Below are 69790 nucleotides of genomic sequence, written 5' to 3' on the forward strand. Positions count from 1 at the left end.
AAGAATGTATAACATCAGTGATATTTTCAATATACTCAAAATTAAATTATTGATTTTTTTTATTTAATTGTTAGTAGATCCCTCTTTGGGAAAGGCGTTCTCATTACAAGTTGCTTCTCTTTCAACATGTGGCTTCACAACTCAGTCGGTGTTGACGCCCAACCATTGGAGGACGAAAGATTACGGCGATTCCATAGTTTCATAACAAGGGAGATAAAAAAAAATTGAACACAATTCTGCTTGTAGCGGCCGACAAAAGCGAAGCAAATTTTGGACGACAACTATGAGTTTCACCAATAAAGACACACTGAAGCGAAGATATATTTTGCGCACAAGCCTTGAATCGTTTTATTTAACGTAGTCGAGGTGACCAAGTACTTATCGTAAACTGAAATATGAAAATTATAAGGAAGAAGGTGAGCTAAATTCCAAAAAGGATAAAAGAGAACCGCTTGAAAACGAACTCTAACAAAAACTAATAGCCAGGTGGGAAAAACGTGGGGGATTTTTGGTAAATTGGCAATTTCGCTTCTGAAATATTTTTCATTGCCGCGCAATAACTCGAGAGAGTTGCTTACCCTAATTTTACGGTTGATTATTGCATACGGCGAAAAAAAAAGTTAACGGATCACCCGCACTGGTGGATAAACCGCACGTTATGTTCTTCAACTTTTTGGTGGCGAAAACGTGACATTAAGGTGATACATTTCGGTCTTTTAAAAGTTGTCTGGTTTCACTTTCGAAAACTTGAAAGCGTCTATGTCAAAGGTCAAAGAAATTCAGACGCGTGCACAACTCTGTGTCAATATTAGAATGTACTTTATTGATAAAATTATACAGCAAAAACACTAGTCGCCCATGCCCAAATCTCAACGTTTCATACTTGACAGAATGCGAATTTGTGGCCACATTCTGTGCGAGCGATCGTTCAACGCCCTGTTGATTTGTTGAAAGAGAGCTGGGTGAGTGTTAAAACTTGAATTATAAAGTATTGTCGGCGATTTTTAAAAAAAATCGATATCTCCGGTTCTACTGGGCCTAACAAGTCCCTTAAAACGGGAAAATTCTCTTAAGCTCAAGCTAGTGTTAATGGAAATTTGTTACTGATGTGCCGGATATCTTTGGATTATTTTTGTCACCATCAAGGTTTTGTTTTTGCGCGTGCCGATAGCAATTTGTTCGTCACGTAACTAATTATGCATGAAATAAGCTCAAGTCGGCATCATGTTTTTGTGCCGCTTTGCGGCACTCTTAATACGATAAAATTCATTTGAGAAGTGGAAACGCATGTTGGCGATAATTTTTTTTTCAATTCAACTACCAGTAGATTTTAAAATTGTCACATATCCCGCACCTCCATATTACGCGCAGTGGCGCGCGTTTAATGCAAAATCAATAGATTACCCGCAGGTAAACGGCCGGAAATTACGGTAACAGCCCGACCGCCTCCTGAATGTTAGGGAGCCTGTTCGTCTGGTGCTTTTCGTAGACTGAGAAGATCAATTTTTTCATAAATTCTTGTCAACGGACATCCCGGTTTTCGGTTCGTTTAAGTGATTATTTCCCGAATCCCGCTCCTCAAAATCGCCGATTCCCTAGTCCCGTTCATGAAAGCAATCTCGCATCTCGCTCCCCTCTTGCTTTAAATTCCCAGATCCCAGCCTTTAAATAAGGGAAAATCACGGATCCCGAAAACCCATTGGGGACCCTTGTTTTAAATGTTCAGTTTAAACAGAAACACAAGCCTAGTTGCATTTGTGTACTTCTGAGGAACTTAGGTTAAGTACATGCACTATATTATGGCTAGCTAAACAATTGCCGTTACAAGATTTTATATACACGTGAGTGTCCTTGCGTTCAGTATCATAAGATTTGCTTTAAGTTCATGCAGGGTGTTAGGTTTCTTAGTGACAATACTTTTTACAAAGACAAAGTAAACAGTAAACCTGATAAAATTCTCAGGATGTGCTTAAGTCTGGCAATAGTCTTGTGTCTCCGGCACAGCAACTTCTCGATGGCTTCGCTCCCCTTACTGATCGAAAATTCTCACTCCGGTAGAACTGACTAGAAATGATATTTCTTGTTGCGATGTTATGTTGCCTAGTGCTACTTATCGTATCTCCAATCTTTCGCTTCTTATTTCTTTCACAACTTGTGAAACCGAATTGTTTTTTTCATTCTGAGGTTGCTATTAGGGACTTTAAGAGAACCACGACGACCACGGCAACGAAACGTAGCGAAACAAATTTTTCTATGAACTAAACAATAGCTCAGCGAGTCCGTTTTAAAAACTCCTTACATTTCCAGGCCGCCCTATCGAACAAAGACAGGTTATTTATGAATAGAAACTGGCACAGTTGAAAAATTATGCATGCACTAAGTGAGAGGACAGAGAAGAAGCTGTAATTTCTAACTGATCACACAATCCACTGTAAGAAATGATGTTAAAGCTGCATTGTATAAATAAAAGGTAATTTGAAATGCAAATGAATACAGATTTACAGTTTGGTGTCATTTCTTTTACTTATCAAGGCATCTGAATTGAGAGATAAGTGGAAGAAATAAATTGAAGACTTTTTCATAAGGAGTAGATTAGAAATGTTTAGACCGCAATTAATGTGTTTTCCTTCTCTTTTCGGTGTTATATCCTTGAAGTAAAAATTAGATTAATTCATTTAACTGTATAAAATTTAACATCCGTTTTAAAATACTAGTTCATTTCGTATTAAAAGAGACTTCTTTAAACATAAAACGGTAAAAACGAACGATAAAATCCGACGTTTCGGAGTTGTCATGACTCCATTATCAAGGTAAAATATGAAAAAAAATGCAAATTACAATATTTAAAGCGATTTTGACGCGAAGAATTAGCTTAAAAGGGTGCGAAGATTATGAAAATACTTTCGCCCGAATGGAGTCTGATTGCACGTTGAGATTTGGCTTTAAAGCTCTTATAAGAAGTATTTCGTACAGTAAACAGTCAAACTTCTTTCTGCATTTCTTAAGCACTTTGAAACGCTTTAGCAGGTCCTGAAGCATCGTCTTGTGCACGTTCTTGTAGAGTTTGGCGATAATGATAATGATAAGGAATTTATATAGCGCTAAAACTATAAACATATTCAGAAGCGCTTACATAAGTTAAAGTTCTATACTAATTAAAAATAAAATATTCAAAGGCAAAAACATTAGAACAATTGAAACAAACTAAAAGCTTTCCTAAATAGAAATGTTTTAAGTTTCTTTTTAAAAATGGCGAGGCTACTAGTTGTTCTTATAGTTAATGGCAGAGAGTTCCATAAAACAGGTGCAGCATGAGCAAAGGCCCGATCCCCAAGTGAAGAGCAGTTGGCTTTTGGAAAGAACAGAAGAGATTGAGCAGACGAGCGAAGAGTGTAATGATAGCTGGGTTCAGGGACAAAAGATCTTTAATGTAGGGAGGACTTTGGTTGTGTAATGACTTGTAAACAAAGAGGAGCAATTTAAACTGAATTCTGAACGTTAATGGGAGCCAATGTAGGTCGATAAGTGCAGGTGTGATACGATGAATGAATGAATGAATGTGTATTTATATACCGCACATATCACATACTGTCTCAAGGCGGTTTACAATTCTAATTGAGTAAGATCGAACGTCAGCTTGTAAAGGCGCCTCTGGCTGCCGCTATCAGTCCATATTTGATCTCACTCACCCACCCAGCCCATGCATGAAATGTACAATGAAACAACAGATAGACCACCACACCGGGAACTACGCCCCCTACTCTTTTCGACAAGTGTGTGGGTTCTTTAACGTCCCCTGCTGACCATGTAACACTGAAGATGCAGGAGACGGGGCCTACGGTTTATAGTCCTTATCCGAGAAGACTTGAATGTCTAACCATTTGCTGGTACAATTACAAAGGCAGCACATTCTCCTCAGTTATTTTAAGACCCTGAGTGTTGGTCCGGTCTGGGGCTCGAACCCTCGACCTCCCGCACAACAGACTGGCGCTCTACCAACTGAGCTAACCAGGCGGCGGTTTTTTTGGAATCTGAAAAATCACTCTAGTCGCAGCATTCTGAACTTTCTGTTAGTGATCGAGTTGATATTTAGGCAGACCGAAGAGAAGTGCATTACAGTAATCAAGGTGTGAGTATATGAATGCGTGGACTAGTGTCTTAGTCGACTGAACAGTATGGAATTTTCTGATCTGTCTTATGTTGTATAATCCGCGAAAAGCCTTGCTAAAAATCTCGCCTATATGAACGTTCAATCGCATGTGGGCATCGAACCAGGACCCAAGGTTCCGGACGCTTTCCAAAAGTTAAATGAAGGTTTCACCAATAATAATAGATTCAATAGATTTTTTATTTCAAGTTGTTGGCGGGTGCTAATAATTAGAAACTCAGTTTTTGTGTCGTTGATCATCAAACGATTAGCAATAAACCAAGAACGAACATCAACAATGCACATCTCAACCGCAGAGACAGCGTTAATTTCGGAATGGATAGAGCAAGGTCGGAAGGAGAGGTAAATCTGGGTGTCGTCAGCATAACCATGGATGGATGGGAGATGCTGAAAAATAATTTTGAAGAGGCGGGAGACGTAGAGAGTGAATAAAATAGGCCACATACAACTACCCTGGGGGACTCCACAGTTCAGATTAAAGTCATCAGAAGTCTTATCACCAACAAGTATACGTTTTTTGCGACCAGAAAGAAATGAGTCGAACCAATTTAAAGCAGTCCCGACGACTCCAACATCCTGTTGCAAGATATTCAAAAGGATGGAATGTTCAGTGGTGTCAAAAGCAGCACTGAAGTCCAAAAGTACGAGAAGTGTCACTTTTTTATTATCCATACTCGTTAAGATGTCGTTTTGAACCTTTAATAAAGCAGTTTCTGTCGAGTGATACTTGCGGAAGCCGGACTGGAATTTAGGGTGAGGGGCATTTTTTTTACGGTGGACGAGAAGTTGTTGGAGTGCAGCCTTTTCCACTACCTTGGAAATGAATGGAAGATTACTGACTAGACGGAAATTTTTATAGACCAAATCAAGTCCAGGTTTTTTCAGTAGAGGAGAGACAACGGCGGTTCTCCAATATTCTGGAACGTGGCCACTGAGAAGAGAGAGATTTACCATCTAAGTGATAGGGGGCGCTAATATATCAACACAGGACTTCAGTAACCATGTAGGAATAGGATCCAGCCGACAAGAGGCATTGGAGGATTCTCGAACAATCTTAGACACTTCTTCGATAGATAGCGCGGAAAAACTCTCCAGATTCTCCTTAGGAGTAACAGGAATGAGTCCAGGTTCTTGAACTTGAAACTTATCAAGATTTTCCTTTATGATTTCAATTTTTTTGAAGAAGAAGGTGCCAAATTCGTTTGCTAGCTTTGTGGGGTCAGTGTGCTCTGGAATAGCCGTCTCAAGTGGTTCCCTACACAAATAATTAACCACACGAAATAACTTGCGACAGTCACCCGCACACTCATCAATTAGGTTTGAATAATAATTCACACGTGCATATTTAAGAAATGCAGAGTACTGATGACGAACTCTTTGGTAATTATTCCAGTCACCAAGTAGGTCAGTTTTCACGGCTCTTTTTTCAAGGCGACGACGTTGACGCTTGAGTTGTTTAATGTCATCATTAAACCATGTAACCTTTGGACGATTAATCATAGTCCTTGTTTTAAGCGGGGCAAACTTATCCAGTAAGTCAGTAAGGGTCTTGTTAAAGGAGTCGGAGATGGTGCATCAATGTTGTCCCAGTGTACGCTTGCACAAAGCATAGAAGAGGCGGAGGATTGTTGTTTTTATGTCCTTTTATTCGACTATGTAAATGTTCGCGTGTGTTACCAACATAACGCGCATCGCACCAGTCATTTTGAAAACTATAAACAACACACTGCTGATTTACAATTGGTGGCTTTGTTTCCTTGACATGTAGTTCTTGTTCAGTTTTTCGGCTCACAAACACAGGTTGGATGGTGGTGTGTACTTTTAGGCTCAGATCCTTTAGTTGTTTCATCGCAATATCTGCTGAGATTTGGTCTCTAAATGGCAAAATTACTCGAACCGTGTCATCTGTCTCTTTGGATGGCGACAAAAGCTGCTGTTGGTCACAAGCCTTTGAGTCAACGAAACTTTTAATGGTAGATTTAACGAGGTGTTTGGGGTACTTCAGACGTGAGGATACTGTCTTCAAACGGTCACATTCGTCAGAGAAATGTGACTAAGATGAGGATAAACGATGTGCCTGATCAAGCATAGTTCTTAGTAAAACCTATTTACACCGATTGTCAACATGACTCTGATTATGCAATAGTGGAGTTGAATTAGTGGGTTTTACGTACACCATAGCGTCTCTTTTTGAGGCGATCGGTTGAGTAACTGAACACCCAGAAATGGGAGCATGCCATTGCATACGGCTTCCATCGTAAATTTTACGGAGGAATGTTCCTCATATCAAACTCATGGGGTACAAATAGTCTTAACATGAATGTAGTGACCACGCCCACTTCAACACCCCACTCAAATCGAGTGTAATTTTCGAATGTTTTACCATCGTGCGGATTCTCTACGGAAAAAGCACTCAATGTACCTCTGAAATATTAAACTATAATATTGTGGCTTTCTATTTCGCTAATTTTCTAACTTGAAGATAAAGTTTTTCCCTCGTCATTTTTACCTTTTCTCCGAGCGGTTGCGTGAAATTAACAAGGCGTTTTTGATCAAAACACGACCGAGTGAAGGGTCTCGGGCGATATCTCTTTTACGCAGGCGCAAATTTAAAATGTACCGCCAGAATCAAAAAGAGGAACAAATTTCCTTTGCTTTGATATGTAAAGTGTCGAACGAAAAGCAGATTCACCTTCGTCAAATGGCGTTTCAAAACAGCTGTATCTTCCTCCTTTTGATATTTCCTGTTTTGTAAGCGTGAAAGCAGTAGGAGAGGGATCGGGAAACTCAGAAAGCGCTTCGGGAATTAATCTGCCATCGTTTACTTACAAGATAAACAAGTAAGATTTGTGAAGTTCGTTGAAGTATGAAGTCTAAATAATTGCCTTTTTAAAGCTTGTTTGCTGGATTTTTCGTAAACTTCCCTGATTAATTTTTCGTTTCAGCTTACTAGTCTATACTATTTCAAAGCAATGTCAAGACGAAGACGGAGAACCATGAGTCGGTCCTTTAAACAATCGTAAACAAAGTGTTTGAGCAATCAGGTATACGAGGTGTAATAATCAATAGCCGCATATCAGAAGTCTTCAGGAAGAAAGTATTCTGTCTTCAGAAAGCTGTCAAGAAAGTTAATAATCGTGGCGGAAGGCAATTAAACGGGCCCTCGGTATCGATTTAATATCATATCGATCTCAATATCATACAGTTTTGTATCTTTCTTCCGTGGATTCGCCTCTCTAACGAGGGTGTATGTTGAGAATTCATTGCAAAATCGCTTTGTTTTTTTAATTTCCCTCTTTGACCTGTCCGCCATTTTGAAAATTCGCAACGGAGAGCATGCGCATTACGTGGGGTTAGTGGTTGCGTACACCTGGAACCGAGAAAAACAAATGTTCGTCGCACTGGGGAAAGAGTTTGATATGGTTATATGTGTCCAGGAAGTTAGATGCTGTTGCCATATTTAGCATGATGGTGAGCGAATCGTCTACACATCTTCGATAGAAAAAAGGGAGTTTGCCCTCCCGCTCAAGGTTTTCTTCCATTGGCTAGTAACGGACCAAGAGTCACAGTCTGTTTAAAGATAGTAATCTGGGACGAATCTGCCCAGGCTAGCTCGGGATTGAATATCTAACGTGCTAGTTCGTCCGTAACTGTCTGAGCCTCCGCAAAAATCGCCACAGTGATTGAAAGACGGCTGAGAATCTCTTCCCAGGAAAAAAGAGACAACGTTGGAGAAAAAAAAATGTGAATTTGGTTATAACCGGTTAGGCCACTACGATTATTTCATCGTACTCTCTCCCTTTTTGGGAGTTGTTGAGCCAGTAGAAAGTGAACATGGAACTACAGTCGACACTCTTGTCTACAATGATTTTCGCTGTCAGTCTATCAAATCATTTAACTTTTAAATGATTGAGGTTACTTTTCAGAACCTACTGCTTTAAATTTTATATTAAAGTCATGATTTAGTACGGCAGATTCTTAAAAATTTGTTTTAGTCATACGAAGTATCTCAACCCTAACAACACCTCTTTCAAGAATACAATGTTTTTTTCACCACGAAATAACCTTTTTCCTCTACAGTCCTCAGTGCTTTTAAAAATCACATCAAAAAAAGTCTAACTTTATTGTTTCCAGCCAGTAGTACTTCAGGGTTTGGTGTTTAGAAAAGTCGCCATCGAGTCATCAAGGGCTTTCATGAATGTAGAGTGGTGAATTGGGGACTGGGTTCCAGTAAACTTGCTGGTGTGGCTTCGATCTCTGTAAGTGAGGATGTCCTCATGTTTGTGATGTTCCCAGTCATGGAACTGTTGGGCGGTGTCCAGGTCATATCCGTAGTTTGCATCCTTGGCGATGTCGACCAAGTATTCAGTCTGGAAATTTATATCATCGTGGCAGTCTTTCAGTTCATTCATTCTGAAATTATAAAGGAAAAAATAAAAAAAACTTCCATTTCAGTATGATTCGTGACATGTTCTGTAACTGATCCGTTAAGTGGTCCCTTTCTTCTAATGAAATTTTTTGGTGCGCTTATTTGAAGTCTACAGCTCTTATGTAAAAACAAAGGAATATATTCAATACTTAAAGCCAGGATTACTAAATATCTACACGTTCGGGTCTCCCTTTCGACAGCAACGAAGCTGTTTTCAACGTATCAAGATAAGTTCCTGTTGAGTGCATTTCGATTGAGTGTTTATGTCGTAACATTTGAATAAAAGTATGAAAGGAACAAGAAGCCAATAAAAACACAAAGTAAACACAAGTAATCGGGCATAATGGGGCGGGAAGCTCGATTGTGCAATGAATGATTTTGGGTTAAGCTTTGATTCTGATTGGTCGAGTAGTGGTTTGTTTTAGTTTCCATCTGATTAGTTTTAAGGGCGACGCCAAATTTTCGAGAGCAGTCGAGGGGACTGGGGGGACGAGACCCGCGCAGGAATTCGCGATGATTCATTCAATATTCCAGGACAGATTTCTCTATAATTTATTACTTTGCGATCCATTTCTCAATGTCCTTCTTCATGGTTTCCTTGTCAGGGAGTTTGAGCTCCCCTGTGATGCAGTTCACGGTCCACTTGGCTTGCGCGTCGAACATGGTGTAAGTGTAGTACTGATTCTGCATTCCAATGTAGAAAAACTTGTTGTTGCCAGCCTCGGTCCACAGTACATTCTTGTACATCCCGGCGGGGTACAAGATATTCCTGGCCTTCAGCCGGAGGCGTTCTTCAAGGAACGGAAAGTGGAAGTAGTAGCCGGTGCACAAAATGATGGCGTCCACATCGGCATTGGTACCATCCTTGAAGTGGACAGTTTTGCCTTCGATCTTTGTTAGCAGTGGTCTCTCATTGATCTCAGTGGGCCACTTGAAGCCCATCGGCCTGGTCTTGTAGGAGCAAATGATCTTCTTGGCGCCATATTTGAGGTTTTGCAAAGCGATATCCTCAGCGGAAGAGCTGGAGCCGACCACAAGAAGCGTCTGTCCTTGGAACTGATAGGCATTTCGGAAGTCGTGAGAGTGCATCACGCGGCCAGGAAACTCCTCTATTCCTGGAAAAAAGGGAACGTTCGGCACAGAAAAGTGACCAGTTGCTACAATAAGGTAGTCAAACTTCTGAACAGGAAGGTCTTTGTCCTCGACAAGGCTTTTGACAACCACTGAAAAGTCGTCAGTGTCATCATTGTAGGTCACCTGGCGGACGGCATGATTGAAACGAATCCAGTGTCTAAGATCGGCTTTAGTCCAGCGACCTGATAGAAGATTCAGTAAGAGAAAATATATTACGTTACGTGCTAATAGTTGTGTGTTTATTTTATAACCTCTACATCGCTCGTCCACAGCTAATTTTGCCCTTAAGAGGTAGACCTGTGTTATTTTTCTTTTCGTCCCGGAATTAGGAAAAACCAAAAAAACAGTGATCGTAATCAGGAACAGAGCTAACCAGCAGGTAAGTTGTTGAGATGGAAAGATTACATACCTTTCAAGTAATCAAAGAGAACCTCTCTGGGTGGGAAGGATGGAATTGCCTTTTTGAAATGATCTTCGAACGTGTAGTCCGGAAACTCTAAAGTTTCCTTCGGACCATTCGACCAGAGGCCTCGGTACATACTTCCATGGACGGGTTCGCCAAACTGATCGATACCTGAATAAAGAAAAGAATTAAAAGAATATAATCATTAACTTGTCTTCATTTTTTCTTGAACTCAAATCATTGTTTGCCTTAACCGTTTGTTCTTAGTATGCATACAAACCAAATGGTCTATCAAGCCAAAGTTTCTATTCGATTTCGCAAAAAAAAATTTTTTGTACTCTGCCTTCCCTTAATTCAGAAGCACTGATCCGCTTATATTGTCCTACGTTTATTTTCCACATTCCTAGTGGCGCTATTTTGGGTGCAATGTTGACGCTGCATGTTAAAGAAGGAAACAAAAAGAACTTATTGTACTATTGGTTCCTCCTCCAAGCGGCTAAACCTCATCTACACCAAGGAAATGCAACTTTTAACCAGAAAGAAATAGCAAGATCAAATGACTAGAAACAAAGGCTGTGCATAAGAGTGTGTCAACGCGCCACTAAAAACTATGTACTTACCAGTTTCCCAGGAGTATTTCCAGAGCCCTCCCCAGTCTGACTGCTTGTCGAAGCACACAATTTCAGGAATTTCTTTGCCTTGTTCTTTCAGTTTATTACAGTGAAACAATACTGACATACCACTGGGACCTGCACCGATCACACAGACACTCTTCGCTTTAGACATTTTTACGTTATCGGTTCCAACTGTCGAAAAAAGAATGTATAACATCAGTGATATTTTCAATATGCTCAAAATCAAATTATTGATTTTTGTATTTAATTGTTAGTAGATCCCACTTTGGGAAAGGCGTTCTCATTACAAGTTGCTTCTCTTTCAACATGTGGCTTGGCAACTCAGTCGGTGTTGACGCCCAACCATTGGAGGACGAAAGATTACGGCGATTCCATAGTTTCATAACAAGGAAGATAAAAAAAATTGAACACAATTCTGCTTGTAGCGGCCGACAAAAGCGAAGCAAATTTTCGACGACAACTATGAGTTTCACCGATAAAGACACACTGAAGCGAAGATATATTTTGCGCACAAGCCTTGAATCGTTTTATTTAACTTAGTCGAGGTGACCAAGTACTTATCGTAAACTGAAATATGAAAATTATAAGGAAGAAGGTGAGCTAAATTCCAAAAAGGATAAAAGAGAACCGCTTGAAAACGAACTCTAACAAAAACTAATAGCCAGATGGGAAAAACTTGGAGGAATTTTGGTAAATTGGCAATTTCGCTTCTGAAATATTTTTCATTGCCGCGCAATAACTCGAGAGAGTTGCTTACCCTAATTTTCGGCCGTTTACCCGCACGGCCGATTGCCGGCACCGGCCGATTATTGCATACGGCGAAAAAAAAAGTTAACGGATTACCCGCATTGGTGGATAACCCGCACGTTATGTTATTCAACGTTTTGGTGGCGAAAACGTGACATTAAGGTGATACATTTCGGTCTTTTAAAAGTTGTCTGGTTTCACTTTCGAAAACTTGAAAGCGTCTATGTCAAAGGTCAAAGAAATTCAGACGCGTGCACAACTTTGTGTCAATATTAGCATGTACTTTATTGATAAAATTATACAGTAAAAACACTAGCCGCCCATGCCCAAATCTCAACTTTTCATACTTGACAGAATGCGAATTTGTGGCCACATTTTGTGCGAGCGATCGTTTAGCGCCCTGTTGATTTGTTGAAAGAGAGCTGGGTGAGTGTTAAAACTTGAATTATAAAGTATTGTCGGCGATTTCTAAAAAAAATCGATATCTCCGGTTCTACTGGGCCTAACAAGTCCCTTAAAACGGGAAAATTCTCTTAAGCTCAAGCTAGTGCTAAATGGAAATTTGTTGCTGATGTGCCGGATATCTTTGGATTATTTTTGTCACCATCAAGGTTTTGTTTTTACGCGTGCCGATAGCAATTTGTTCGTCACGTAACTAATTATGCATGAAATAAGCTCGAATCGGCATCATGTTTTCGTGCCACTTTGCGGCACTCTTAATACGATAAAATTCATTTGAGAGGTGGAAACACATGTTGGTGATAATTTTTTTTCGATTCAGCTACCAGTAGATTTTAAAATTGTCACATATCCCGCACCTCCCTGTTAACCGCAGTGGCGCGCGTTTAATGCAAAATCAACAGATTACCCGCAGGTAAACGGCCGGAAATTACGGTAACAGCCCGACCGCCTCCTGAATGTTAGAGAGCCTGTTCGTCTGGTGCTTTTCGTGGACTGAGAAGATCAATTTGTTCATAAATTCTCGTCAACGGACATCCCGGTTTTCGGTTCGTTTAAGTGATTATTTCCCGAAACCCGCTCCTCAAAATCGCCGATTCCCTAGTCCCGTTCATGAAAGCAATCTCGCATCTCGCTCCCCTCTTGCTTTAACTTCCCGGATCCCAGCCTTTAAATGAGGGAAAATCACCGATCCTGAAAAACTTATTGGGGACCCTTGTTTTAAACGGTCGGTTTAAACAGAAACACAAAGCCTAGTTGCATTTGTGTACTTCTGAGGAACTTAAGTTAAGTACATGCACTATATTATGGCTAGCTAAACAATTGCCGTTATAAGACTTTGTATACACGTGAGTGTCCTTGCGTTCAGTATCATGCATAAGATTTGCCTTAAGTTCATGCAGGGTGTTAGGTTTCTTGGTGACAATACTTTTCACAAAGACAAAGTAAACAGTAAACCTGATAAGATTCTCAGGATGTGCTTAAGTTTGGCAATAGTCTTGTGTCTCCGGCACAGCAAATCTCGATGGCTTCGCTTCCCTTACTGATCGCCAATTTTTACTCCGGTAGAACTGACTAGAAATGTTATTTCTTGTTGTGATGTTATGTTACCTAGTGCTGCTTATCGTATCTCCAATCTTTCGCTTCTTATTTCTTTCACAACTTGTGAAACCGAATTTTTTTTTCGTTCTGAGGTTTCTATTAGGGACTTTAAGAGAACCACGACGACCACGGCAACGAAACGTAGCGAAACAAATTTTTCTATGAACTAAACAATAGCTCAGCGAGTGCGTTTTAAAACTCCTTACATTTCCAGGCCGCCCTATCGAACAAAGACAGGTTATTTATGAATAGAAACTGGCACAGTTTAAAAATTATGCATGCACTAAGTGAGAGGAAAGAGAGGAAGCTGTAATTTCTAACTGATCACACAATCCACTGTAAGAAATGATGTTAAAGCTGCATTGTATAAATGATAATTCTGTGAAAAGGTAAATTGAAATGCAAATGAATACAGATTTACAGTTTGGTGTCATTTCTTTTACTTATCAAGGCATCTGAGTTGAGAGATAAGTGGAAGAAATAAATTGAAGACTTTTTCATAAGGATTAGATTAGAAATGTTTAGACTGCAATTAATATGTTTTCCTTCTCTTTTCGGTGTTATATCCTTGAAGTAAAAATTAGATTAATTCATTTAACTGTATACAATTCAACATCCGTTTTAAAATACTAGTTCATTTCGTATTAAAGAGACTTCTTTAAACATAAAACGGTAAAAACGAACGATAAAATCCGACGTTTCGGAGTAGTCATGACTCCATTATCAAGGTAAAATATGAAAAAAGAAATGCAAATTACAATATTTAAAGCGATTTTGACGCGAAGAATTAGCTTCAAATGGTGCGAAGATTATGAAGATACTTTCGCCCGAATGGAGTCTGATTGCACGTTGAGATTTGGCTTTAAAGCTCTTATAAGAAGTATTTCGTACACTAAACATTCAAACTTCTTTCTTCATTTCTTAAGCACTTCGAAACGCTTTAGCAGGTCATGAAGCATCGTCTTGTGCACGTTCTTGTAGAATTTGGCGATAATGATAATGATAATGATAAGGAATTTATATAGCGCTAAAACTATCAACAATATTCAGAAGCGCTTACATAAGTTAAAGTTCTATACTAATTAAAACTAAAATATTCAAAGGCAAAAACATTAGAACTATTGAAACAAACTAAAAGCTTTCCTAAATAGAAATGTTTTAAGTTGCTTTTTAAAAATGGCGAGGCTACTACTTGTTCTTATAGTTAATGGCAGCGAGTTCCATAAAACAGGTGCAGCATGAGCAAAGGCCGATCCCCAAGTGAAGAGCAGTTGGCTTTTGGAACGAACAGAAGAGATTGAGCAGACGAGCGAAGAACATAATTAGTAACTGGTTTCAGGGACAAAAGATCTTTAATGTAGGGAGGACTTTGGTTGTGTAATGACTTGTAGATAAAGAGGAGCAATTTAAACTGAATTCTGAACGTTACTGGGAGCTAATGTAGGTCGATAAGTGCAGGTGTGATATGATCAAATTTCGGAATCTGAAAAATCACTCTAGCCGCAGCATTCTGAACTTTCTGTAAGCGATCGAGTTGATATTTAGGTAGACCGAAGAGAAGTGCGTTACAGTAATCAAGGTGTGAGGATATGAAGGCGTGGACTAGTGTCTTAGTCGATTGAACAGTAAGGAATTTTCTGATCTGTCTTGTGTTGTATAATCCGCGAAAAGCCTTGCTACAAATCTTGCCTATATGAACGTTCATTCGCATATGGGTATCAAACCAGGACCCAAGGTTCCGCACGCTTTCTAAAGGTTTAATGAGGGTGTCACCAATAATAACAGATTCAATAGATGTTCTTTTTAAGTTGTTGGCGGGTGCCAATAACTAGAAACTCAGTTTTTGCGTCGTTGATCATTAAACGATTAGCAATAAACCAAGAACGAACATCAGCAATGCACATCTCAATCGCAGAGACAGCGTTAATTTCGGAATGGATAGAGCAAGGTCGGAAGGAAAGGTAAATCTGGGTGTCGTCAGCATAACCATGGACGGAAGGGAGATGCTGAGAAATAATGTTGAAGAGGCGGGGGACGCAGAGAGTGAATAAAATAGGCCACATACAACTACCCTGGGGGACTCCACAGTTCAGATTAAAGTCATCAGAAGTCTTATCACCAACAAGTATACGTTTTTTGCGGCCAGAAAGAAATGAGTCGAACCAATTTAAAGCAGTCCCGACGACTCCAACATCCTGTTGCAAGATATTCAGAAGAATGGAATGTTCAGTGGTGTCAAAAGCAGCACTAAGGTCCAAAAGTACGAGAAGTGTCACTGCTTTATTATCCATACTAATTAAGATGTCGTTTTGAACCTTTAATAAAGCAGTTTCTGTCGAGTGATACTTACGGAAGCTGGACTGGAATTTAGGGAGAGGGGCATTTTTTTCACAGTGGACGAGAAGTTGTTGAAGTGCAGCCTTTCCCACTACCTTGAAAATGAATGGAAGGTTACTGACTAGACGGAAATTTTTATAGACCAAATCAAGTCCAGGTTTTTCAGTAGAGGAGAGACAACGGCGGTTCTCCAATATTCTGGAACGTGGCCACTGAGAAGAGAGAGATTTACCATCTCAGTGATAGGGGGCACTAATACATCAACACAGGACTTCAGTAGCCATGTAGGAACAGGACCCAGCCGACAAGAGGCATTGGAGGATTCTCGAACAATCTTAGACACTTCTTCGATAGATAGCGCGGAAAAACTCTCCAGATTCTCCTTAGGAGTAACAGGAATGAGTCCAAGATTTTCCTTTATGATTTCAATTTTTTTGAGGAAGAAGGTGTCAAATTCGTTTGCTAGCTTTGTGGGGTCAGTGTGCTCTGGAAGAGCCGTATCAAGTGGTTCCCTACACAAATAATTAACCACGCGAAATAACTTGCGACAATCACCCGCACACTGATCAATTAGGTTTGAATAATAATTCACACGTGCAGATTTAAGAAATGCAGAGTACTGATTACGAACTCTATGGTAATTATTCCAATCACAGGGAGGTCAGTTTTCACGGCTCTCTTTTCAAGGGGACGACGTTGACGCTTGAGTTGTTTAATGTCATCATTAAACCATAGGACCTTCGGACGATTAACCATAGTCCTTGTTTTAAGCGGGGCAAACTTATCCAGTAAGTCAGTAAGGGTCTTGTTAAAGCAGTCGGAGAGTGCACCTATGTTGTCCCAGTGTACGCTTGCACAAAGAAGAGGCGGAGGATTATTGTTTTTATGTCCTTTTTTTTCGACTTTGTAAATGTTCGCGTGTGTTACCTACATAATGCGCATCGCACAGGTCACTTTGAAAACTATAAACAACACACTGCTGATTTACAATTGGTGGCTTTGTTTCCTTGACATGTAGTTCTTGTTCAGTTTTTCGGCTCACAAACACAGGTTGGACGGTGGTGTGTACTTTTAGGCTCAGATCCTTTAGTTGTTTCCTCACAATATCTGCTGAGATTTGGTCTCTAAATGGCAAAATTACTCGAACCGTGTCATCTGTCATTTGGATGGTGACAAAAGCTGCTGCTGGTCACAAGCCTTTGAGTCAACGAAACTTTTGATGGTGGAGCTAACGAGACCCGGTGTTTGGGGTACTTCAGACGTGAGAATACTGTCTTCAAACGGTCACATTCGCCAAAGAAATGTGACCAAGATGAAGATAAACGATGTGCTCCATCAAGCATAGTTCTTAGCAGGTCCTTTTTGTACCGATTGTCAACTGATTGCGCAAGAGTGGACTTGAATTAGTGGGTTTTACATACACCATAGTTTCTCTATTTGAGGCGATCGGTTGAGTAACTGGACACCCAGAAATGGGAGCATGCCATTGCATACGGTTTCCATTTTGAATTTTACGGAGGAATGTTCTTTGTTAAACGTGTCCAGGAAGTTAGATGCTGTTGCGATATTTGGCATGATGGTGAGCGTATCGTTTACATATCTTCGATAGAAAAACGAGAGTTTGCCCTCCCGCTCAAGGTTTTCTTCGATTTACCCATTATGCCAAATATGGCAACAGCATCTAACTAACGTTTTTCTAGTTCATTTCATTGGAAAAATGGAATAGAATCTACCAAAGGTGTCACAATGTCCAACAGTTACTGTTCTTCTCAAAGACCCCATAGGAGAGGGGTGAGGTTAACCTTGGGAAAAGGGTGTATTGTTCTTCTCAAATACCCAATAGCAGAGGGGTAAGGTCACATTTGGGGGAGGGAAAGAGGTGGGTTGCCAGTGTAACAGCACTCAAGCCTGCCGCTGGTAGTGAAAAAAGGAAAAAAAAACAGAACAAATTAAGTTAAACAAGCTATGTGAAGGCCATCGATTTAATGGTCTAAAGCTTGTGAAAAAGCCTGAAATAAACCCTTGATGCGCATGCTGTTATCATAATCGATCATGATGGTGTGCTGGTAATCAGCACGCGATGAAAGTTTACTTTGATTAACAAACTATCTACCCCTCTATGAAAACATCTCTGCATCCCAATCCTTTTTTAATGTACCCTTTCATTCCATTTCGTCATCAACAAACGGACACCAAATTAATTCTCGATGAAGAAACGATTTCAGACCAGCTTTTCGAAGTTCTTATGTCAAATCTTGCAAGATGGACACGAAAGGTGTCTATCACAAGTTTTGAACCGCTTCCCACTTTAGGTTTTAACCGAGGAGATTGAACTTAAAACCATTGTCACAGTCTGTTTAAAGATAGTAATCTGGGACGAATGTGCCTGGGCTAGCTCGGGATTGAATATCTAACGTGCTAGTTCGTCCGTAACTGTCTGAGCCTCCGCAAAAATCGCCACAGTGAATGAAAGACGGCTGAGGATCTCTTCCCAGGAAAAAAGAGACAACTTTGGAGAAAAAAATGTGAAGTTGGTTATAACCAGTTAGGCCACTACGATTATTTCATCGTACTCTCTCCCTTTTTGGGAGTTGTTGAGCTAGTAGGAAGTGAACATGGAACTAAAGTCGACACTCTTTTCTGCAATGATTTCGTTGTCAGTTTATAGAATCATTTAACTTTCAAACGATTGAGGTTACTTTTCGGAACCTACTGCTTTTAATTTTACATCAAAATCATGATTTATTACGGCAGATTCTTAAATATTTGTTTTAGTCATACGAAGTATCTCAACCCTAATAACACCTCTTTCAAGAATAAAATGTTTTTTTCACCACGACATAACCTTTTTCCTCTACAGTCCTCGGTGCTTTTAAAAATCACACCAAAACAGGTCTAACTTTATTGTTTCCAGCCAGTAGTACTTCAGGGTTTGGTGTTCAGAAAAGTCGCCATCGAGTCATCAAGGGCTTTCATGAATGTAGAGTGGTGAATTGGGGACTGGGTTCCAGTAAACTTGCTGGTGTGGCTTCGATCTCTGTAAGTGAGGATGTCCTCATGTTTGTGATGTTCCCAGTCATGGAACTGTTGGGCGGTGTCCAGGTCATATCCGTAGTTTGCATCCTTGGCGATGTCGACCAAGTATTCAGTCTGGAAATTTATATCATCGTAGCAGTCTTTAAGTTCATTCATTCTGAAATTATGAAAGAAAAAATAAAAAACTTCCATTTTAGTATCATTCGTGACATGTTCTGTAACTGATCCGTTAAGTGGCTTCCTTTCTTCTAATGAAATTTTTTGGTGCGCTTATTTGAAGTCTGCAGCTCTTGTCTAAAAACAAAGGAATATATTCAATACTTTAAGCCAGGATTACCAAATATCTACACGTTCGGGTCTCCCTTTCGACAGCAACGAAGCTGTTTTTAACGTATCAAGATAAGGTCCTGTTGAGTGCATTTCGATTGAGTGTTTATGCCGTAACATTTGAATAAAAGTATGAAAGGAACAAGAAGCCAATAAAAACACAAAGTAAACACAAGTAATCGGGCATAATGGGGCGGGAAGCTCGATTGTGCAATGAATGATTTTGGGTTAAGCTTTGATTCTGATTGGTCGAGAAGTGGTTGGTTTTAGTTTCCATCTGATTAGTTTTAAGGGCGACGCCAAATTTTCGAGAGCAGTCGAGGGGACTGGGGGGACGAGACCCGCGCAGGAATTCGCGATGATTCATTCAATATTCCAGGACAGATTGCTCTATAATTTATTACTTTGTGATCCATTTCTCAATGTCCTTCTTCATGGCTTCGTTGTCAGGGAGTTTGAGCTCCCCTGTGATGCAGTTCACGGTCCACTTGGCTTGCGCGTCGAACATGGTGTAAGTGTAGTACTGGTCCTGCATTCCAATGTAGAAAAACTTGTTGTTGCCAGCCTCGGTCCACAGTACATTCTTGTACATCCCGGCAGGGTACAAGATATTCCTGGCCTTCAGCCGGAGGCGCTCTTCAAGGAACGGAAAGTGGAAGTAGTAGCCGGTGCACAAAATGATGGCGTCCACATCGGCCTTGCTACCATCCTTGAAGTGGACAGTTTTGCCTTCGATTTTTGTTAGCAGTGGTCTCTCAGTGATCTCAGGGGGCCACTTGAAGCCCATTGGCCTGGTCTTGTAGGAGCAAATGATCTTCTTGGCGCCATATTTGAGGTTTTGCAAAGCAATATCCTCAGCGGAATAGCTGGAGCCGACCACAAGAAGCTTCTGTCCTTGGAACTGATAGGCATTTCGGAAGTCGTGTGAGTGCATCACGCGGCCAGGAAACTCCTCTATTCCTGGAAAAAAGGGAACGTTCGGCACAGAAAAGTGACCAGTTGCTACAATAAGGTAGTCAAACTTCTGAACAGGAAGGTCTTTGTCCTCGCCAAGGCTTTTGACAACCACTGAAAAGTCGTCAGTGTCATCATTGTAGGTCACCTGGCGGACGGCATGATTGAAACGAATCCAGTGTCGAAGATCGGCTGTAGTCCAGCGACCTTATAGAAGATTCAGTGAGAGGAAATATGTTACGTTACGTGCTAACAGTTGTGTGTCTATTTTATAACCTCTACATCGCCCGTCTACGGCTAATTTTTCCCTTAAGAGGTAGGCCTGTGTTATTTTTTTTTTCGTATCGGAATTAGGAAAAACACAAAAATAATAATAAAAAAAAAAACAGTGATCGAAATCAGGAACAGAGCTAACCAACGGGTTAGTTGTTGAGATGGAAAGATTACATACCTTTCAAGTAATCAAAGAGAACCTCTCTGGGTGGGAAGGATGGAATTGCCTTTTTGAAATGATCTTCGAACGTGTAGTCCGGAAACTCTAAAGTTTCCTTCGGACCATTCGACCAGAGGCCTCGGTACATACTTCCATGGACGGGTTCACCAAACTGATCGATACCTGAATAAAGAAAAGAGTTAAAAGAATATAATCATGTTTCTAGTCTTCATTTTTTCTGCAACTCAAACCATGGTTTGCTTAACCATTTTTTCTCAGTGTGCGTTTCAAATAGACTCTAGGACGTCGCAAAAAAATTTTTATCTTTTAGTACACTGCCTTCTCCTTAACTCAGAAGCATTGACCCGCTAAAATTGCCCCACGTTTATTTTCCACATTTTTAGCGGCGCCCTTTTTGGTGCGATGTTGACACTGCATGTTAAAGATGAAAACGCCAAGAACATATTACACAGTTGGATCCTCCTCCAAGCGGCTAAACCTCATCTACACCAAGAAAATGCAACTTTACTAGAAAGACATAACAAGATCAAATGACTAGAAACAAAGGCTCTGCAAAAGAGTGTGTCAACGTGCCACTAAAAACTATGTACTCACCAGTTTCCCAGGAGTATTTCCAGAGCCCTCCCCAATCTGACTGCTTGTCGAAGCAGACAATTTCAGGAATTTCTTTGCCTTGTTCTTTCAGTTTATTGAAGTGAAATAATACTGACATACCACTGGGACCTGCACCGATCACACAGACACTCTTTGCTTTAGACATCTTTACGTTTATTAGTTCCAACTGTCGAAAAAAATATATAGCATAAGTGGTATTTTCAATATCATCAAAATTAAGTTATTTATTTAATTGTTAGCAGTTCCCACTTTGGAAAAGACGTTCTCATTACAAGTTGCTTCTCTTTCTACATGTGGCTTCGCAACTCAGTTGGTGGCGACGCCCAACCAGTATCTGGGGGACAACTAGTATCTGGGGGATAACTAGTATCTGGTAGCGGAGCTAGTATCTAGGGGACAACTAGTATCTGGGGGACAACTAGAATCTGGGGGACAACTATTATCTGGGGGACAACTAGAATCTTGGGGGTGACGCCCAACTAGTATCTGGAGAACAACCAGTATCCGGGGGGCAACTATTACCTTGGGGACAACTAGTGTCTTGATGGTGACGCCCAACTATTATCTGGGGAACAACTAGTATCCGAGGATCAACTATTACCATCGGGACAACCAGTGTCTTGATGGTGACGCCCAACTAGTTTATTGGTGGGATAGCTAGTATCTAGGGGACAAGTAGTATCTGGGGGATAACTAGTATCTAGGGGACAACTAGTATCTGGGGGACAAGTAGTATCTGGGGGATAAATAGTATCTGGGGGACAACTAGTATCTGGGTAAGAATCCCAGCGAAGCCTGAAATTTTTTTGGATTCTTTCCTGCAGTTCTTTCACTTACAGCTCATCAGAGAGGATCATTTCTTTACTTGTATTTTTCAAGTTGTTTTTGGATTTTTGAAAAAGAAAGAAGGGAAAAGAGTTAACTGGATGACGTTGGCTGTACCGTAGTCTCACAGAAGAGGATGATCTATCAGAGAAGCCCAGTCACTTGGTATTTTGTGTACGAAAGCAGGAAAAAATTAGATATTTTAAACTTAGAAGAGTCTCTTTTAGACCACAGAAAGAAAGACTAGTCTTCAGGAGATCTTTTCTGAAGTATTCCGAGTCCAGGCGGGCGGAAGGGATCTTCTAGAGAAGGCGGGTTAATAAATTCTTAGTGTTCGAAATGAGAAGGTGTTGAGAAAAACGGATATTCCAACGCGAAGAAATAACGATGTAATTACGATGTCGACGCATTCATTCACAGGTCATTCCTAACCCTCTGAATTGCTGTATTTTTAGCTTGAATAACAGAAACGAGAAACCTCAAATCTTGATCATTTATCGATCGACCCTTGCTGTGTTTGTAAAGTGGATTGTTTTCATTTTAACATAACCTGTATTTGCACAACATCGTTTTCTTTTCAGTTTGATAGTTACGCAAACTCCTGAATTGACCTAAGAAACACTGACGGTTTGGCCATACAACGGAAAAAACAAAATCACCTCAGTTTGCAAGGGTAAGTCAATTTTTCCCGAAAAAAGGAGCCCTATTGTTTTCAAACTGATGGACATCAGTGTTATCAAAGTATCTGAGGGAGACTCTGGAAGAGCTGACGTTTATGTCAAAACAGTGTGTGTTGCTACGGAGATTAAGTCACGCCAGGGCTGACAGCACCCGAAATATTAAATTTCACCAAAAAATATTGAATGGTTAAAAGAGAATCGACAAAAATCGAGTGGAATCATTGTCGTTAAAGAAGGTTTCAGTTAATCTACCACAAACATCCTTGTCGTTTAATATGTTCGGTTTAAACAGAAACATGCACAAAGTCTAGTTGCGTACTTCTGAGGAACTGAAGTTAAGTACATGCACTATATTATGACCGAGGAAACAACGCGCCGTTTCAAGATGTTAAGCACACGTGAGTGTCCTTGCGATCAGTATGATGAGCTTTGCGTTCAGTTCATGCATGGTGTTAGGTTTCTTGGTGGCAATAATTTTCGCAAAGACAAAATAAACAATAAACCTGACAAGATTCTCAGGATGTGCTCAAGTCTGGCAATAGTCTTGTGTCTCCGGCGCATCAAATTTCAGTCGACCACTTCGCACCCTTTACTGGTTTTCACTCCAGTCCAACTGACTACGAATGCAATATTTATGAAATAAAATGTTATTAAAAGTTCTCGTGGTACGTACGAGGTAGGCAGGTGGTAAGTGCAGGTGGTTACAAATAGGGGAGGGGAAGAGTTGGGTTGCCAGTGTGACAACACTTCATCTTGCCACGCAGTGGTTGTGAAAAAAGGAAGGGAAACAAACAAACAAAATGAGCTAAACAACCCATGTGAAGGTCATCGATTTAATGATCTAAAGCTTGTGAAAAAGTCTGAAATAGGTCCTTGATGCGCCTACTGTTATCATAGTCGACCATGATGATGTGCTGGTAATTTGCACGCGATGAATATTTATTTTGATCAATAAACTATCTACCCGTCTATGACATGCAACCCATAATGCACCCTTTAATTTTTCAAATATAGCAAAATAATTTTCTTCTGAGCGAAAACCCTTCAGCGCTCAAACGCCCGTTTTGAACTACACCGATTAACAAAACTAGCACAACTTGGCACAAAATTCTACTTTGAGAGTTTTTTTTTGTCTAGCATGTCTAGATCACCCATTTATAAGAACAAAGCACATTTTTTTCAACGCTTTTTTTTACAGTGGTGACGCCCAGCTAGTGTCTGGGGAACATTAAGTATCTGGGGGATAACTAGTATCTGGGGGGCCCTGGCGTTCAGAATCATAAGCTTTGTTTTCAGTTCATGCAGGGTGTTAGGTTTCCTGGTGACAGTAATTTTCACAAAGACAAAATAGTCGGTAGACCTGATAAGATTGTCAAGATGTACTTAAGTATGGTAATGGTGTCGTGTCTTCGGCACAACAAATCTCGATGGCTTCGCTTCCCTAACTGATCGACAATTCTCACTCCAGTAGAACTGACCAGAAATGATATTTCTTGTTGCGATGTAATGTTGCCTAGTGCTGCTTATCGTACTCCAATCTTTCGCTCTTTATTTCTCACCCAACTTGTGAAACTGAATGTTTTTTTTCATTCTCAGATTGCTATTAGCGACTTAAAGAGAACCACGATGGCCACGGCAAAGAAAGGAGGCGAAATATTTTTCTATGAACCAAACAATATGGCTCAACGAGTCTGTTTTAAAACTCATTATATTTCCAGGCCGCTTCATTGAACAAAGACAGGTTATTTATGCGTAGACGCTGGCTGGGCGGCTGAATTTTAAAACGTATGCATGCACTAAGTGAGAGGACAGAGAGGAAGCTGTAATTTATAACTGATCACACAATTCATTGTAAGAAATGATATGAAAGCTGCATTAAATAAATGATAATTCTGTGAAAAGGTAAACTGAAATACAAATGAATACAGATTTACAGTTTGGTGTCATTTCTATTACTTATCAAGGCACCTGAGTTAAGAAATAATTGGAAAGGTAAATTGCAGACTTTTTCATAAGGAGTGGATAAGAAATGTTTAGAGTGCAATTAATATGTTTTCCTTCTCTTTTTGGTGTTATATCCTTGAAGTAAAACTAGATTAATTCATTCAACTGTATACAATTCAACATCCGTTTTAAAATACTAGTTCATTTCGTATTAAAAAGACTTCTTTAAATACAAAAAGGTAAAAACGAACGATAAAATCCGACGTTTCGGAGTAGTCATGACTCCATTATCACTGTAAAATATGTAAAAGATCGTGCAAATTACAGCATTAAACCGATTTTGGAGCGAAGAATTAACGTCAAAGGGTGCGAAGATTATGAAAATACTTTCGCCCGAATGGAGTCTGATTGCACGTTGAGATTTGGCTTTAAAGCTCTTAGAAAAGCATTTCGTACATTAAACAGTCAAATTTGTTTCTGCATTTCTTGAGCATTTAAAAACGCTTTAGCAGGTCCAGAGGCATCGTCCCGTGCACGTTCTTGTAGTGTTTGGCAATGGCGGAGGATTGTTGTTTTAGCGGGTCCTTCTCTACGATTATGTAAATGTCCGAGTGTGTACCAGCTACATAACCCGTATCGCACAGGTCACATTGAAAACTGTAAACAACACACTGCTGATCTACAATAGTTGGCTTTGTTTCCTTGACATGTAGTTCTTGTTCAATTTTTCGGCTCACAAACGCAGGCTGGATGATGGTGTGTACTTTTAGGCCTAGATCCTTTGGTTGTTTTTCTCACAATATCTGCTGAGATCTGGTCTCTAAATAGCAAAAATGGCGAAAAAAGCTGCTGCTGGTCACAAGCCTTTGAGTCAACGAAACTTTTGATGGTAGAGTTAACGAGGTTTTTGGGGTACCTCAGACGTGAGAATACTGTCTTCAAACGGTCACATTCGTCAGAAAATGTGACTAAGATGAGGATAAACGATGTGCCTGATCAAGCATAGTTCTTAGTAGAACCTATTTACACCGATTGTTAACATGACTCTGATTGTGCAAGAGTGGACTTGAATTAGTGGATTTACGTACACCATAGTATCTCTATTTGAGGCCATCGGTTGAGTAACTGGATACTCAGAAATGGGAGCATGCCATTGGATTCGGTTTCCATCATAAATTTTACGGAGGAATGTGCCTTGTTAAGCGTTTCCAGAAAGTTAGATGCTGTTGCGATATTTGGCATGACGGTGAGCATATCGTCTACATATCTTCGGTAGAAAGAAGAGAGTTTGCCCTCCCGCTCAAGGTTTTCTTCGATTGGCTAGTAAGGGACCAAGAGGGGATCACCATCATGTCAAATATGGCAACAGCATCTAACTAACGTTTTTCTCGTTCATTTCATTGGACAAATAGCCAGTGTCATGAGATAGAATCTACCAAAGAAGTCACAATGTCCAACAGTTATTGTTCTTCTCAAAGACCACATAGGAGAGGGGTAAGGTTACATTTGGGAGAGGGGAAGAGCTGGGTTTTTATTCTCAAAGACCCCATAGGAGAGAGGTAAGGTTAACCTTGGGAAAGGGGTGGGTTGTTCTTCTCGTATACCCTTTAGGAGAGGGGTAAGGTTACATTTGGGGGAGGGAAAGAGGTGGGTTGCCAGTGTGGCAACACTTCAGCTTGCCTTTGGCAGTGAAAAAGGGAAAAAAAAACAGAACAAGATGAGCTAAACAAGCTATGTGAAGGCCATCGATTTAATTGTTTAAAGCTTGTGAAAGGTCTGAAATAAGCCCTTGATGCGTAATCGACCGTGATGGTGTGCTGTTACTTAGCAGGCGATGGAAGTTTACTTTGTTCAACAAACTATCTACCCCTCTATGATAACATCTCTGCACCCCAGTCCTTCTTAATGTACCCTGTCATTCCATTTCGTCATCGGCAAACGGACACCAAATTAATTCTCGATGAAGAAACGATTTCAGACTAGCTTTTCGAAGTCCTTATGTCAAATCTTGCAAGATGGATACGAAAGGTGTCTATCATCTGTTTTTAACCGCTTCCCACTTTAGGTTTTAACTGAGGAGATTGCACTTAAAACCATTGTCACGATCTTTTTAAATATAGTAGTTAAGGACGAATCTGCCTAAGCTAACTCGGGAGTGAAGATCTAACGTGCTAGTTCTCCCGTAACTGTCTGAGCCTTCACAAAAAATCGCAGTGATTAAGAGATGGCTGAGGATCTCTCTCCAGGAAAACAGAGACAACTTTTGGAGAAAAAGATGAAGCTGGTTATAATCGGTTAGGTCCCTACGATTATTTCATCGTACTCTCTCCCTTTTTGGGAGTTGTTGAGCTAGTAGGAAGTAAACATGGAACTAAAGTCGACACTCTTTTCCACAATGATTTTCGCTGTCAGTTTATTAAATCATTTAACTTTCAAACGATTGAAGCTATTTTTCAGAACCTACCACTTTATGTTTTACATCGAAATCATGATTTAGTACCGCAGATTCTTAAAAATTTGTTTCAGTATACGAAGTATCTCAATCCTAACAACACCTCTCTCAAGAATAAAACGTTTTTTCACAACGACATAACCTTTTTCCTCTATAGTCCTTGGTGCTTTTAAAAATCACACTAAAACAATAATCACCTCAGAAACGCCTAACTTATTTGTTTCCAGCCAGTAGTATTTCAGCGTTTGGTGTTCAGAAAAGTCGCCATCGAGTCATCAAGGGCTTTCATGAATGTAGAGTGGTGAATTGGGGACTGGGTTCCAGTAAACTTGCTGGTGTGGCTTCGATCTCTGTAAGTGAGGATGTCCTCATGTTTGTGATGTTCCCAGTCATGGAACTGTTGGGCGGTGTCCAGGTCATATCCGTAGTTTGCATCCTTGGCGATGTCGACCAAGTATTCAGTCTGGAAATTTATATCATCGTGGCAGTCCTTCAGTTCGTTCATCCTGAAATTATAAAGGAAAAAATGAAAAACTTCCTTTTCAGTATAATCCGTGACAGGTTCTGTAACTGATCTGTTAAGTGTTCGCTTTTCTTCTAATGAAATTTTTTGGTGCGCTTATTTGAAGTCTGCAGCTCTTATCTAAAAACAAAGGAATATATTTAATACTTTAAGCCAGGATTACTAAATATCTACACGTTCGGGTCTCCCTTTCGACAGCAACGAAGCTGTTTTCAACGTATCAAGAAAAGGTCCTGTTGAGTGCATTTCGATTGAGTGTTTATGTCGTAACATTTGAATAAAAGTATCAAAGGAACAAGAAGCCGATGAAAACTCAAAGTAAACACAAGCAATCTGGCATAATGACGGGAAAACGCGATTGTGCAATGAATGATTTTGGGTTAAGCTTTGATTCTGATTGGTTGAGTCGCGGTTGGTTTCCGTTTCTATCTAAGGGCGACGCCAAATTTTCTAGAGCAGTCAAAGAGATTGAAGGGGCGAAGATCCGTGCAGCAATTCGCCCTCGCAAATTGCTCTATAATTTATTACTTTGCGATCCATTTCTCAATGTCCTTCTTCATGGCTTCCTTGTCAGGGACTTTGAGCTCCCCTGTGATGCAGTTAACGGTCCACTTGGCTTGCGCGTCGAACATGGTGTAAGTGTAGTACTGGTCCTGCATTCCAATGTAGAAAAACTTGTTGTTGCCAGCCTCGGTCCACAGCACATTCTTGTACATCCCGGCGGGGTACAAGATATTCCTGGCCTTCAGCCGGAGGCGCTCTTCAAGGAACGGAAAGTGGAAGTAGTAGCCGGTGCACAAAATGATGGCGTCCACATCGGCAGTGGTACCATCCTTGAAGTGGACAGTTTTGCCCACGATCTTTGTTACAAGTGGTCTCTCAGTGATCTCAGGGGGCCACTTGAAGCCCATTGGCCTGGTCTTGTAGGAGCAAATGATCTTCTTAGCGCCATATTTGAGGTTTTGCATAGCGATATCCTCAGCGGAATAGCTGGAGCCGACAACGAGGAGCGTCTGGCCTTGGAACTGATAGGCATTTCGGAAGTCGTGCGAGTGCATCACGCGACCAGGAAACTCCTCTATTCCTGGAAAAGAGGGAACGTGCGGCACAGAGAAGTGACCAGTCGCTACAATAAGGTAGTCAAACTTCTGAACAGGAAGGTCTTTGTCCTCGACAAGGCTTTTGACAACTACTGAAAAGTCATCAGTGTCATCATTGTAGGTCACCTGGCGGACGGCATGATTGAAACGAATCCAGTGTCGAAGATCGCCTTTAGTCCAACGACCTGATAAAAGATTCAGTAATAGAAAAATTGTTAAGTTACGCGCCAATAGCTGTGTGTTAATTCGATAACCTCTACATCGCTTGTCTACAGCTACTTTTGCTCTTAAAAGATAGGCCTGCTTTATTATTCTTTTTCGTCACGGAATTGGGAAAACCAGTCACAACAATGAAAAAAAAAATTAATAAATAAATGAATAAGCGTGATCGAAATCAGGAGCAGAGCCTAACCATTAGGTAACTTGTTGAGATGGAAAGGTTACTTACCTTGTAGATAATCAAAGAGAACCGCTCTGGGTGGGAAGGATGGAATTGCCTTTTTGAAATGATCTTCGAACGTGTAGTCTGGATATTCTAAAGCCTCCTTCGGACCATTCGACCAGAGGCCTCGGTACATACTTCCATGGACGGGTTCACCAAACTGATCGATACCTGAAAACAACAATAACAAAAAAAGAATTAAATCATACAATTGTGTTCATTTTTCTTCAATTCAAATAATTGTTTGCTTTAACCTTTTTTTCTCAGTATGCATACAAATGGTCTACCACGTCCGCTTTTCAAATCGACTCTAAGATGTTGCAAAAAAACATGTTTTTTATGTTCTCTGCCTTCCCCCTAACTCAGAAGCACTGATCAGCTCATATTGTCCTACTCTTATTTTCCACATTCCTGGCGGCGCTATTTTAGGTGCGATGTCGACGCTGCACGTTAAAGAAGAAAACAAAAGGAACGTTTTACACAGTTGGCTCCTCCTCCAAGTGGCTAAACCTCATCTACACTAAGAAAATGCTATTTTTTACCAGAAGGACATAACAAGATCAAATGAATAGATACAGAGGCCCTGTAAAAGAGTGTGTCGACGTGCCCCTGAAAACTATGTACTTACCAGTTTCCCAGGAGTATTTCCAGAGCCCTCCCCAGTCTGACTGCTTGTCGAAGCACACAATTTCAGGAATTTCTTTGCCTTGTTCTTTCAATTGATTGAAGTGAAACAATACTGACATACCACTGGGACCTGCACCGATCACACAGACACGCTTCGCTTTAGACATCTTTATGTTTATCGGTTCAAACTGTCGAAAAAAAAAATATAGCATTAGTGGTATCTTCAAAAATGATCAAAATTAAACTATGAATTAATTTGATTTAATTGTGAGCAGATCTCTCTCTGAGAAAGAAGTTCTCACTAAAATTTGCTTTACTTTCTACATTTGGTAAGCCTGCAGAGCAGGCGTAATTTTGGCGAGTGTTCAGTGTCTTCTTAACGAAACTTATGGCCGCCATCTTTGATTTTAATGGCAACGGAAGGCTGGGGAGAGAAAGAAATTTGTACCAAGGGGGCTGTCGACGGTCAAAAGTAAGGAGAGGGGTAGGGGTGGGGGAGGATAAAACGCCTGCACTGCAGGCTAACATGTTGCTTTGTAACTCAGTTGGTGGTGACACGCCCAGTTAGTATCTTGGTAAGAATCCCAGCGAAGCCTGAATTTTCTTTAGGATTCTTTCCTGCAGTTTCTTTAATTACAGCTCATTGAGAGGATCGTTTCTTTACTTGCATTTTCCAAGTTGCTTTTGGTTTTTTGAAAAATGAAGAAGAAAGAAAGGCTTAACTGGATGTCTTTGGCTGTACTGCAGTCTCACACGAGAGGATGATCTTTTAGAGAATCTCAGAAACTTGGTAATTTAAAAGCAAAGTGCACGAAAAAAAAATTACAAATTTTAAATTTAGAAGAGACTACTCTAAAGGACATCTTTTCTTAAGTATTCCGAGTCCAAGCGGGAGTGGAGGTCTTATAGAAAAGGCGGGTTGATAAATTCTCAGTGTTCAAAATGAGGAAGTATTGACAAAACGGACATTGCAACGCGAAAAGATAACGACTTTACTTCATAATTCCAATGTCAACGCATTCATTCACAGGTCATTCCTAACTCTCTGAATTGCTTTATTTTTAACTTTAATGACAGAAACGAGAAACTTCAGATCTTGACCATTCACCGACCGACCCTTGCTATGTTTGTAGAGTGGGTTGTTTTTAAATCAACATGACTTGTATTTGCAGAACATTGTTTTCTTTTCAGTTTGATAATTACGCAAACTCCTGAGTTGACCTAAGAAACACTGACGGTTTGGCCATACAACGGGAAAAAAACAAAATCATCTCAATTTGCTGGGGTATATTATAAATTCAGTTTTTTCCACAAAAGCAGCCTTATTGTTTTCACACTGATGGACATCAGTGTTATCAGAGAATCTGAAGGAGACTCTGGAAAAGCTGACGTTTATGTCAAAACAGGCCTAGGATGTGTCGCGACGAAGATTTAGTCACGCCAGGGCCGACAACAATCGAAATATTACATTTCAACAAGAAATAATAAATGGATAAAAATACATCAAAAGAAAAGCGACAAAAATCGAGTGGAATCATTGTCTTTAAAGAAGCTTTCGGTGTTATTCTACCATAAACATCCGTGTCGTTTTACATGTCAGTTTGGTTTAAACAGAAACAGAAAACCTAGTTGCATTTGTGTGTTTCTGAAGAGCTTTTAAAAGTCAGTGCAAGCACTATATTATTGCTAGGGAAACGACTCGCTATTTCAAGATGTTAAGTTTACGTGAGTGTCCTTGCGTTCAGTATGATGAGCTTTGCAGTTCATGCAGGGTGTTAGGTTTCTTGGTGGCAGTAATTTTCAGAAAGAAAAAATAAACAGTAAGATGTGCTCAAGTCTGGCAATAGTGTTGTGTCTCCGGCACAACAAATCTCGATTGCTTCGCACCCCTTACTGATCGACAATTTTCACTCCGGTAGAACTGACCACGAATGCAGTATTCCTCTTGAAAACTCACCAATATTCTGAAAAATTTTTCTACTGTTGCAATGTAATGTTACCTAGTGCCGCTTATCGTATCTCCAATCTCTCGCTTATTATTCCTTACACAACTTTTGGAACTGAATTGTTTCGTCGTTCGCAGGTTGCTATTAGAGACTTTAAGAGGACTACGACGGACACGGCGACGAAAAGGCGGCGAAATGAAATTTTCTATGAACTAAACAGTAGCTTAACGAGTGCGTTTTAAGACTCTTCACATTCCCAGGACGCCCTATTGAAAAGAAAAGGATGAAATCGCCTAAATTTGCGCATTCTTAGAACGAGAACCACAAAAACAAATTATTCACTTTTTTGAACTCTGAGCCGCATTCCCGTGTTGGGCTGCAGGGGAGATCTGGCGCCATTATAGACAGTAAACAAATCGAACACTCGTAAAATACACATGCAGGAGAAACAAAACTTCAATTTTTAAGCGATGTTTTCACAGGCGTCGCCGCCCTGACAGCTTGAACTTCCTATTACGCAAGTGAACGACACACTTCATTAACTGGAACTAAGAGGTTTCCGTTGGAGGCCGTAGAGTTTTCATTGCACGAAGTAACCCGGATAGCTTTAGGGTGCCAGACAAATGAAGATATCTGATTGTGTTTAAAAAAAAGAACATTCTTTAGCTTCGCATTCCAAGAGGAAAGGAAAGTCATCGTCTCTCAAATAACTCAGTTAACTCGAATCCGCATGAAATAAAATCTTACTAATAGTTCTCGTAGTACGCACGAGTTAGGCAAGTGGTAAGTGCAGGTGGCTCATGTAGGCCGTGAACCTGTAATCGGTACTCTCACTTTATACTCTCGTGAGCTGGTCAAAATTGAGATTCCTAGGAACGTTTAGGTGGAAACTTACCCAACAAAATTTCTGATAATTCCAATTCAGAACTGCTCGAGGACAACACCTACCCGCGCCAGTTGTGACTGTCGCCGAAAAGAGGGATATTTGAGAATAGATACTCCTATTAATTTACTTTGCTAGCAGTTGATGGGGGTGGGGAAATTGTTACGTTGTGCCTTTAGGGTCAAGTCCTTAGAATTCTTTGGAGTGATAAAGTTTTAGAAAAAAATTAAAATTAACATTCTGAGTATGTTTGTTTGCTTCTGTGACAATCTAGACGATATTCAGAAAAGGAACTTCAAATTCTGGATGTCTTTTTTCATATGTTTATCACTAACTAATTACTGTTGTTTTCTTCTTCTCCCGTAGAAGCTACTCACCCCCTTGTGATAATCTTTTTATAGCATTTGACAAGTGTCAGCTTATGAATAAGGTTATGTTTGGATTTCTGTTTCTTAATTTCGCAATATTTTTAACATAAAGCGTCGTCTTAGTCAGAACAATAGTAACCTCTGTCAACTGTTTGACCCGAAGTTTGCGCCTTGAACAATACTGGGTCGTAGCATGTTTCTTTTAAGAACATCAAGTTATTTGCACAAATGCAAACTCTCTTGCATATCAAGTTGGCTGCCCTATGACGCTTCTCTTTTCACTGGATTATTAGGTTTGATAATTGTGTCCGCTTAAATTTTTTCTTGGCTTTTTCTGATAAAGTCAGTCTCAAAAACACAGAGTTACAAGACAAGTTATTTCCTTCGGGGCATTGTTCTGTCTCGCGCAAACATTATTTTCGTATCAGGCTTTGTTGTCTAAGTTGGTATTTTTAAAGCAAAACACGCAGACGACTTAAAGAAAGCGGTGACGGGTGACGTTTTTTTTCGGCGACTTTGACGGCTGACAGTTCAATTCAGCGTCTTAGCCGGCTGACGGTTATTGTGTTTTTAAATCAACAATAAGTATTTTCTTCCTTTAATGTGCATTATGAACAATACTCAGACCTAACGAAGTGAGGTTACCTCTTGAAATTTTTGCAATAATCGATCATTGGTAGGCCCGTAGAAAGAGTGGTAGCCTGCAGGCGATTTTTTCGTTAAACGGAGGCAAGGACCAGGCGAGCGCGAACTTGTAGCCTTACCCTCCCCCTCAAGGTGAAACGTAAGCGAGAGAGGGTACGGTTACACGTAGGCTAGTCACGCGCTTGCCTTGTGCTTTTCTTTGTTCGCCTGTAAAAGACGCAAATAATTACGCAGTCTAAAGCCATGGCACCACTGTTGCTATCAGTTTATAAGACAATGCAAATCTAGATGGAATTGGCTTTCATATTGCTTGAAAGTGACATAAGCTTTCCCAAATATGCCGTAAGAAAATAGAGCATGTTTGAATTGTCTAGGAAAGGATGTCCCAGACCTTTCCCCGACCAGCTACAAAATAACTGTTGCCACCCCAGGTCCCCTCTCTTCAAACTTCGTTCGAGCGTCTAATGCTGCTGAGTTGTGCGTGAAAGAAATAAGTGCTGCGGGAAACTACTGGTAGTGGACACAAAGCGCTCGCTTTGCACTTCCTCGCTGAAGAAAAAAAAATTTTAAAACTAAAACGGTTTGGGTATTACACTGCAATTTTTTAAGCTCATACCGCGAGCTCTTCGTTCCACCAATAAATACTTAAAATGGACATTCAGTAGCATATTTACAGAAGTCAACATCTTAGAACACTTCTCACCGTATAACTCACTCTCTCTGTCTCCGAAAAAAAGCCGTAGTGCCGCTCCAACTCGAGTTATTGTTGGGTTGTTAGACTGTAATTGTCCGTTTTAACTTTCAGTAGATTCACTATCCGGCACATCTGGAGCTCAAATGAACCGAGCCAGAATTTAAAATCGAGTCGCCGATACTATGGAATCAATCTATCTTGGCGAAATCTCCCAAAGGTGTATGTGGTTTTCCTCTATAGGTCCGATAGAGGCTCGTTTCCTGTATCGGTCAGTTGTTTTTTTATCCACTTTTATGAAAAGAGCTAACAACAGCTTCAGTTCTTGCTTTAGTTTTGATTTTGTCGGATGGCGGAAATTGCACGGCGTTGCGTGGCCAGAAACAAATTATCAACGTTACCGTGGTAAGCTATTTTTAATATTTGATTATTCAGTTGAATGTTGATATTTTAAAACTGTAACCTCAAGGGCAAATATTAATAAATATAACTGTAAAGAGAATATGTTTGTAAACCTCGAGATAACCTTAACAGTATGAAGATTCCACAAGATCGTGTTCGTGGCAAGCGGCCAAAATAGTGTGATTTGAAGGACCTTTAATGGCTTATAATAAGCTTCTTTTTGGATTATTTATGGTAAATTTATCCTATTTGACGCTTGACGCCGGTTTGATTTTCCACTGTCCGATGGCTTTCGGTTAAACCTTATTAAGACTCTTTCAGAGGCACCGAAATACCCACTGCAATGGTTATTGCAGCCCTCTGCGGTGTAGTTCATGGCGGTGAAAGTACATTAGCACTTTATTAGTAGCACTCACTCATTCCGTTAGCGCCTGTTGAAGGTTTAGGAGGAAGCCGTACAAGTATTGATTGACTGATTTTGTGGATATTGTGACGAATGACGCGTTCCATATTCCATTTGTTTTTCCCTTTTTGGCATTTTTGAAATAGTTGACTCTAAAAAAGTAGCAGATTTATGTCTAGAAAGTGGTAAAGTAAGTCTTCAATATTTGGCCAATTTTTGTCCGTATGATGCTTATGTTTAGTAAGGGACTTAAATTTAAAAGCACAAGGAACCATACAAGGGTCATACAACGCCGTGTAAAACTCAGCTGTCGTATGTTGCTTTATCCGTCTTTACGAGATGCTCCGACTAGACGTAACAACATGCAACGAGTAAACAAGGCTAACACTTAAGCAAGGGTTACATTCAGTTGACCAAAATTATTTCAAAGAGTATTTTTAGTTCCATTACAGTGCAAGTGCAATTCATTCCGTCAGTAGCCCTTCAAGGGCAATGTTATTACAGTTCATAGTAATTTTTGTAGCAAACTTTTTGACTGAATAACCCTTTTCACCCCAGGAGTGACCAAAGCCTAATTTCTCTTAACAATACCAAAACATTTTAGAGCAGAAGGTAATGAAAAGTAAGTTTAAAAATCCTTTTTCACTCCCAGGAGTGACAAAAAGCTAATTTTATCCTCCTAGCAATATCACAGCATTTTCAAGCAGGGAGGTAGAGAGAAGTAGGTTAAAAAAACTGGCAAGGGGATATGGTTTCATTTAAAACCAAATTATCACTTCCATGATTAGGGGAAACATAAACTCGAATTTAGCGTTAATAAAATGACCGGAATTCAGGTGAGGTAGATCGTCTGTGAGTTGAATCTCGGTGTGAGAGTTATTTCTAACACTTAAGTCACTTCGTTTGAGAAATATTTATCGGTGTCTAATAATCGTGCTGTTGCGCATTTATCAAACTGAGGAGTGTAAATTCATTGGTAAATTCGGCTTCTGCGGGTTCCTTTTGTCCGTTAACTTAAAAGTTAAATGAATGCGGAAAATTTATCATCACATCATCTTAACTTTCGGTTCCTAAAAGATGACGGAATGATCAAATTTATCAGTTACTTTTCGTTATATTTCTTACATTCAGCGCATGTGGCCTCGTTTCAAACAATTTCCTTCTACTATAAACAATGCATGCTTCGACGTTTCGACGTGGCGAATTGCTGAGATTTCAAACGCATCTTGCGACGTATGACAAGCATGGTTATATTATATTGGCTCTTGAAAGTTTGCCTAGTGAGCTTAATCCTTGAGTTGACTGATGCTCTTTCGGTCGGTAACATTGCATCGTCAAAAAACAAAATAAGAATACATTCGAGACCAATAACTAACGCCCAAAGCCAAAAAACAAAAAAAAAAAACGTTGATATTGTAGCCTCAGGGCTTTGGCCGTGGGCACTGCGCATATATAGGTTTAAGTTTCATGGCCGACTTGAGAATCATTGTTATCACAATTGAAAATAAAATTACATACCTTGCTACAGTTGACTGCAATCAAGGAGAGGTCGTTCTGGCTTATCAGTGAGCAACTCAGTAATCTGTGATAAATACCACTGTAACTTTAAGACAAAGCTCCAGTTTTAAGTAAGACGATCGCTAATTAATTTTCTAGACCTTTTGAGTAATGCGCGTTACGTCTTTAAATCAGACGGATTCACTCTTAGGAAGCCAAATGCAAATAAATCTTGAACGTGATTTGCATCACGTTGTCACGATATCCTCAATAAATGTCACGCATTCGTCCCATGAGCGATTTTTCTTTCCATTCTTTTTGTCATTTTTAAACGTAGTTTGAAAACAAAATAATTTCGACAGTTCTTTTTACAATTAGGGTTTTCGTGAAACTATTGACGATCGCACACATCTCAGACAATAACGTAAATTAAGATGTCGATATATCCTGAGAGGGTCAAACACGTGACATAATTAAACCAAGATTGGAACCAGATTTTGAAAAGGTAGCTGGCCCCTATTGTGTCCTAGTGTACAAAGTGCGGGTACGAAGTAATCCTGTCTCACATAAATAACACTTGGGGATTTTCTTATTTCGATGGTCTTATCGACCCTGGAGCGAATGGAAAAGAAAAGAAAACAAAACAAAAAACAGAAAGAAAAACAAACAAAAAAAGCAAAAACACCGGCTGACACCAGCACGCGGATGGGAAGGGAAAGTAATGCAGGCTTGCGGCCGGCATTTAGCGCGTGCGATCAACTTGTAACAGGCCTTCGTCTTGTTGCATTTACGACAAGTTGTTTATAATCAAAGAAGGGAGCATGTAGCAGTCCTAAGCATTATTTGGAACATTGTTGATAAAATCCTGCGGATGCTGCCTCTCTAGGGGCAGTTTTAGTGTCACTAAGCTCAAGGAAAAACTCCTGATCACCACCAGACGAATTCATCGCACGTAAACAACGAATTTTTCTGATAAAATGCACATTAACATGGCGGTTATAATGTCACTAAGCTCAAGAAAAAAACTCATGATCGCCACCTGACGAATTCATTGCAAGTAAACAACCAATTATTTTGATTAAAAGTTTTTGTTTTTAAATGATTATTCGACTACTGTCTGCATCGAAACGGACGTGCATGTTAGAAGAAATCCCCTTTATCCTAAGCTTAGGTTTTTCTTTAACTTACATTTAAATCCTTTCCTTGTGGTTACCTCATTAAAAATCTTAGGATCGCTAACAGTACTTATCACTTATGTTACACTCTGAAACAAATAGAAGATTGCTCAGGAAACTTACATATGAAGTTTAAGGTAATCCAATTAACAGAGACGGATTGGATGCAGTCCTATGACCATCATTATGTGATTATTACGGATAATAAGAAGAGAAAATTTACTTGCCAAATATTAAATCTTTAAGATTACAAATTTAATTGACTGAGAGTCAGCTAAACGTGATCTGAAGTTGGGTTGGACTGGGGTTTTTGTGTTTTCGTGATTCCTGGTATCTTCTTAACCAAACCACAGGCAGCCCAAGCTCCAGCTGTGAGGTGATCGATCATCTTCCGAAATAAGGGTGATGGCGAAATTATAAGAGTTTATATGGGAATATTTACGACCGCTCTTAGGAATAAAAAAAATAAGTCAAATTCTCAATAAAAATACCTCACCTTACTTCTACACCGCATCACTTGTTGTCTGATCGCCCATAATTAATTACCTTCTTAAAAAGAACTTTTTGCGAGTTATCCATCTCTAGTTTTACCACATAAAACATTACTCAAATAGCGTTATTTGAACTTAGGTATCGACAATTTTTCCAACAGAACAAGAACAACAAATAGGTCTTATAATGAAAATGTTATTTACTTTGACAAATGGCTTTGTAGTGTAATTGAAATATGCTTCCAAGGGAGAGATAATACAAATATTAGGAAAAGATAAGGTTGTAATATTCTCCAAAGTTAAGAAATGTTTGAATAGCAAAGAATGTGATGGCCGATAAAGAAACTACTTGCGAACCTAAAAGAACCCTGCCAACGATTTCGTTTTGTTTAATACCGTGCGATATCGGGATTCTGATGACTTTTCAACGCAACAGCAATTCATATCTTTTCCCTTATGGGACTGTCTTGAGCTGTTTAGATACATTAAGAATCCCGTCAGTTATTTGCAAGCGATCCTCTTCGCACATTTTTTGTCAAAACGAACTTATCAGGATGCCAGACGAGTGTTTTGCATGCTTTCATTCCTTGCTCGTTTTTTGTCAAAACGAGTAATAACTTATCAGAATGCCAGAAGAGTGCATGCGCGCTTCTCAATAATCTCATGATATTAATTTTCTGCTTTATTGCGAGCATCACCGCGACCATATCTTCAGAAGTCCCATCGCCAGGCAAGGGACATCACCATATCTTATTGTTCGAGGAGTTGCCTCGACAAATCTCTTCGAATTCATTTAATATGATATTCGAATCTACCTCTCCCTTTTTTGACTGCCATAAATGGATGTTTTAATTTTGGAAGCAGCTCATTGTTAAACGCCTCTTCCTTTCGTTGCACCTTACCCACAACTATATCATAGTCACAACTTTCCCGTTCCATGAATAGGAACTTTATCGCTTCCTCGGTGAGTACCTCCAAAATATATATGTAAAAGGAAAATCATCAGTTTAACCGAAAGTTCGATTTCTCTCGAGGTGGCGCACACATATCCCTACCGCTCCTTTGTTGTGTTTAAGCAAAGAACAACGTTTTAAAAAGGATATAAAAAATTTTTCGTTAGATACACAACTACTAACTAACTTAATTTAACCTAAGAAACATGAACAACTGAATATATTTTCGCTGCTAGTTACATAACGTTGCGTAATGAAAGATGATCATACTTAATTCTTCGCAGGTTAACAATACGTAATGAACCCTAAGTTTGGGGCCTATTTGCAATCAACACCACACCTTTTTTCGTTTTCCAAGTAACATAGAACCCTTTCTTTGGAGTCCTGGTTTGCCCTATATCCGAGCTTATCAGAGTTGCTCTTCCAAAAGAGTTGGTTTCGGTATTTGAGGAAAAACTCGCACCACACCTTTCAGTCAGTAGAACTAACTACTGATCTCGCTCTATATTCAACACGCACAAAAAACGTACATGTCGAGTGAGATTGACTGCAACACTCGTATTCTATTCGAAACACACAAAACGAACATTTAAGCAAGATTGACTTCAAGTCTCGTACTCTATTCGGCACGCACAGAAAACGCACATGTCGAGTGCGATTGACTACAAGTTTCGTGTTCTATTCGGCACACACACAAAATGCTCATCTTAGTTAAGGCTGACGTCTAGTCTCGTACTCTATTCGGCACGCACAAAGACGCACAAAACGCACAAGTCAAGTAAGATTGACTACAACACTCGCGTTCTATTCAGCACGCACAGAAACGCATATGTTAAGCAGGATTGCCTCAAGTTTCGCACTATATTCGGCACACACAGGAAACGTATATTTCAAGTAAGGCTGAATACAAGTCTTGCACCGTATTCGACACTTACAGAAACGCACATGTCAAGTAATATTGCCTCAAGCCCAGCACTCTGTTCGGCACACTCAGGAAATGCACATGTTGCAAATAATGAAACTTTCCTTGCCTGACACGAAGTTACACGTTTTGAGTTTAAAATTCAAATGGTTGAGCTTATACATCGTCTCTTAATTTGTTTGAGAGAAAAGTTTAGATGTTTTTATAGGGACATAGCGAAGGATTTTGTAACTTAAGCAACAGGACGAATGGTTCTGTCTCGTAATTTTGAAATTTTTGTAAATGCCTTTAATAATCAGCAATCGCAGGTTGTTTTAACCAAAACCGGGATTTTCGTAATTTTTGTTTGAAATCACACACTACCTCTACTGTGTGATAACAACGCGGTAGAGATGGATATTACGCATTCAATTTATCTTCCATTTACTCTTACCATTTTCACAACCTAGTATTCTAAAAGTTCTACCGTCACTGAAATAATTCAGGATTGGAAAATGTTACTAACCCAAAACTGATTACATTTGGAAATGAGAGTAAGAAATTACAGTCCGATGAATATTTTCTAAAAATTGGTGCAGGGGAGACAAAAAATGGCCAATTGTGATTGAACTGGGCGGATTTCTACTTTATTATCGCACTCTGTCACTGGGTGCTTTGATATTCCTGGTCCTGTCTGCCTTTGCTTAAAAGGCACTGTTGATGACTGCTGAAAATTGAAACTGAAGGCTGAGGCAGTACTACGAAACTGTATCTTGCCTGACAAATATTGAGTAACCACATGGTTCCGATTGCAATAATCGATCGATCCATTCCGATCGGCAATAATTTTTGCATCTTATTCTTTTCGGCATGGTGCTCGATTCGATTCGATTCGTCGAGATTAGGCATTTTACAGGCCGCCTGTCATAAAACCAAATTATTCTGCAACACCCCCCATCGACGCATTACCACAGATTGTTTAGAACGTACCCCCCTTCGAGGAAAACTGAAAAGGTTTGGGTTTGTTTTAATGCACTTTCTTGAACACTGTTTAAGTCGCTTCAACTCGTAAAATCGTTCTTAAAGTTAACCTCCACGTCTCAATGGCTAGAGTAGGAGATCTAATGCTACTTTTCTCAAACCTTAATCTTAAAGCTCGAAACTGGGAAATATCCATTAACACAGATTCTTAAGAGTTGTTTTGTCTCCGTTTTGTGGCTGTAAAACGAGGATATAGACAAAGATTAAGACTTTGCACGCTATTCAAACAAAACATTTGATATCAGTACCCACATCTACTAACTTAGTATATTCATGATAACAAAAACTGTTTTAGGAATGAAACGTGTTTTTACTACAACATAATCTTTTCCCTATGATTCTACAGTCCTTGGCACTTTTAACAACCACACCAGTGCAAGAATCACTTCAGAGTCGCTTAACTTGTTTCCATTCAAGTAGTACTCTAGGGCTCAGATGCGTTCAGAAAAGTCGCCATCGAGTCATCAAGGGCTTCCATAAATGTAGAGTGGTGAATTGGGGACTGGGTTCCAGTAAACTTGCTTGCGTGGCTTCGATCTCTGTAAGTGAGGATGTTCTCACGTTTGTGTTGTTGCCAGTCATAGAACTGCTGGGTGGTGTCCAGGTCATATCCGTACTCTGCATCCTTGGCGATATCGACTAAATATTCAGTCTGAAAGTCTACGGCACCGTGATAGTCCTTCACTTCATCCATTCTGAAATAATGGGAAATGAGAATAAATAGATAAATGAAGGAATAAATAAATGGAGAAAATAAAATGTGGTGAGTGAATGGTAGAGTGGCGGATCCCAGATGGACAAACGTTTTTGTTATTGGGGCTTTTTATATTTTGTTTTTTGGGGAGGGTGGGCAACGTTTATTTCCTCTCAACCACGTTTTCTTGACATGTTCTGTAACTGATCCGTTACGTGTCACTCTTGCTCGAATGAATTTTTTTATTTTAAGTTTACAGCCAGTAACTAAAAAGAAAGAAAATTGTGATCCAAGATTGCCAAATATCTACACGTTGTGGATTTCATTTAATTTAAACAGCGACGAAGTATTTTTTAAAGTTAGAAGATGAAGGCTTATTGAGCGCATTCTAATTGATTGTGGTTGTTGTAACATTAGAATCAAAGTATCAAAGAGAAAAGTGGCAAGTGAAAACTCAAAGCAAAATCGCGTAAACTGGCCTAAACCTTTAACTATCAGATTAAATTTGCAAGTCTCCTTATTGTCAACCATACAATTCTTATAATGTTAGTTTAGAGAATTAAGTATTGAATCACCTAATTATCCCCAAATTGATATTTTTCTATAATTCTCATCTCTTATCTGGTTGGTGTTTTATTGATATTGTAAGGAGAAATTCTGTCTTGGTCACTCATGGGAGTTAAAGGGTTAATGGCAAGAAAATGCGAGTGAGCGATGAGCTTTGAATCTAAAATACAAGTCGCGATTTCTTTTAGTTTCCTTTGATTATTTTGAAGGATGACGCTAGTTTTCTAAAGCAATCAAGGTGGGGCAAAACCGAAAAAAGAATTTTACATAATTCATTCATTAAACCAGGGAAAATTGATCCATAACTTATTACTTTGCGATCCATTTCGCTATATCCTCCTCCATAGCTTCCTTGTCAGGAAGTTTGAGCTCCCTTGTGATACAATTAACGCTCCACTTGGCTTGCGCGTCGAACATGGTGAAGCTGTAGACCTGGTTTTGCATTCCAATGTAGAAAAACTTGTTGTTGCCAGCCTCAGTCCACAGTACATTCTTGTACATCCCGGCAGGGTACAAGATATTCCTGGTCTTCAGTCGGAGGCGCTCTTCAAGGAATGGAAAGTGGAAGTAGTAGCCGGTGCACAAAATGATGGCGTCCACATCGGCAGTGGTACCATCCTTGAAGTGGACAGTTTTGTCTTCGATATTGGTTAGCATTGGTCTCTCAGTGATCTCAGGGGGCCACTTGAAGCCCATCGGTCTGGTCTTATAGGAACAAATGATCTTCTTGGCGCCATATTTGAGGTTTTGCAAAGCGATATCCTCAGCGGAATGGCTGGAGCCAACTATAAGGATCGTCTGTCCCTGGAACTGATAGGCATTTCGGAAGTCGTGTGAGTGCATCACGCGGCCAGGAAACTCTTGAATCCCTGGAAAAGAGGGAACGCTCGGCACAGAAAAGTGACCGGTCGCCACGATAAGGTAGTCAAACTTCTGAACAGGAAGGTCTTTGTCCTCGACAAGGCTTTTGACAACAACTGAAAAGTCGTCAGTGTTATCATTGTAGGTCACTTGGCGGACGACATGGTTGAAATGAATCAAATGGCGAAAATCGCCTTTGGTCCAACGACCTGATTGAAGATTAAAGAGAAATGCTGTCATTGTTAAGCTACGTACTAGTGGAGCAATTATCAATCAAGTTTCGAAAATAATCCGGGATAAGTTTGGTTCTGCCTTTACTTCGTTCTGTGCCATCAATCAGACGAAGATCAAACCCATTCGTGACTTGGACACCCGCGTTTTCCCGCTCTTTAGCAGATTGCCAGTTTCTGGCTGAATATAAAGGAAACCTTTCACCTGATTGGCTTTCGTGATAACTCTGGTTTTGGTATTTCGACAAGCAATTGAAAACTGCTCCGGTGTTTTTCAATTTGTCAAGCTATACGTCACTCGTCTACAATCACTTTATAGTTTTCTTTTCATCACGAAATTGAGGAAACCAATCACAACAACAACAACAACAAAAAACGCGATCGGAGAGCTAACCAGCAGGTAAGTCGTGGAGATAAGAAAAATACGCACCTTTCAGATAATCATAGAGAACCTCTCTCGGTGGAAAAGATGGAATTGGCTTTTTGTAATGTTCTTCAAAAGTGTAGTCAGGAAACTCATTAACTTCCTTCGGACTATTAGACCAGAGGCCTTTGTACATACTTCCATGGACGGGTTCGCCAAACTGATCGATACCTGACAAAAAAGATGTGTATTTTTTATTTCTCTTTCAAGTCATTGTCCCCTTGGACCCTGTGCCTCAGTATGCATACAGACCTAGTGGTTTCTCAAGGCAGCCTTTCTAATCTATGATAAAATTTAGAACAGTTATGATTTTTGTCACATTGCCTTTCCATTTTGTTTAGATGGTTCACTCTCCTCACAATCTACCATTTTCTTCTCGCCCTTTTGAATGCGCTTGTAAATGATGCTGTATGTTTTAGAAGAAACGCTTAGAAAAAAATTTACAGAAAATTCCTGGTCCCGGCAGCTAAGCCTTATTCCCACTCCTAAAAGAATGCAGCCTTTATCAGAAAGACAACAGAAGATCATTGGAATGGAAACACGTACGGGCTCTGAAATTTGGGTATCGTGTCGTTCGACGTATTGAGAAACATGAATTATATCCAGAAAGTCCACCCATTTAAACGTTGTTAAAAGAGTGTGTAAAAGCGCATTGAGGACTACTTACCAGTTTCCCAGGAGTATTTCCAGAGACCTCCCCAGTCCGACTGCTTGTCGTAGCACACAATTTCAGGGATTTCTTTGCCTTGTTTTCTCAGTTTATTAAAGTGAAACAGAACTGACATACCACTGGGACCTGCACCGATCACACAGACACGCTTCGCTTTGAACATCTTTACGTTTGTTGGTTCCAACTGTCGAAAAAGAAATTTTATATAATGACGCTTTGAAAAATCAATCAGTGTTTTGATTGATATTTGTTCGAAAATACACGCCATAGGTTCCCGGTCCATCCTAATTTGAAATGAATTGATCTCCATTCTCTTACCCGGCAGGGCCGTAAGGGGCCGACGACGTATTGCGTATTACGTACTGCTTCTAAAAGCACTCAAAATTTCCCCAGGAAAATACACAGAAGAGGGGTGTAGGCGCCTTGACATGGATCGTGTTTGTGGTGCTGAATACAAACACAGCGACGAAAGGAAAAAGAGGAGAAAGGTCCTAAGGGGACAAAGAAAGAAGAAAGAAGACAAGAACCAACAAGCAGAGGGTGTTACTCATGCTGCTAGAGCATTTTAAGACACTTCCTCTGCTCAGAGATTCAACAGAGAGTTTTCAAACCCAATTACAACTTTTAAATGCATTTTTCTGTCAAAGTGCATTTTGATAGAACCCCGAGTAGCTCGACATGTGTAGTTCAAAAACTATTTGAGATAATTTCATGAAATTTTCCACAGAAAATCTTGAATGGTGCTTCTGTGCAATAAACCTAAAACAAAGTAAAAAGGTAAATTGACCATTCAATGGCAGGCAAATTTTTTGCAGAAGGAGCCCAATTTCAGTATTTGACATGGTTATAATCATGTTGTATCATTGCACAGAACTAGTATGGATACCACTCCTTGATATAACTCTGTAACTTATGGTAGGCACTCACTGCGACACTTAGGACCTAAATTATGGGCGAAGCTGTCATCGAATGACAGATCAGCCAAAATAATTAATGAGTTTAAAAGGGGCATTCGTGGCAAAGATCTGGCTGAGTTAATAGAAACCGGCTGCAAGGGTTGTATCCTCTGCTCAACAAGACATTTTTACCTTTTTTTTCACCTTAATACTCATATTTTAATGTAGACGTCTTAGTCTTTTAATTTTGTGCTGTATTTTATATAATTCTGTGTTGTATTTTATACTAATATGCGTCCCCTTATTAGTATGGGTTCTCCCAGGCTACACGGTTTGACACTTCGATAAAGTTATTATTATTATTATTATTATTATTATTATTGTTAGCGGTTGAATGGTAAACGACACAAAGGATTATTGACGAGATCGATCTAGGTAGGTTATGAGGCCTCAAAGAGAGCCACAAAGATTCCACATCCTGCTGCTCACACTGAAATAATCGAGTGCATGGTAAGGTTTGTCTCAAATAAATACAGACCCCTCCACCAGGCGCAGACGTACGATCGTTCCTAAGAAGGTTATACCCCGGCATAGCCTAAGCAGAGTCTGGAATTTGCGGCGACAGCCATGACTCTCAGACACAAACAGCGCCGGGATTGTTACATTATGCGACATATTGCAGGTCATCGACCTTATTGCTGAGGGATCGTAGATTCGCAATTAAGATTATAATGTCGCTCTTTAATTTGATTTCCAGCTCAAACCCCACGTTTACGCCTCGCCATTCCCAAGTCAGAGAGGCTGTTCTTGACATCCCAGGACAGTACTGATGTACATGACTTCAAGGAGAATAGATATTAGGAAGAATAAACAATGGGTTCTGCGTTTTGGAAATTTGCATAACCGCCTGTGGATGAAATTATGCAGGATTGATTTCTCCGTCAGCTTTCTTCAGAATTGGGAGTTATATCTCCTGGGTTAGATTCCACATCCATGCAGATGGTCAAATCCCTAGGGAAATCCAAATCCGTTCTTTGTAGAAGTAGTACCTAAGCCATTTAAAACAGCATCTTTTGGACCTCGGCTTGCTAGAGTAGATCTTATAATGAAAGCTAGCGACGAAGAAAACCGAAACGAGCAACTTGCTTGGAATAACTCGCTTCATGGAGACACCAGTTTCGCTAGCAAAGTCTAGGGCCCCATTAGAAATAATTTGAGAGCCATTAAATAGCAGATGTGTGACTAAATGGTAAGATATTAGATAAAATATAGAGAGCTTAAAAGTTGCGGTCGCCATGTTGGCGCTGACTTTAAACTCTTTAAGGTGGCTAATTTACGTTTTCAACTTATTCAATAACACTTAATTACCCTATGTTAAACTTCGTATATTGGCTCTTGAAAGTTTGTCCAGCGAGCTAAACAAACTGAAACCTAACTTCGCCGAACTTAAAACTGATGATCTCTGTCGGTAAGAGATCATTTTATTGTCAAAAATGGAAAATACGGTGTAGGGGAATGAATTACTCTAAAAGCCAGATAATGACGATGGCGTTTGGGCTTCAGATCTTTTGTGGCACTTCGCTTATGTAATTAGAAATTTCATACCCGCCTTTGAGAGTTATTGCAATCACGATTGAAAATAAAATTACCTACCGCGCTACAGTTGACCGCAATCAAGGATTAAGACGTTCTGGAAAGTAGGGTTTATCATTGACCAATTCAGTGATCTGTGAGGATACCACTTGTTCACGGACTTTTTAATGACAAAGTACAAGTTTTCCGTGCGAATGATTTTACGAACCTTTCTCAGCCGCGTGCGCTACTTAGGAAGTTTGGAGAGCACTGAAGAAGCTAGAGTTGCTCGAGGCGTTGCTCGAGGCGTAGCCTCTAGCAACTGTTATGTATCTTTCGTGCTCTCCTGACTTCCCGCGCGCTTCATATCTCGATGAACGCACGCTAACGTATGAAGCAATTGTTTTATAATATTTTCAACCCGATGGAAAATTATTTTTCTCGAGGGATTTGTTTCCTGACGTCATGAGCGTGCATTATAGGAATATGAAGCACGCTCACGCAATTGAATTTCATTAGACAAATTCGCTAGCTTTGTTACAATAGGATTTATTTCAACAGAAGGAAATGCAAATATAGCGGTTAACTGACGTCAATGTGATTTAAAATAATTTTTCACGAAATTCTAAATAGATCGTCGCAATCGTCCTTAAAATGACTTTTCTCCCTTTTTTCCATCTCTTGAACTCTCTCGTAAAAGTTATCATCTTGAAACGTGATTTGAAAATGAAAACGTTCCGAGAAGTATTTTTTTCGATTAGGGTGTTGGTGACTGCCGGCTATCATTGCCAACCACGCACCATGACATTAGTTAAGACTTGCAAAAAATGTCACGAAATGTGACGTCATTGAACTAATCTTGGTTTGAATTTGGGTCTAGTAACGTCACGATTTCTGTCCCTGTCTGATGTCACGGTGTTTGGTTATCAAAAGTCACGTCTCGCGCATGCACATTTAGAGGGGATAATATATAGCCTGGCGCCATATAGTTAAAGATCGATTGTCGTTTGCAACGTTTGAACTGCTGTCATCACGTTTTGTTATTTTCCTTTGATAGCCAGAGAGAACAGCATTACAAAGGAAGCTTTTGTCATGTAATAATTTATTGTTTCTAAATATACACGAATCCTTATGTTTTTGAATAGATCTCTTCATCGATGACATTCATTGTGACTCCTTATACACGCAGCTGCACTAGTGACAACAGATTGAGTAATTAACTAATTGATCAAACTCTCTTTACCTGATTACTCAATCATGCAAACTGATTAAGGCATCCATTTTGCGAACGTGCTCTGATATTTCGCGTTTTGAAACAGCCGTGGCCATGTCAATTTCGCCGAACGCTGCTTGAAAATTTCTCGGTGGTTTTTACAAGAAGTGTGTCACTGAAACACATCACTTCAACAGCGATGTGTTGTCTTCTTTGATGACGAAGCTAGTTCTAATTTTTGAGCGTCCAGGAATGAAATGAAAAGTTTTATGCAGGCGCATGGGATCCGCGTCAGATTTCCGTCAAACAGGCTTTCATAGTCCTTTTGTACTTAACGATGAGTGTTTCGTAAGTGAAAAGAGAAAGGTACACCTAGCCTAGGAGTGACTAGCATCTAATTTCTCATTACAATATCACCACTGAATCACACATTAACGTCATGAGAATATAGTAAATGATCACTAACTAAAGAAACTCTTGATTGTTAAACAAATTCTTCATGTCAGCACCTTAGTAAAAGTACAGAGAACAGAATGGAGAATATGAATTCTGATGGTAAGGTGTAAAGGGTTAATAAAAAACCACTTCTGGTTATAAAAAGATTTTATTCGACTTCTTACTACATCGAAGCAAACGGAGAAAAGTAATTTTCTACCGACGTCCTGTCCGCTCCATTTTTCTAAAAGCTACTTTTCTTAGTTTCACGAGCGTGCATGTTTGAAAAGTTTTGTTCTCCACGCTGAAAACTTCAAAATGAAAATATTTTACTTAATGCTTATATTTCCTACATCGCATTAAGATCCTTTCCTAACGTGTACTTCTTTAATTTTCAAAGGATCTCCAACAATACTTAATACTTACGATACACTCTAAAACAATACTTAACAAATATTCGCCAAAGTGGAGGTGAATAATGGTGGATATTTACCAAGCCACGAAGCGGCGAGGTGAAAGTACACCACCGACACTGGGGTGAATAAATGTTTAAATATGTAATATACACATACCAAAACAATTGTTTATTTGGTTCAATATACCAAGGAATGGTCGGAAGTTAAACTCTTGACGCGCGATTTTGTCTCGTCGGCTGCTCCGACTGCTGGGAAATGAATGGTACTTGTCATTCACTTCCGCAATAGCCAATCAGCGCGCGCGAAAAGCACTATTCACCTGTGTGGTTTGTACTAGTTACGATTAACAAATGGTAGTTGTCGACGTTTACATAAAAGGAACTCCAATCATTAGAGTCTGGCCGAACGTCGTCCTATGACAATAATATGATTCTTACTGGTAAAAAAGATAAGGAAATTGCATGAATGCGAACAATCTTGTGACCATTATGGGCTTAAGTCGTTAGCGAAAACACTTTGGAAAGCATTCTAAAAAATTAAGAATTACCATACATCACAAAATAGCAAGCAGGTCATGCAATTTTTTATTTACTATATTCACTACGAAATAACTTTCTAACGCTTCGTTGCAAGTGCTGGGTTTATAAATCTTAGTTCTTACGAAAACCTCCGCAAGTTTCTTTATGTAAAGCACATATGCTGTACAAGGTAACCGGCTAACCCTTGTTTCACTCTCCTCAGTTGGAGCAAAATTCAGCCCTTTGCTGACACTTAATCTATCCGATAAATAACACTTGCCAAATCTGAAATCTTTAAATTATAGAAATTTAAACAACTGAGTGTCAGATGTAAGTAATATTAAGTTGCACTAAATTTGTGTTCCCGTGTTTTCGTGATTCATAAAAAAAGATTCATTACAATACAGACGGGAACAACAACAACTTGCACCACCTTCCATCACCGCTGAGAAGTGATAACGTTCATGTTGTACTTCCAATTTCGGTTTTTACTCTCATGATGTATTCTCTTTCACATGACACAATAAATTAAACCAAGCAAAAAAAATTCGGGTTTGTTTCGTTGCACGCATTGAACACCATAACATTCATATCAAAGTTTATAATTTTTAAGTTAACATTCCATACCGCTGACCAGTGTAGAAGATCTAGTCAACCCTTGAACGCACTTAAGTTACGTTCTAAGCTGTTATAGGTCTACTGTCTTCACAGTGTTAGTGAAAATGGAGAAATGTTTGGGAAGAAAAACAAGGCAATCACACTATACTTAACCTTATAACCCCTAAGAGTGACGAGCATCTAATTTCTCCCAACATGAAGGTCACGAGAATGAAGGAAATGATGCAAACTCCAGTTAGACTAATTACCCCTGTAAGTACCGTAGGAAGTGTCTTTGAGAATTTCATTCTGATATTAGGGTGCCCAGTCAACTTTTAAATGCAGGTGAAAAGAGAAAAAAGAAGAAACGAATAACTAACACAACAAAGCAAGGTGAAAGGCACAATCACGCTTGTACCACCTAACTCAAGTTACCATGGAATACTACCAATAATTGCCTGAAAATGGACATGGGACTTGTTTACTGACTAAAGGCACAGAAAATACTGCATTTGACAAGCAGTTTCTACCTCCTTTCCTTACTAACTTAACCCTTTCACCCCTGAGATCTCATTAGTAATTCTCCTTACACACGGCCATACAATTTTTAAGATCTCAGTTTGGAGAATTCGGTATTGGACCAACTAATATTACCTTAGCTAATATTTTTCTTTATTCTCATCACTAGTCTATTTGAAATTGTTTTGATATTGTAAGGAGAAATTCTCTCCTCATCACTCATTGAATGAAAGGGTTTAAGAGGTAACTTTTGAGCAAAGACTTTACCAATCAGTTTTTGTTTAAGTAGATTCTCTTCCTGAGTGTGACAACAGGAGCTGGACACTGTTTGTAACCCCTTTTGGTAAATGCATCTGACACTTCATCATTAACCTTCACCATCATGGTCGTCACATCATATCTCTCACAATACTTTCGGAACACTTCACAAAGCTTGGAAACATACCAGGAGCCATGGATTTGACTTCTCCAGCTGACATAACCTGTTGAGAATGAATTCAAAGTCAAAAGAAATAATTACATGTACATTTATTGAGCAAATGAAAATCAATAAACTATAAAATTATTCATTTAATAGTCTGTCACTCCTCTTTCCTTTTCTCTTATGGCAAATAAGATTCTACATTTAAAAATATTACTTAAAAACATTAGCAAAAAGTGTTCATTGTAATGCTTGTGACAAGAGGAGAAACCTTTCACACCACGAAACCTGTGAGTCAGTGAGTGAATTCTCTGAGAAATATTCATGACATACAACAAACAGACGTAGAATAACCGCAATTTCTGACTGAAATTCACCTTTTACCATGATTTCAATGAGAATTTACCTGGAGGGGTGGCATAACCCAAGAGAAAATGGCTTTCATTTGGCTCTGCATTATTCCTCATGGCATCTTCAGGATTGCTTTCTACTGCATCAGCTTCAATCCAAGCTCCTCGATCAAACGCTTCCCCCCTGCAAGCTTGGATGAAGAACAATTTGGGTTTGTTAGCAAGTGATGGGCAGGCCACGCCTTTGAACATGGATGTAATGGTATTTATCTCCAGCAATTCACTATTTGTGCCATAGATCGCTCCATTGGCTCCATGGCTAAGCAAGCAGCAAACAAAGCAGTCAAAGTTTGAGTGATCCATCGTTGAGATCCCTCTTATACAATCATACATTTCATGTGACTGCAGCTCTGCTCTGACAATTACTTCAAAATGCAAGAATTCCCATAGTTCACGGAGCTGATCCACATCCTTTTGATTTCCTTGGCGGTCTCTCAAATCAGGGTTTCCCTGGAAGTGTTCATTACTTATAATCAGTGCAATACCACGTGGCCGGTTTCTCATGGGATAGGAAGGCATTGCATCTTCCTCGTCAACCCCTAGTTGCCGCATGGGAGCAACGATTTCTGCTGGATTAGCCAGTGCCTGGACAGGGAATCGAGGTTCAATGCTGTCTGGACCTCCATCCCGCCCACCCATGAAATGTGCAGGAGAAAGTAAAGGTGCACTTAGGGGTCTTGGCTCACCCATCTGGTGCACTATTGGCTGCTTCCCAGTAACTAAAGGTCTGAGTGGTGGGGCTTGAGTTGATGCAAATGGGCTTTGGTCATTGATTGGTGATTGAGCTGGCCGGTCAATTTTGGCCACACTGGAACTTACACCTCCTACATTAAAAAGATAAAACACACAAGTTATCCAAAAAACACACAATCAACAAGAAAATCAGCAAAATAATTTTCTGACACTTCTGGTATATTCTTAACTCTTTACATCCTAACATCAGTGTGCATATCCTCTTTACTGTTCTCCAAACATTTCATAAGGTGCTGACAAGGAGAATTTGTTAAAAAATCAAGAGCTTTTTTCATAGGTGATCAGTTCCTTTATTCTCCTGACCTTAACGTTTGATTCAGGAGTGATATGGTGAGGAGAAATTAGATGCCAGTCACTCTCAGAGGTTAAAGGGTTAAACCTTTAATTCCGTATCACCCTTTGTAAGTCTAACACATTTGTCTTAAATGTAGAAAAGTCACTGTCAAGAATAAGCAGAAAATTGGGATATGATGATTTTTTCAATTTTTTAAATATGCCAGAGAAATCACAGCCATTGCAGTAAGAACCAAGCACCAGGTCTGACTCTGGTGAGGGTCGTGATGTCAACTTGCTATCCTTAGGTAGGGCATGGCCTCACATCCATGATGTCCCAATAGTCAACTCACCATGCAAAGAGCCACACTACAGCTAATAGGTAATTAGCCCAAAATGCCTGCTAAAAGCGTGTTAAAAAAAGTGTGCACATGTGTGCAACTTTCCGAAACATGCTTCAAAAATGTGCGCCAAAGAAGCTCATTAGTACGTATGAGGTAGCCTTTCGTTTTACTCTTTGTTTAACTTTGAATGGTGCATTAGGATTTTTAAAATAATAGAGGGATTCCAATGTTGATGACATTATGTTGGTGTGTTGTTTATATTATTTAGAAGAAAATGGAGAAATATTTTCAGTTAGTGACAAATGAAAGAAAGAAAGAGGTACAAGTGCAAGTCAGTTTAACTTCTTGATGGAGCAGCATCTACAGCAATTTTAGATCCCTTGAACAAAGTTGTCACAATCTCAGGCTGGAATCTTAAATAATCCAGAGTAAAAAAGTGCATCAAGTTTATTATTGACATCTTAAAAATTTTGCAAACATATTTTATGAAATACTAGTGGAATCATTTCAATGCTTCATTGAAGCCACAGCCACTGTGTCCTTTAGATGTTAAGATTTAATGCTTCAGTCCAAGCATTTTTGAACAGGAAACTTTTGTTTTCTGAAAGAATGCAGAACAAAGCAAGCTGACTGCATTAAATAACAAAAGCAAAACCACACTCAAGACATGCTTAATATGCATTTTTTTGCCTGAAACATGATAAATGTATGAAGGTTTTCTGTGACCTGTCTCTGACCTGTATTGAAGGATTGCCTAAAGAAGGAAAAGGAAAACCAAGAGTTTTCAGTCTCTTTGGCACTCAGCCAGACTCAAAATGGCACCATCCATTAACAGATTTTAAGCTAATTTGAAGACAACTTTCTGAAGGTTTGCTTTTTGGAATCCCAAATGTGACCCTTTAGCACTTGAGAGTGATTAGCATCTCCTTACAATATGACCTCTGAATCAAATATTAAGGTCACAGGGATAAAGGAAATGATCACCAACAGACAAAGCTCTTGACTGTTAACCCTTTTCACTCTTGGGATCTGATTGTTAATTCTCCCCTCTAGCTGCTACACAATTCCTTGTAAATTGGTTGTGAGAATTTGGTGAAAGATCAAGATAAAACTTCTATCTGATAAGTTTGAGTATTCTGAATAACCATTTGCTAAAAATAGCGTGGAAATTATAGGGGGAAGTTGCAAGTTAGTCACTTTTGGGAGTTAAAGGGTTAAACAAATTCTTCTTGCCAGCACCTTAGGAAATGTATAGAGAACAGTATAGAGAATATGAAGAATGGTGTTAGGGTATAAAGAGTTAACCCTTTAACTCCCAGACCAAATTTGTAATTCTCCTTACTATTAACTATGGCTAACTTATAATGTCAGTTCAGAGAATTGCGTATTGAATCGACTAATTATCCCCAAATTGACATTTTTCTTTATTCTCATCACTTATCTGATTGATATTGTATTAATATTGTAAGGAGAAATTCTGTCTTGGTCACTCATGGGAGTTAAAGGGTTAATCATTGAATTGTTGGGCTACTACTTACAGTGTATGTATTAGTATTTGCCTGCACCAGGTTTCAATGTAAGGCAAGAATATAAACTCAAAAACAAAAGGAGCATACCATCTGATTGGAATTTTCTGACTCTCTCTGCTAAGTCTCTGCGATGTATTTCCTGGAGCATGTCAGCAAGGTGGTCCAAATTACAAGGTCCAATACTGCCACATTGAATCATATACTTGAAGAGGTCTTTTCCATTCTGCACATTTTCATCAATGCCATCTGAAATAAATAACACAAAGGTCCTGAATTCCTATTACCCTAGGAGTGTAATACAGATGAATCTTTTTTCACTTGCAAAGATTAAAATTTATGGTCATTTCAAGATTTTGCTGCTTTTTATAACTAATTATTACCTGTAAAGAGGACAGATCAAATAAAATGACAAAATATGACATAATTAATCCCACATTGCTCAAAGAGAAGTACTCAAAAGAGAAATTCTAAGCACAATTAGTTATAAACAAAGAGTTTAGGTATTTTGGAAGAGTGGTCACTTAGAGCCAATGGTCATCATGAAAGAGGGCAATACAGAGAGTATTATATACCCAAAAAGTGGGTGTGACCTACTTTTACACTCAAGGGCTCTTCTTAAGGAGAGGGCTTTCCCTGTGTCCTTATCACAGAGACTTCCCATGGTTTAACTGCTGAGGAAACTCCCATAAAAACGACTAGGGTAATATTTGGGGAAAGAAACTTCGTAGCACATAGCAGACTATTGATCTGTGGGTATAAGGCCTTAATTTCAGATTCAGTTGCATTCCCTCACAGTACAGACACTTAAAAATGAATTTCACTTCTTCTTCTTCTTCTAAGTTTCGCTTGATAGTAGTTTAAACATTAATTAAAAGGTACTTAAATGATACATGAGGTTCTACTCAGAAAACTCTAGGCGCTAAGGATATATATAGCTACCGACTTCCAGTCATTTTAATATGGTAGCTCCCAGGATTCTTGATTATCCGTTTCGGTTTGCTACTTTTTTCGACAGCTTGATGAAACGAAATATAAAACCAAGTTAATTACCCGGTAAATCAGCAACAAACTTCAACGAGTCGACGTTATCTCTCGTTAATTCATCACTAAGTTTCATCAGGAAAGCTCTATAACTCTTGTCGATTGGATTGCTAGACACGGCGCTCTCTGTTTCCATCGTGGTGTCGTTACCATTCGTTTGAATCTTACCAGCTAGATCTGCTCTACCAATCTGAGTCAACAAGCGCTCTAAATGACTCAAATTACCCGGACTTATCATTCGTCTCTGAAGCATGAACTGGAACAAGATGCTTGGACTCTTCGATTTTTCGAGGTCGCCCAAAGGTATCCGTCCGTGGCACAAGTGTTTTATATTTTGAAGATCCCGATCTCTCATCTCGTTAGAAATCTTATACAGGATACGGTTAGTCTCCGAGAAGCTATTCATCTCGTTCAGGAGCAGATATGTTTCGAAATTACTGCTAACATTCAAACATCGTCTCTCCCATAACAGAGGCCATTTTGACCTTTCCGAAGTATGAGGGAGACTGGGTTAAGGGAAAGTCCCGATGATGACGTCATTATGAAACCACAGTAAATCCATCTAATACTGTATTTCACCTTTGGCAGAAACGGCTACGAACAAGTTTCGCGGATTTCAAATTTCTTTGAAGTATGATTCTAGTATGCGTAATTACTAAGTAAACAATCATTTTTAGCCATATTATTTCAAAGCTGGTTTTTTAAAAAGCATGCTGCTACATTTACTTCCGGTATGACATCATGAAGCTTTCAATCCCTACAAACAACGCGCGCCACCATGTAAGCTTCCTCTTTGTTTTTCTGTCAGCCTCTAGCCGAAGCTACCTGAGGTGTCCTTGGTTTTCCTTATTTAATCCTAGAAATGGTAAGATTTGAATAAAAAGAACATTATTTTTGATTCATTTGATGACATTTTTTGTCTTTGGTGACACTTTCTGCATGTGGGATGATGCGATGGCAGAGATATCTCGAGATGGCTTTTACGAAAGTGTGACTCTCATCTTGGAACGTTGTAATTTTCCAAATAGGGATTTGTCAAAGTAATCAAGAACAAAGCGTACTTCAAGCGTTTCCAGGTCAAATTCAAGAGACGACGAGGTCAGTTTTACCTAAAGTACATGACAACAAACTTTCCTTGAAGTCGCTGTAGCCTTTTTAAGTCAAATCTTCCCATGCTACAGGAACTCACCGTTACATGGCTGTGTTTTGTTCTTATAACAGAGGGTAAAACCGATTATTATGCCCGTAAACGTCTGGTGACCCAGGATAAGAACAAGTATAACACGCCTAAGTACCGATTTGTCGTTCGTTTCACAAATAAGGACATCACATGCCAGGTAGGTACTAAACTTGTAGAGCATCGTATGTAAATCTTAGTTTTCCCCATATTTGTAAAAACACGTGGAATCTTAAAGTTCTTATGATCTAGTAAATAATTCTCCTATTTAGCTGCGGCACGATTATGTGTTAATTTGATTAAGAATTTGGATGAGTTCAAGAAATCGTTTCCCAGCTGATGTCTGTTTTGACTGTCGTGGCCTGTTTGGCTAATAGTTCTATGAAATTGTGAGGAGGGAAGATTTACTCATCAGTCTAACAAAGAAGAAGAAGAAGAGGGTTAAATTTTGAGGAAAACTGAGGTACTGGATCTGTGCAAATTGAACAAGATTTAAGAGGCAGATGTGGCCAACTAATGGCTAGTGAACTGGACTCTGAGTTCAGAGGTCTGGGTTCAAGATCTTGCAGGGTCATCCTGTTGTGTTCTTGGGCGAATAGGGGTTACATGCGTACTAGCAAAATTTTAGGAAGTGTGATGAAATGCTGAGTAGTAACTCTTGCAAAGGACTTTAGTCCCATCCAGGGGAAAGAGTTTTACTCCCAGCCACCTCATTCTACAGAAACTAGGAAATAACCTCCAGTTATTGTTTTACACAAGATTAATACTTAATTATAAATATAATTATTGAGATGGGTGTCTAGAATTCTACTGGAATAATATGGCTTAATAAAAGTTGATGTCATCAGATTTCATGTTCCTTAATAACTGTACAACTTATTTAAGTGTGAATGCATGGGTTCAAGTATCTGATACTATTATGTGAATATTTTGGATTGCTGTAAGTGTTGTTGTACACTAGTTATAGTAGGAAAGTACATCAGTTTCCATTTTTGTTGAGTGCTTGATTTGAGTTGTGCAACTTTTCCCAAAGTTGTGTTAATCTATTCTGTGTTTTCCTCTTTAATAACTGTATCTGAAAACATTGTTTTGTCTAAGATTTCAACATTAAAAAAATATAAATATTATTTGTAATCAGCCTAGTTTTACTTACTGTAACTCATTATATTGCAGATAGCGTATGCCAAACTCGAAGGGGATGTTATCGTTAGTGCTGCTTATGCACACGAGCTTCCTCGTTATGGCATCAAGGTCGGGTTGACCAATTATGCTGCAGCTTATTGTACTGGTCTTTTGCTAGCACGTCGTGTAAGTTCTTTTGCTCCACACAATTAATCAATCGATATACATTACCTTATTACTTATTTAATTTTTGTTTTCATTTTTCCCTGTCTTTCTTCTTTTGGTAATCAGTTTGTGTATTCCAGTCAATAAAGTTGGGATGATATGTTGTGGGATCCATTTTCACAGCTAAAAAGGAACAATTCAAATAAAAACTATACCCATGAAAGCTCAAAGGGGTTTGTAAACCAAATTTCCAACACTTACATGTAACTCAATCAGTCTCTTCAAAGTTGAGGTTCTCTGCTTTGGCAGGAGTTCACCTTATACTGTACATAAATATCATCCTTTCTTACCCTCCGCCAAAGTCATACTTTAAGTTTCTATTCAATCATGTTTATTGCATCTTTATGGGTTTCATTCAAAACAAATTGCAGGCAGTCTACTGCAACTTTTCAAGGCCTGTAACTGCCTTTTGGTTAGATTTAATGTCAAGGTTTATTTGGTAACCCATCATAATCTTGACTTTTAAGAGTATTGCTTCAGCTAACAAGGGCAAGAAAGTTTTAGTTCTTCAGAATTTTCAGCTACAGTAAATTGTTGTTGTCAAGATCTGAAGAAATTGCATGTTATTCAATTTGCTAATTTTGATTAGCAGTTGTTTACCTACCTTATTTTCTGTGCTTCCTGTGACAGCTGCTCACCAAACTGAAGCTGCACGAGATCTACACAGGAACAGATGAAGTCAACGGGGAGGAGTACAATGTGGAAAGTGTTGATGGATCCCCAGGTGCTTTTAGGGCTTTCCTGGACGTTGGATTGGCAAGAACCACTACTGGAGCAAGGGTGTTTGGTGCTTTGAAAGGAGCAGTAGACGGGGGCCTTGATATTCCTCATAGGTAAGGCAGAATACTGTTTAGATGTGAAACCTCCAGTGAAATAAAAAATATTCCAATGATTGCAGAACTTGAATCAAACATTGTCATTTTGATTTGAAACTATGACAACTGAATCCTTTCATGCCAAGATTGATCTGTACTCAACCCTTTCACTATTAGATCTGACTTGTGACTCTCCTTACTATATGCCATTTAATGCTTATGATGTTAGTTCAGAGAATTTAGTACTGGATCAAGTAATAATCCACTCATTGATATTCTCTCTATTCTCATCACTCATCTGCCTGATGTTGTATTGATGTTGTATTGTAAAGAGAAATTCTGTCTTCATCACTCAAGGGAGTCAAAGGTTAACCTTTAAACTCCCAGGACAAACCAAAGACTTTCTCTTTACCAAATCAATACCTTTTCAACCAGGAGGATGATGAGGAGAAGGAAAAAATCTTAAGTATGCTTTATTGTTTGATTAAACACTGAATTCTCTGGGATAGAATTAAAAGAAATGTATCACAGACAAAGCGCAGAATTGTCTCTGTGCTATGAGAGTGAAAGGTTGAAATTCTCCTTGCCTCCTTCACACACTGTCAAGCACAAAGGTGGTGGGTAATGAAAGTATCTATCAGGAATTTACGTTGGGTCTTGCATATAATTGCTTGAGTATTTGTCTGGAATCTACCATGCTGATTTTATGAACTTTGCCCTACTGAAGTGGTGATTGAATATGAAGAATGCTCTTTGTCTTCAGGAATTGCTTACTTCCTTTATTTTCCACCTAAGTATAGTACATTTTGCAACAGGAAGGACATGGAAAGGGAATCAGTTCAAGGTTACATGTGACCCATTGCTGTCATGTAATTTATTCCCAAGTTTTGCAGTTAATACTCCCAGTGATTTCAATTTGTTGTTCAGCAATGGTGCCCACTACTTAAATCACTTTCACCTAGCGTTTTAATGACAAATGCAATTATTTCTGTATTGTTGTTTTCCACAGCATGAAGCGTTTCCCAGGTTATGATTGCGAGTCCAAAGAATTCAATGCCGAGATCCATCGTAATCACATCTTTGGTCAGCATGTAGCAAATTTCATGACAGAGTTGAAAGAACAAGATGAAGAGGCTTACAAGAAACAGTTCTCTCAGTACATTAAGAATGGCATTGAACCAGATCAGGTTAGGACTTACATGTAATTTTATGTTTGATGAATGTTTTTTTGGTTGACCAAAATGATCTTAGTGTTTCTAGTAAGCAGTATAGTTGACATGCATTTTTGGAGATTGGTGCAGCGTCTTAAGGGCAGCCAAGAAGAAAATGGTAAAGGCAAAAGAAAATGTTTACCTCATTAAAACTCAGCTGTAGAAACAATAGTACTTGTTACATGGCCACCAACCACAGTTCCCCAATGGGCAACTTATGCTGCAAATATAGTGCTGTGCAGGGATCAAAATTTTTTTTTAAGGCTGTGGCAACCAATTTGGTGGCACTGTAATAGCATAAACAATCTTATTTTAATGGTGATAGTCAAGTCCCTTGGATTTGAGCAGTCTTATCCAAAAACCACGCAAACTTTCCAGTTCTTCAAATTCTTCATGAACTACAAACAGTCTTGATTCCATGGTATTCACAGATTGAGGAGCTCTACAAGAAAGCCCATGCTGCCATTCGTGAGGATCCTGTGGCCAAGCCTTCACAGAAGAAGGAAGTCACACCCAAGAGGTGAGCTCTATCAAACTGATTCTGTTCATGGATTGGTTGGTCAGTCACCATGGTGGTATTAAAATCTGGTGTTGCTTTGAACCTATTTGGTTCTGTGACTGTGGACATGGGTTATGATTGTTGCAGTGTCAAGCAATTTTTGAACATGCATTTTTTTCCCAGGTATAACCGCAAGAAGATGTCCCTCCAACAGCGCAAGGCTCGTGTTGCACAGAAGAAAGCTTACTTCCTGAAGCAGCAGGGTGATGGTGAAGATGAGGAAGAGGATGACGAGTGAGCTTGTCAGTTGAAATAAATTCCCTTTGAAGAGCAGAATTTTTTTGTCGTGGTCACTGTTCTATGTGTTTACTTTTAAATTCCCTTTCCTTTATGCATTTGTTAGTGCGTTTTCCATTACTCTTCTCTTTGTGTCTTATGGTACCTCATGTGCATGGTGTCTTTTTGCTTTGTTTTATGACTATCACCATTCCAATACTGTCTAATACCAAATACAAGGTATCAGACCTGCAAAAATCTGTTGCACGAAAGTTATCATGTTTCAACAGGTAACTATGGGAATGGTGTTACACTGTAGTGAAACAAACCCCTTCCTATTTCCTAGACTTCTTTCTCTAGCCTGAGACTAAGAAAATCACCACAAGAGTTCTCCCTGAAGATTCAAACCTTGCATCTCAGACTATATACCAATTTATCTTTAGTGTTATTGACTCTCAGCCGCCGAGCAACACGTTTACTAAAGGGAAAATGATTTCGAGTAGGAATGGGCTTTGGAAAAAAGGAAAGGGAGAAAAACAACCACAATAACGTTGAGGGAAAAAATGGCGACAAACAAAATTAAACAGTCATTTCTTTAATTTTACCAACCTCGCATGCAAAGGCGCAGAGTCAAGTTTCCTTGAAATGTTAAGCGCTCTTCGCGTAAAACGTGAAACTTTGTAACATTGCTTTGCGAGACGAGCATGACAGGACGGAAAATGCGTGCACTGTAAGTACCTCCCTTTGTCCCATACAAAGCCTTAGAAAACTTTTCTAAGGCTTTGTATGGGGACAACGGGAGGTACTTACAGTGCACGCATTTTCCGTCCTGTCATGAAAACAAATGTAAGCGAAACAGTACCCGATGAGTCCAACTAGAGCATCCAACTAAAAGTTCTACTTAACCGCAAGAAGCGGGACGTGAATTTATGTAGTATGCGCTAGTTGCGCTTGTTGATGAATTCACCTGTCTAGTTTCCGTCTAGAAGATGGCATATTGTCAGAAATTCTGCTCTTTTTAACTCGTGAATTGCGCGCATGCGCAAGAGCGAGTTGTAGATATGGTGTGGAGAATGGCATTCGCTCGCTCGCTCGATTGGTCGATTCCTGTAAACTTTTTTTCGATTTTAGGCTTTTGAGTGCATTTGATAGTTTTTGGCGAGCAATAAACAAACGAAATGTCGACCTTTGTTGCTAAGAATAGTGGTGGGGTGAAAAAGAAGCCAATGATAGTCTTGAAAGAGTTTTTTTTTCGTTTTAGTTTCAACAAGCGGTGCCAGCGACTGGCAGGCATGCAAGGATTCACACTGAAATAACAGAACAACCTTCGTTTTTCATAAAATTGTAATTTACAATCCTTGAACTTGAAAAAAATCCGAAGATTCATTGAAAATATCACTTACTGCGAAGCGCTCGGAGTTTACAGATGTTCAAAAGCTTTGTCTGTTATGGCGTGAGATTGAGGACAAAATCGATCATTACGTTTCGTATCGTTTGTTTCTCCTGTGCGAAGCAACAAAAGATGCCGGCGACTGACGAAATTACAAGTTAACACGAAAATCAAATAACACCCAAACAAACAATTTTAGCTACCGATTTTCAGTGAATTCTTAAAGAACAATTTTCTTTTAAGTTTCAAGACAACTTGAAGTTCAAAATAAATATTACGTACTAAAATGCGAAAGTCATACACCACAAAATTGATAGATAGGCCTGAAATGAAATTCTGTCATGTTATTGATTATACGTTGCCTAGCACGTGACTAAAATCTACCCAGGCGGAGATCCAAAATGACGGTGGCAGTCTTGACTTAGTTATATCACTCAACATTCGTTCCCGTTTATCTCATTTGATAAAGAGGGAATCGTTAATGTTTTCATTATGACAGTACTGCCTTGATTTTCCAATATTTACAATGATAGAAAGTGAATTTCACTTTTCACCCTCATTTACTTCCAACCTTTTCTTTTGAACCAGAAACAAAAATGATATACGTTTAAAACACATGACATCATCCACCCTTGTCAAATGCAATAGCATGATCACTTCAATTGTAATGCCTTCTTATCCCAACGTTACTTTGTTTCTTTGCTACATTAGCGAACACTGAACTACTGCTCGTACTCTAGATATGACAATCAACCACAAAATTCCCTAAACCAGATAACATTAAACATAATCCGAAAAATCATGTGTCAATTCACGAGTTTGTTCACAGAGCACTTTGATTCTAATTTTGGTATAAACAATCATTTTCGTGCTTTTTTATGCCATAAACGTTTGACGCTAGCTAGATAATTTGGATACGTGGATGATCTGATTAATATTCGGGTTTTCACGAAGCCGATTTGTACTGTCCGTCGTTGAAGGGTAACTGACACCAAATTTTTGCTCTTTTTTTATTTTTGCCCCGATACATTCCTCTTCAGGTCACGTGATGTGATACACCACACGTGTGTAAGGCAGTAAAAAGCGTCATGTTAAGACCTGAAAGTAACAACTTGGCCCTCGCTGTCCAGCTGCTGCCGAAATTTACGAGCGGAATAAAAGAAGATTTGTTCCATTCTGATATAGGCCACCATTTTAGAGACTAAAGAAATACGAAGTGAGAAATAAAACAAAGGTTGAATCATCGAAACGCGACGGATCGCACGTCTGTATCCACAGGTAATTTGCACGCCGTTCCAAACAGCTGTAAAAAATCCCATAATTTTTTTCTCTCAATCATTATGGAGTCCTATTTTCTGTGCTTACCAAATCATAACTACTTTAAGCGATAGTGAGCTTCCGTGACTAATATCTTCAAACTAAATGAACAAATCAGTAAATCAATTGGGAGGGAAAGGAAAGCCAGCATTGATTTTGTTAGACTATCTCGCTGATGTTATCTTACAAACTCAGTGTTTTCCATAACACTTAAATTTTTCCTTAGGTATGGTAGCCCTTCTCGTCGATATTCGATATCCCGTTAGTACCTGTATCTCCAAGCCTCAGCTGTTTAACTGGTAGATATGTCTTTTCAATGAGAAGACCACTATTTTCATGCCAGTTTCTTTCACCTGTTAAACAGTTACAAACTTTCTTTTTTCTTGCACAGGTGTTGTTCATTCCGCATGTGCCACTTCATAGGACTATCTGGATCAGGAGCTGCTCCGCTCCGATAGTTCATTTCTATTGACTCACGTGACACCCAGAAAGCATCATGCATTGTAGAATCGAGGCACTCGTACTTGATAAACTGCTCACCCTGTTGGGGAACGTTGATGAGACTCACTAGCTGAGAGATGTTCGCTCCTTTGTAGTGTATGTTGCGAGAGTAGGATTCCCCGGCTTCATATCCGTCTACCAATGTCCTGTTCTCGCTGTCGTGACTTATGACAGTCACGCCAACTCCGCTTTTGTCACTCATGTCACAGGTGACATGTAAGGTAGCAATCCTCGTTCTCCATCAGGGACAATCGGACAGATTCCACTTTTTGTCCTTAAAGCCACTGCAAGACTTTGATAAATATGTGAAAAGAAGTGAAACAGAGTGAGAAGTCGGTAAGGTTGTATGAGAAATTTTTTGTATGAGAAAGATATCGATTCAGCCATCTAAACTCTCAAAGTGCCTTCACTTTCGAGTGTAAGTGGGTATCATAAAAAATGCCACGGAAAAATATCCCTGGATACACTTTATTGAAATTTACTGCAACAAATAATTATAGTCACGCTTACTTTTGGCTTAAAGGTCAACAAGTAAAAATACGTCATGTCATTACCATCTGCAGATTTTCGTTTTTTTTCAAAGTCCACAACGCACGATTTTCGTGGGTTAATGTCGTTCTTCCCACCTCATTGGTATACCATCGAGTTATAGATATTATCATTGTAGAAAGTGTTGTTGTCCTACGTGCTTTTGTAGATAAATGAAACGTTGGATGATTTGTCTCACAGCATCAGGTTTTTTCATTGCATTGATTGATTGTTAGTCATCAAAACAAACAAATTTGTTACCTTTTTCACAATTTTCACCCGTTTAACCAACTCGACATAGGCAAATGTATCTCTTGTCTGTAAACCCATGCAGATAGTCAAGTTACACCATGAAGACAAGAGTAGCTGGAACATGAATTCTAAAGGAATAGAAGAGGTCTATTAACAGAGTTTCTAAGCAGTATTTACCCAAATAAAATCGAAGCGGTCAGGAGAATATTGTGCTAGAACTCTTATTTCGCACCGTAGTAGCCCAGTAGAGAGACTCCACTTTTGGTTTAAGATCATAAGGATGTTGGATATGGTCAGAATCCCTCAGTTGGCACCGTCTGTGTCGGGTGGGCCAATGTTCACTGACACGTACACATGAACTTTCTAGAAGGCTCTCGTATCAACAGTCACCGTTGGCTCATTTCCCATGGTTAAATTTATTTCTTTAACATCGTGTTCTTGAAGAACGTATCCTCCTAATGTTTTCACCTCCTAATTTGCAAACCTCAGATTTTGGCAATTAAACCATGCGACGAAACGAAATGCGTAAAACCCAAGCTAAAATTATAAAGACCCTAGGCTACTTGAGCGTAATGACTGCAATGTGCTCACGGTTTACCCAGTGAGCGCCAGCTGGTTTTATCACGCAGTTTGAGAAATAAATTTGATATTTCATCCAATTCTTATCAGTCCTTGTTTACGTCCGTGCTTTCAGTCTCAGCTGTCTTAGTGCTGCTTTTCCCATTTATTTTTTACTTGGTACCGTTAGTGAGTACCTTTGATCAACCATGTTAAGTGTGTCTTATTTACAAACGAAACAGGTTTTCTCTAACGAGCAGATTCATACTAACTTGGTAAAAGATCACCTATCATGGCTTATGTGCGAAACTACTACAAAAAAAATAGTCATCTATATTTTTGTAGCTGAAGTTGATCAAAAAAGAAAGCAATTATCGAAGAGTATTCATCACAAACTTTCGAGCACTTTAAGTCTTTAGGAGTAACCCATCAAGACAAGGCAAAAACTGCTTGTCGACATTCTTGTGAGAGGCATGTACATCTTCCTTTCATGCCTGACTCATTTTCAATTGAACTGGTTTTTTGGTTTTACTTTGAGAGCCGAGTGAGGTCGCCCACACTTTTTCATTTCACCCTTCAAAATGACGGTGCGTCTCGAGTTAGGAGTATAGGTCTTATTCTTAGCCAAAATACCTTGCCATTGTACTAAAGCTTTGTATATGGGTAGTCAGCGATATAAATGAAATTCGTTTCCGCCTCGCACAGAGAGGATTCGTTGACATTAGTCGACAACACAATTTTGGCAGCATGTAGCTATCCTTTCCTGTTTTGAGAAATCACTCGTATATAGCTCGTTAGCCTGTTGTTAAGTTTGGTCTCTAATGTACTTTTAAAAGCACGCAAAGAACGTCTAATATCATGAGGGGAAAGATTTGCTTTTCTATGACGGAGTGATGACCATTATCCCGCGCTTATTTGCTCACCAGTAATTATTACATAAAACGGACCCTCGAAACCAAGCTGAGCTCGGGATTAAAATTTTCCACAAAAACAGACTGATGTTGTACCTCATTGATCGAAGACATATATTTGGTGCGTACACACAAATAGACATACACGTACAATGTGGTGTCGTGAAATGCATCCTTACGAAATTCGCAAAACCGTCGTAATTTAGGGATCAACTGAATTAAAGAATTTGTACAGGTAATGGCATGATTTTCAGTGCAATCTGGGATGAATCAGCACGCATAAATTTTTTAACCGAATTAACCTGTAGGGCGGGTGAAACTTGTAGTCTATTAAAAATATGATAATCATGTTATTACTAGTAATAATATACACGCAAAAATGTCGGGCTTTTTCGTCAAGAATTCGTTTCAAACTTCTACAACCTCTTCGAGAATAATTGAACGTTTGTATTCTTTCTCTGTTAGGTATCATTCGACAGTAGTAACCATTTCATGAAAGCCATCAAGCTTGTAGTGTTCCCCGTCTTTTGTAAGAACAGTTGCGTAAAATTCCTCGAGGATTTTTATCCAGGGCCTCCGATTCACACTTTCATATCCGTTTTTTGAAGCCAGACTTTGTTTTTCCTTTTTCCGTGTTTTTCCTATTTCTCTCTCTTCCCCAAATTGTTCCATAATGAGAGGGTCAATACTCAGCCTGATAAATTATCAGTGTCTAATGTCAACTACATATAACGATACGTCTTTTCTACCATGTAACAATAATCACAAACTCACATGAACCAGTAAAATAATGATCGTCAACAGTCGCATTTCTGTCACACTTAAATGAGTTAAATTCAATTGGAAATTCAACGGACATTGGACAAGGACATATTTATTTTTGTGAGTTCTCTGCTAAAAAAAAGAAAATTCAGTGTTTGAAATTCCCAGGTTTACTTTTCGCTCGTATATTTTTCATTTAGCGAATCGTGAAAAGGGTTAAGAAGTGTATTTGGATCTGACCTGATTTCGATTGTTGGGGTTTGTGAATAAATTGTGGATTTTCGACCAAAGAGTACCATAACGGCGGACAAAAATACGAAAGGGCTCTTTATTTTGCAAAACATTCTTCGCAGGTACAAGACGAGTACAGCTAAAAATGCAGCAATATGTGCAGCAATATGGGAAGGAAAGAAGAATTATACTTAGTTGTATGAAACAAAAAAGAAAAAACTGAAGTTTAGGGAAAGAATCCTTTCTCTTCAAGTTCACTTAAAATACACATTAAAATGCTGCTAATGCACAGGGCTACTATGAATCACAATTAGACTGCATACACTTGCCCATACGTCTCGGAAGTTTTCTGCAAGATGACAGGCTTTTTATCTCATAAACGTTTGACGCTAGGTAAATAATTTAGATAGGAGGATGATCATATTAATATAATTCAGGTTTTCATGAAGCCGATTTGTAATGTCAGTCAATTTAAAAATAGTTCCAACAAAAATTTGTCAAAGCTTTAAATGATTTAGTGTTGTTTAGGCTTCCAGACTTGACTTTACTATTCTAGTGATTCACGCGAAGGAATCATTTCATTTTGAAGTTGATATGTATTAATACACATTAAAAAGTCACGCGCTTCTGATTGGCCGAAAATGAGAGTATTTTTTCATGTAACACGAGTGCAAAGTTAAAGCACGAATGCAAATTTCAAATGCAAAGTTTTGTCCGTTTTGACTCTCTGTCTTATGCGTTTTCATGTAAATTATTAATAAGTAACAAAATCATTTCTCATGAAATTTGGTTTAAATAAGCACTTATACATTTTTCGGACTACAAACTGCACTCGACCTAGGGGCTCGTGCAATTTTGTCATCTTTGAAAATTTTACTCGTGCTTATCAACACCAAATTTCGCTCGAAATCATGTTGTTACCTGTGCATGATGCATTTGAAACTTCAAACCACACCGGCCTGTCATTCAGCTAGTTATCATGTATAATCTTTTCTGTTAGGCATCCGATCCATCCATTATTGCTTAAATTACGCTGAAGTTGACCAATCAAAATTCGGATTGCGTGGGGTACATCTTTAAAGACATCGGGAAAGACAGTAAACAGACTTATTCTGCAATGACACTTTTCGCGATGGGACTTAAAAACACTCCCCTCTTTGTCTTCTTTCGAGGAGTTATATTACTTTTCACAGTTTTCCACGCAGGAGTAGAATCGTCTGCCCTTTCTCGATCAACATATTTCACAACGTTGACAAATAAGCAGCTTAAAGGTTTTGTCGTGAAACGGTTTAAGTCTCCCAGTCAAATTTGGTGTGGTCAGTCATGTTTGAAAAACGCCTGGTGTACTTCAACAAACTTCAAACCTGCTCCTCAAACTTCCAAGTCTGATGGCAAATGAACTTGTGAACTAAACAAGCACGACGTTAATAATATTGATGAACTATTCTCATCTTTCTACAGAAAATTAAATTCAGTCGTGAATAACCATGCGCCTGTTAAAATTTTATCCAAACGTAAAATTAAACAACTTGCAAAACCGTGGATAACAAAAGGAATAAGGACATCAATAGAAATAAAGAACGAGCTATATGTTAATGGAATACACAGCAAATATAAATATTATAGAAATAAAATTACAAACCTTATTCGTTTGAGTAAAAAACGTTATTACTATGATTTCTTTGAGAAAAATACAAATAATATGAAAAAGACGTGGAAAGTAATAAATGAATTAATAAATAACCAAAGGACAAAAAGCAGAGTGTTAACGAAGCTGAAAGACCCAAGCAATAACAATCAAATAACACAAAATCCTTCCAGATTACCAAATATTCTAAATAAGCATTTTGCAAATGTTGGTAATTTACTAGCAAGTAAATTGCCAAAGAAAGATAACTATATGAGTTATCTTGGTAAATTGAAATCACCTGATTCTTCCTTCTTTTTCAAACCCATTACACCAGAAGAAGTTAAACAGGAAATATTATCCCTACCAAATAGTAAATCCTGTGGCTTATACTCCTGCCCTACACAACTGCTTAAATCTTCTTGCAATATCATATCTCCAGTTCTTTCTCATATTTTCAATTTATCTGTTATCCTTGGTGTCTATCCTTCAAAACTTAAGATTTCTAAAATAACGCCAATATATAAAAGTGACGACGAGACCGACCCTTCAAACTATCGACCAATATCTCTTTTGTCTAATTTTAATAGGATTTTTGAAAAACTTTTGTACTACCGGATGAAGGAATTTATTGACAAAAACAACCTATTGTACTCCTCACAGTATGGCTTTCGCAAGTCACATTCCACAGAGCATGCAGTACTTGATATTGTCGAAGATATACTACGTAATATGGATAAACGGTACTTCTCATGCGGTGTCTTCATTGACCTGAAAAAGGCATTTGATACGGTCAATCATGAAATATTACTCGATAAATTGAACTTTTACGGTTTCCGTGGATTGATAAATGACTGGTTTCAATCATATTTAAAAAATAGAACACAAACAATTCAGATTGGAGAGCACTTATCAACAAAACTTATCTCCCCCTGTGGTGTTCCCCAGGGATCAGTCCTTGGACCTCTTCTATTTTTACTTTACATAAATGACATTCACCTTTGTTCTGATAAACTAAAATTTTATCTCTTTGCGGATGATACTAATATACTTTATGCTGATAAGAATCTTAAGGCGATCGAGCAAACGGTTAATGTAGAGTTGAATAACGTACATGACTGGTTAACTACAAATAGGTTGACATTGAATACAAAAAAATCAAATTTCTTAATTTTTCGTCCTCGTCAGAAAAAAAATGCATTTTTCTCCACAAATAG

The 69790-nt window shown here is 39.1% G+C and overlaps 7 protein-coding genes and 3 pseudogenes across 12 annotated transcripts in view; 1 reads left to right on the plus strand and 9 right to left on the minus strand.

Annotated features, from left to right (window-relative positions):
• LOC149047033 (uncharacterized) overlaps nt 1-2040 on the minus strand; it is a 6065-nt gene extending 4025 nt beyond the window's left edge. Inside the window, exon 1 of the mRNA XM_089202691.1 lies at nt 1947-2040. The gene's annotated coding sequence lies outside the window, so the exon portion shown is untranslated. The remainder of the gene's footprint in view (nt 1-1946) is intronic.
• Nucleotides 2041-2641: 601 nt separating this feature from the next.
• Nucleotides 2642-7710, minus strand: LOC149047034 (uncharacterized; annotated as a pseudogene).
• On the minus strand, nt 7588-10950 carry LOC149047035 (uncharacterized). The gene is made up of 4 exons (XM_089205201.1): nt 10755-10950; nt 10141-10305; nt 9157-9913; nt 7588-8581 (listed from the first exon to the last, which is right to left on the minus strand). The coding sequence occupies exons 1-4, from the start codon at nt 10918-10920 to the stop codon at nt 8314-8316; spliced, it is 1356 nt and encodes a 451-aa protein (XP_089061327.1). The 5' UTR covers nt 10921-10950; the 3' UTR covers nt 7588-8313.
• Nucleotides 10951-16202: 5252 nt separating this feature from the next.
• Nucleotides 16203-16988, minus strand: LOC113672134 (uncharacterized; annotated as a pseudogene).
• A 745-nt stretch (nt 16989-17733) lies between these two features.
• On the minus strand, nt 17734-20961 carry LOC149047036 (uncharacterized). Its single transcript, XM_089205202.1, has 4 exons — nt 20779-20961; nt 20182-20346; nt 19181-19937; nt 17734-18606 (listed from the first exon to the last, which is right to left on the minus strand). Exons 1-4 carry the CDS (start codon nt 20942-20944, stop codon nt 18339-18341), a joined length of 1356 nt encoding a protein of 451 aa, XP_089061328.1. The 5' UTR covers nt 20945-20961; the 3' UTR covers nt 17734-18338.
• Nucleotides 20962-26634: 5673 nt separating this feature from the next.
• LOC113672150 (uncharacterized) lies at nt 26635-36676 on the minus strand. 4 transcript variants are annotated; one of them, XM_089205208.1, is made up of 5 exons: nt 36249-36676; nt 29394-29580; nt 28772-28936; nt 27752-28508; nt 26635-27206 (listed from the first exon to the last, which is right to left on the minus strand). In XM_089205208.1, the coding sequence occupies exons 2-5, from the start codon at nt 29557-29559 to the stop codon at nt 26939-26941; spliced, it is 1356 nt and encodes a 451-aa protein (XP_089061334.1). In that variant the 5' UTR covers nt 29560-29580; nt 36249-36676; the 3' UTR covers nt 26635-26938. The 4 variants fall into 4 exon arrangements, with proteins under 4 accessions (XP_089061334.1, XP_089061336.1, XP_089061335.1 ...); XM_089205210.1 differs by lacking the exon at nt 36249-36676 and adding an exon at nt 33938-34349; XM_089205209.1 differs by lacking the exon at nt 36249-36676 and adding an exon at nt 32287-32317.
• Nucleotides 36677-41077: 4401 nt separating this feature from the next.
• On the minus strand, nt 41078-47108 carry LOC149047037 (uncharacterized). 3 transcript variants are annotated; one of them, XM_089205205.1, is made up of 6 exons: nt 46784-46999; nt 44553-44725; nt 44232-44418; nt 43571-43735; nt 42363-43119; nt 41078-41483 (listed from the first exon to the last, which is right to left on the minus strand). In XM_089205205.1, the coding sequence occupies exons 3-6, from the start codon at nt 44395-44397 to the stop codon at nt 41213-41215; spliced, it is 1359 nt and encodes a 452-aa protein (XP_089061331.1). In that variant the 5' UTR covers nt 44398-44418; nt 44553-44725; nt 46784-46999; the 3' UTR covers nt 41078-41212. The 3 variants fall into 3 exon arrangements, with proteins under 3 accessions (XP_089061331.1, XP_089061329.1, XP_089061332.1); XM_089205203.1 differs by lacking the exon at nt 44553-44725 and having other exon boundaries at nt 46784-47108; XM_089205206.1 differs by lacking the exon at nt 44553-44725 and having other exon boundaries at nt 42335-43119; nt 46784-47046.
• A 1395-nt stretch (nt 47109-48503) lies between these two features.
• Nucleotides 48504-55669, minus strand: LOC113682606 (caspase-8). Its single transcript, XM_089205211.1, has 4 exons — nt 55181-55669; nt 54218-54376; nt 51228-52055; nt 48504-50882 (listed from the first exon to the last, which is right to left on the minus strand). The coding sequence occupies exons 1-4, from the start codon at nt 55575-55577 to the stop codon at nt 50671-50673; spliced, it is 1596 nt and encodes a 531-aa protein (XP_089061337.1). The 5' UTR covers nt 55578-55669; the 3' UTR covers nt 48504-50670.
• A 291-nt stretch (nt 55670-55960) lies between these two features.
• Nucleotides 55961-60556, plus strand: LOC113682608 (large ribosomal subunit protein uL18). Its single transcript, XM_027199768.2, has 8 exons — nt 55961-56036; nt 56200-56269; nt 56393-56508; nt 57522-57656; nt 58326-58528; nt 59520-59697; nt 60153-60241; nt 60404-60556. Exons 1-8 carry the CDS (start codon nt 56034-56036, stop codon nt 60516-60518), a joined length of 909 nt encoding a protein of 302 aa, XP_027055569.2. The 5' UTR covers nt 55961-56033; the 3' UTR covers nt 60519-60556.
• Nucleotides 60557-63336: 2780 nt separating this feature from the next.
• Nucleotides 63337-64180, minus strand: LOC149047038 (neurexin-4-like; annotated as a pseudogene).
• Between the last annotated feature and the right edge of the window lie 5610 nt (nt 64181-69790).

Source organism: Pocillopora damicornis, chromosome 4, assembly GCF_964200805.1.
Source record: "Pocillopora damicornis chromosome 4, jaPocDami1.2, whole genome shotgun sequence".
NCBI lineage: Eukaryota > Metazoa > Cnidaria > Anthozoa > Scleractinia > Pocilloporidae > Pocillopora > Pocillopora damicornis.

Bases quoted from the DNA above. Each gene is read 5' to 3' on its own strand.
- LOC149047035 (XM_089205201.1), bottom strand. From the start codon at position 10,920: ATGTCTAAAGCGAAGAGTGTCTGTGTGATCGGTGCAGGTCCCAGTGGT. The intron at 10,306-10,754 runs GTAAGTACATAG...TTCTTTATTCAG, and splicing joins GAAATACTCCTGGGAAACTG to GTATCGATCAGTTTGGCGAA. The intron at 9,914-10,140 runs GTATGTAATCTT...ATCTTCTATCAG, and splicing joins TCTCTTTGATTACTTGAAAG to GTCGCTGGACTAAAGCCGAT.
- LOC113682606 (XM_089205211.1), bottom strand. From the start codon at position 55,577: ATGAATAGCTTCTCGGAGACTAACCGTATCCTGTATAAGATTTCTAAC. The intron at 54,377-55,180 runs GTAATTAACTTG...TATTTATTTCAG, and splicing joins GTTTGTTGCTGATTTACCGG to ATGGCATTGATGAAAATGTG. The intron at 52,056-54,217 runs GTATGCTCCTTT...TTTTTAATGTAG, and splicing joins CAGAAAATTCCAATCAGATG to GAGGTGTAAGTTCCAGTGTG.
- LOC149047037 (XM_089205203.1), bottom strand. From the start codon at position 44,397: ATGTTCAAAGCGAAGCGTGTCTGTGTGATCGGTGCAGGTCCCAGTGGT. The intron at 43,120-43,570 runs GTGCGTATTTTT...ATCTTCAATCAG, and splicing joins TCTCTATGATTATCTGAAAG to GTCGTTGGACCAAAGGCGAT. The intron at 41,484-42,362 runs GTAATAAGTTAT...CCATTATTTCAG, and splicing joins ATAGCGAAATGGATCGCAAA to AATGGATGAAGTGAAGGACT.
- LOC149047036 (XM_089205202.1), bottom strand. From the start codon at position 20,944: ATGTCTAAAGCAAAGAGTGTCTGTGTGATCGGTGCAGGTCCCAGTGGT. The intron at 20,347-20,778 runs GTGAGTACATAG...TTCTTTATTCAG, and splicing joins GAAATACTCCTGGGAAACTG to GTATCGATCAGTTTGGTGAA. The intron at 18,607-19,180 runs GTAATAAATTAT...TCATAATTTCAG, and splicing joins ATTGAGAAATGGATCACAAA to AATGAATGAACTTAAAGACT.
- LOC113682608 (XM_027199768.2), top strand. The intron at 56,270-56,392 runs GTCAGTTTTACC...TTCTTATAACAG, and splicing joins CAAATTCAAGAGACGACGAG to AGGGTAAAACCGATTATTAT. The intron at 56,509-57,521 runs GTAGGTACTAAA...ATTATATTGCAG, and splicing joins ATAAGGACATCACATGCCAG to ATAGCGTATGCCAAACTCGA.
- LOC113672150 (XM_089205208.1), bottom strand. From the start codon at position 29,559: ATGTCTAAAGCGAAGCGTGTCTGTGTGATCGGTGCAGGTCCCAGTGGT. The intron at 28,937-29,393 runs GTAAGTACATAG...TGTTGTTTTCAG, and splicing joins GAAATACTCCTGGGAAACTG to GTATCGATCAGTTTGGTGAA. The intron at 27,207-27,751 runs GTAATAAATTAT...TTATAATTTCAG, and splicing joins ATTGAGAAATGGATCGCAAA to GATGAACGAACTGAAGGACT.